Raw genomic sequence first — 72089 nt, 5'->3', positions numbered from 1 at the left:
CCCGCTAGGAAAATGGTACAGGGACTCCACTATCATGGAGACACTATAATTGTGCAATGTGTTACAGTTTACACATCCACAATTTGCCCCGTAACTTCAAATCCTAAGTGGACAAGGCCACTGAATCAAATGTCTAACTAGGACAATATTTTTTCTCCAAAGGTCTGTTTGATTCCAAACGTCAGCATCTTTATTTTTTGCATAATATAAACTCGCCTTAGCAGTTAGTAGAGGAGAAAAGGAGCCTTGCAGAAACAGTTATCAGAACGATGGGGTTCAGAACAGCACCCCTCTCCTCCAAAAGGGGAGAAAAAACTGGGAGCAGATGGTTAACTAGAAGGTTAGTGTTAAGAAAAAATATAACAACAACAAGACAGGGAATAAAGGAGGGTTACTGGTGTTGGGAACTGCACTCCAACAGTGGTTCATCCAAGTAGGAACGCGATGGAGAGTAGGCGGAGAGGGTGTCGACACATAATAGAAAGATAAAGCAGAAAAGAATGAAGTGAGAGGCAAAGGTCAGTGCAGGGAAAGCAGAACAAGTGCAGAGAATAGGACTGACTGATGTTTTCTGCAGGCCTCTGGAAAGAGCTGGATGTAAGAAGCTACCTAATCTGGTCCGGCAGGGTTAGCACAAACACGTGATCCCCAAGACGGGTCACCAGCGCGGAGCTGTTTGCTATCCATCCCCTGGTCTTTGTGGGGTGATTATGTGGATAAAGGATATCAAATACACGGGTTAACCTTATTCAGCACCCTCTCCTATGTGTAGACAAAAGGGAAAAAGCATAATATTGCTCACTACCCAGCCACTGCCCTCCCCGTGTTCCTTGTGAAGCAGAAGCTTTGCAGGACACAGTATTAAATGTTCCCAGGCTGTTCAGAGTAGGCAAAGGAGCAGGACTCAGTGAAAGGCAGGTCTGTACTAGTCCAGAGGGGGTGCGTGGGGTGGAGACATGGGGGGGGGGGTCCCTGCTCTTAGTTCCCACAGGATAAGAGAGATTTTGCTAAGAACACATTTTTATGTGGCTCTTAGCAGATGACTTCTCTGAGAAAAACATCACTGACCCCAAATGTCGCCTCTCCAGCTTCTGCCAGCGAATCCATTCTCCCTGGTTCTAGGTCTGGGCGGAAAGAGCCATGATCCCTGGATTTATAATTCCCGGGAAAAGAGGAGTGGGCAGAGCCAGGTAGGAGGAAAGCTAGAGAGGAAGTAAGTGAGGAGGAGAGCTGGAAACTCTTGCTAAAGTCACTAGACTTCTGGACTGGACAGTCCCATTTTTATACCTGAATTTTGGCATTGTGACCTTCAAGGGGCCTCACCCCCTCAACTACAAAATGTTAATTGTATTAGTTTTCTTGTGGTTTTCATAACAGAATACCGTACAGTGGAAGACTGAAGACAGCAACCATTTATTTCTCACAGTTCTTAATGCTAGACGCCAGAGACCAAGATATTGGCAGGCTTGGTTCCTTCTGAGGGCGCATCAGTTCCACGCGTCTCCCCTGTGGCTCCATGTTTCTAGTGATTTTCTGGCAGTCTTGGGCATCTCTGGCTTATAAATGTGTTACCCAAATCGCTGCCTTCATCTATACATAGTGTCCTCCCTGTGTGTGTCTGGGTGCAGCTCTCCCCTTGTTACAAGGACAGCAGTGACGTTGGATCAGGGGCCCGCCCTCCTCTGGTATGACCTCATGTCAACTAGTCACATCTGCAATGACCCAATTTCCAAATAAGGTCACCTTTTGACATGCCGTGGTTAGGACTTCAACACGTGAATTTGGTGGGGCACAACTCAGCCCGTAAGAGTCGTGTTAAAACTAATCTCTCAGAATGTTGTGAGGATGAGACAAGGTGAGAAAAAGTTCTAGGCCTGGCCTCAGCAGTTAAAGGTCACTCAGTGGAGGCTCCTACAATGGAGTCAAAGAAACTGACTTCTTACTGTTTTTATTGAGATGTAATGTATATGGAGGAAGTTAGAGCTCAGTGGTAGAGCGTATGCTTAGCGTGCACGAGGTCCTGGGTTCAATCCCCGAGACTTCCATTAAAAATAGATATATAAACCTAATTACCTCCCCCCCACCAAAAAAAATTTTTAAGAAAAGATTTAATGTATAGATGCAATAGGAAACACTTATGAGTGTCTGGTATCTATTGGTGTCTCAGAAATGGCAGCTTTGATGCTGATCTAATGAGAAGCAAAGGTAAAAGTGTGCTGATTCAGAGTCTGAGCACATCAACCAGCCACGAGCAGGGAAGAGGAGAAGGCACAGGGCCGCAGAGGCAGGAAGGAGACGAGGGCGATCGCGGCCTGAGCCAGGGCCGCGCCACACGAGCAGCCAGAGAGAATCCTTGTGTCCAGGACTGAGCAGAAATCAGATCAAAAAGTATGAAAGGGGATTTTTAAAATATGTGCTTCGTGTACTACGAGGAGAGGTGTGCTACATTGGCTATGATCTATTAACCTACGACGTTCTTTTTGTTAACATGACACTCAGTTTTACAGTAAAATTAATTCTGGCTTAAATGACACAAAAGAGTTTGTCCCCAGTTCTCCTTCCAGTGCTGTGAGTGTGCTTCTTATTAATGAGGCAAGGATGTGAACCACCTACGTACGTCACGACCCAGGCCACGGCCAGCCTAATCCTGCACATGCTAAGCCATGTGCACTGGCTTTGGGAGGCACATTTTAATTAAAAGTACAGATTTATGTTTTAGATGGATGACCTGAAAGTACCATGTGTCTCAAAGAATCTGTCCTCTTTTATCAGAATTCTGTTCGCTGACTTGCTGTCTTCTGCTGTAATCCTTTTCCTGATGTAAAAACGTCTGCTTTTTAAGCTCGTTTACGTGTTTTCTTTGATGGCGATTTTGGTCAATGCATTCCATATGCTTATTACACAATGTTTGAACATGTTATGTCTGACTATTTTGAGTCATCCATGTTCTTGTACCATGAACTGTCAGTTTTATACTCATTGGAAAAGAACTCTTCTCTTTCTTCCTTGAAAGAAATTCATTTTTCTTATTAATAGAGTCTGGTGTTTCCCAAAGGAATGCAACCAAGGAAAACTTTTTCCTCCTTTAAAGCCCCAATAATCTTTTGTTACTTGGACTATCTGGTTGAAGTTGTGGTGAGGAGGTCCATGGTCAATGTTGATAGTGGATGAAACCAGTGCAGACAGATGCAGAAAAGTGAGTCAAAGTCTATGCGCAGGAGCAGGGCAGCACTGAGCCGGGACTGGCTCCGTGGAGCACAGGAGGGGGCCTCAGTCCCACACTTAACTCCACCCTGTCCACGTAAACATAGTATCAAGATGAGTTTGTGCCGGCCTCTGCTTTAACATCAACTTAAATGGGAGTAAATTTTTAGGAATGACTTTCCCATTTTACAAATATATATATATGTGTGTGTGTGTGTATAAAAGATGTAGCCAAAGAAAATAATTTGGATTCTTGGTATTTGATTCAACACCTTTATATTGATAATACTAATGTGGTTGTCATTTTCATTTATTTCTCTAAACTAAAGATTGGGTAGGAAATTGACACTGCCTCTCTGCCCAGCTTAAAAATACTTTAAGTGAAAGTCACATTTAACCACATTTAACATAGATAAATCTCACCAGTTGGGAGATTCCTGTACTTGAGTTGAAATTACTTAAAAAATCCCAAGAAAATTGTTTAAAAATCTCTTAAAGACACCAGGTGTTTCATTAAGGTTAGTTTTTAGAGATAATTACTGTTTGGATAATTGAGAAAAGTGATGATAACCTATTTAGTACACATATGTTTGATCTTTTAAAAAGAAAGCCAAAATATGATTACCTAGATAGACGAAATCTGTAGCTGATAACTTCACTTTGTATTTGTAATCCAAGGAGTACAACATTTAAACACGTGTTGAAATAAAGTTCATAATTAAGACTCTATTTTCACTAAAAGATACTCACTCTTTTTTTTTATCCATGGTTTTACTTTTTCTGTAGATTTGTCTGACGGCTTTCACTTGCTTTAGTTGGCGCATATATTGCAGGCGGTACGCGAATGTCTTCAGAACACTAACGCTAAATGATGGGCACGTTTCTTTTGTCCCTCGTCACCCTCAGCCACAGCTTCGGAAAAGCTGGTTGCTCCCTTATGTTTAAGCTTTTTCTCAAAGACTTCTTTTTTTCCTAAGTTACAGGGGCTTGTATCTTTCTTCTCCTCAATCATTTCTTCCTAGTCTGATTCTCCACAGGTGGCAATATTACCCCCTCAGGGACATTCGGCGATGCCTGGTGACGTTTTTGGTTCTCACAACTGGGAGGAGAAGGAAGGAGGTACCACTGGTATCTAATGGGCAACAGGTCATGGATGCTACTAAACACGCTACAGGGCACAGGAAAGATTCTCCAAATAAAGAGTTATATGGCCCCAAATGCCAACAGTGTCGACATTGAAAAAACTCTATTCTAAGCCATTCTAAAATGACATTTAAATGATTATAATAAAATTGCACTGATTTATATGGTTCTTTATTCCTGCCTTGATGTCTGTTAACCTTATTATAGTGATTGATTTAAACTGGCATTTTATAGGGAGTGAGTCTCTCAATAATCCAAAAAAAAAGGCTCTAAAGATCGACAACCCACATCCATCTGTTATTCTAAGTATAACCTGAGAAATGTATCTTAACTGACAGTTTTCATTCTCATTTTGTATTGTGTAAATGCCATCTGCTCTTCTGATCCTTATGACCACCTCCTTTTTTTTTCTACTAGGTTATTAATAACATTACCCCAAAATATGTCACAAGAAATAGTAGCATAAATTCCTGTTCAGTTTATGGTTGTTTCAAGCATTTGGTTTTATTCCAAAATGCAAAATGGTGGAAGTGTAAATATGAACTTGGAACAGAGTCTTACTAGGTGTTGTGAAGGCCTAGCAGGACGATGGCTTTGACGGAAACGTGTATACCACCGCTGTAACTAGAGTTAATTTTACACCTACTAAGTTTACATGCAGAGATGATAAACTCACTTGTATTAATACATTTAACCTTGGGGAGGTTGAAAACTGTCAGTGTTTGTCTGCCTGGATGGCAGCTTCTTATGACCTTTTTCATTTTAGTCTCCCTACCCTACTTGGCTGGAAGAGAGTCAGTCTTCCAAAGGTCCTGGTTGGGTGACTATGTGCTTGATGAATTCAATCTCATTTCAGAGTCTTAAGAATCCACCAAATAATCGTTGGTGGAGAAGCCACTCACTAGGTTGGATGTAAACCCCAGGAGGTCACATTTACAACTTATTCTCCTAACATCGGGCCTGGAACATGTCAATTTCTTAAGAAATACTTTTAAATGAACAAATTAATGAATATTTGAACCAATGTTGTTACACCGCTACCATTTTAACAGTGACAGTATAAATAAGATTAAAAATTAAAGCATGAAGCAATGCCATGGTCTACTTCTATGAGGTTAACTTTAAACATTTGATTAAGGATAAATGTCATCTGTGAAAGGCTCATCACAATTATGTGCCCTTGTTCTTTTTGACAATATTAAGTATCTATCATGTATCCTCCATCCACGTACCATCTATAACCGGCAATCTCTCTAGCATCTCTCCCCACTTATGCTGATAAAATAAAATGAGGGACTATGGGATGTTCCACGCCATTAAAAAATGTTTATTATCAAGGCCAGATCTTTTTCTGGTAATGTGGAGGTGCCACCGAATTTAACAAGCACTAGAGATTATCATTGATAAGAAAAGAGTCAAATGCCATTTCTCTTGTTAAAGGGACAGATTTCAATTGACAATTTCTTATTATTATCCACCATCTGTGTAATGGCTTTCCATAATGACTTGCCTACCGTGTCTTTGATAGGCCTTATTTCTGATAAACAGAAAATAAAATGAAGCTCTCCTATGAGATCCATTACAGAGAACGCTTGGAATAAATATCACAGATTTAATTTTTCCCTTTCACAGACCTGACAGGGCAGCTGCTGGAAGGCTCGCTTACGAATCTTTGTTTAGAATGAAATTCCAAATGATGAAGCGTGAGCCTTCAATGACAAAATGCGCTATATGGTCAATGGGGAAGGAAGTGTTTCCCGGGCTTCTGTCTTAGATCCATCAAGAATTAAAAAGAATATGAGATAATTTAGAATGATAGATAATCGCTCGGTGCCACTGAATTTTAAATCAACACCTGTGTTAGGCATGGCGGATAGAATATGAAGCCAAGTACGTTCAAGGAAACAGTAGCATTTGCTTTTAATATTCATAAAGTTTTAAATTGAAGCTGTACAATATGCTGTATCACAGGTGGCACTTTAGAAAATTACGTCAGATGATGGAAAATCAGCAGGTGTATGACTAGTGGCGTGCCAGACGAGGTTGGACACAGGTATGAAGCTAATTTCTAAAAGAAAGACAGAAAACTAGATGTTCAAACTGGATGCATGGAGTCCTGTCACAAAATGGAAAATAGCCATGATGTGATTGTTTATCGCAATTTAATGACAAAATAAGTAATATTGAAAATACGAGGAAAAATCACACAGATGAACAAAAGAAAAAATATTAACATCCATTAACGTAAGTGAAATGTATAAATCGTAGGTGCTCAGTCCTATGAATTTGGGAAATTATTTATATCTATGCAACTAAACTCAGAGAAAGATATCGGACATTCTGTCACTTACGATCATTCTCCCCAGCCCTTTCCAACCCACCCCAGGGAACATCTTTTCAACTTCTGCCACTATAGTTGTAAAAGTGTGTGGACAATGGAATGAGTCAGTGTATTCTTCTTTGTGCCCAGTTCCTCTTGCTTAAAATACCCTTTTTGAGGTTTGCCGTGATCTCATGCCCCAGCTGTGTGTTCACTTCCATCACTGGCTGGTAACTTATTGTACGGCTCCACCTCTAGGGTGCTGGTATTTTTAACCCATTCTTCTGATGATGGAAACTTGGGTTATTTCTGGTTTGGGGCTCTTATGAATTAGGCTGCTATTGAAGTTTTCTGAACAAGTCATTTTTATGGACTGATGTTTGCATTTATTTTGGATACACGATTAGAAGTAAGATTGAAGGGTCATACATTGACCAAATGCTGAACTTTGTAAGAAAGGGCCAATCTGTTCTTCAAAGTGGTCGAACCATCTGACACTCCCACCAGCAAAATATGAAAGTGTCAATTCTTTCACATTTCTCTAATATTCAATGTTTACTGTCTTTTTTTAAATATCAGACTTCATAGTGGGTGTCAAATGGTATCTCACTGAAAACTGAATTTATATTTCCTTGATAATCAATAATGTTAATGATCTTTGTATATATGCCTGATTACCAAATCACATCTTTTTTGGGTGATGTGTTTAAGTCTTTTGATTGACCACACATTTTTTTTTAACCAGATATGAGTTTATTTTTATTTATCTTGCTTGATACTCAGCATGTACTTTTTATATGAGGACTCGTGTTTTCCTTCAATTTAAAAACATTCAACTATTTTTACAGCTTTATTGAGATACCATTCACATACCATAAAACTTATCATATACGCAAAGATGTACAACCATCCCCACTATCTAATTTCAGAACATTTTCCACACAGCAAAAAGAAACCCCATGTCCATTAGCAGTCACTCTCCATTCTTCCCTTCCCCAGTTCCCCAGCACCACTAACCTACTTTCTGTCTTAATAAATTTGCCTATTCTGGACTTTTTATGCAAGTGGAATCATATGGTGTGTGACCTTTGTGTCTGGCTTCTTTCCCTTAGCATAATGTTTTCAAGGTTCACCCACATGGTAGCATGTATCAGTACTTCATTCCTTTTTTGGCTGTATAATATTCCATTTTATCATTCATCAGTTGATGGAGACTTTGGTCTCTACTTTTTGGCTATTAAAAATATGCTGCTATAAACATTTGTGTGTACGTTTTTAGACAGACATATACTTTCAGTAGAATTGCTGGATAATATGGTAATTCCATGTTTAAATTTTTGAGGAATGACCAAACTTTTTCAAGGTGCCTGCACCATTTTACATTCCTGCTAGCAGGATATGAGGCTTCCAATGTTTCCATATCTTCACCAACACTTGCTCTTTTTTTTTTTTTTTCTTTCTTTCTGAAACAATTCTTTTAGCCATCCTAGTGGTTGTGAAGTAGTATCCTGTGGCTTATAAATAATGCATGCACTTTTAAATAAGAAGAAATGGAAGAATGAATAGACAACAGATCTTCATGTTATAATTTGGACATTTCAGTCATAATAAAGCCATATTGAGAAAAGATGTTTCTGTCTAGGGAGCAGTGAGGAAAACTCTGCTGTGAGCACCACCCTTGCTTAATGGGAAATGCTTCATCCTGTGTGGGTGGTTCTCGGGCTCTTAATCAGAATGAAGCCTTGAAGACTCAAGTTCTGCGCTTCCTGTGGGCTTGGACTTGACCACATCCTTATGTTCAGTCAGGGCTACCAGTCAGGGGGACGAGAGAGGAGCAGCTGGCGAGATCTCTTCATTAGATTTTGATTTGACTCATCGAAGTTCACTTCCTGGTTTTCAGCACCTCCCGACAGTTGACAAGTGCACACCCTACAGATAATTTGTACTCACTGGCTCCATTGATCCTCGGTTCATTGAATGGAGTTGAGGTACAACAGAAAATTGGAGTGTATTACCTCTTTATACACAACTCATCACAGCCACTAAAAATCACGTTTAATTGTACTGAGACAGTGTCGAAGTAACATTATTAACATCCACCTTAAATCTTTCTCATAATTTTCTTGTATACAATGCAAAAAATTCATCTATCTGGAATAACAAATTCTTAGTTACATTTTTTCTTCATTAAAAAATATCTTAATCATTGAAGACACACTGTATTTACTATTTGCCTAGTTGATAGTTTTGCTGCCTCCCCAGAACACTCACTCAGCCCTGCCCCTTTATGGTTTTACATTGTGATGCTTATTATGGGACTAAATGTTTCCCTCTAACTGTTCTTCAAAAGTCTCTCTAAGACCCCAATGCCATTTTCTATCTGGCCTTACCATTTGATCTCATTGTCAGCTTCCAAAATCTATTCTCACGTTCTTTCTTTCTTTTTCCCAAACTTGTCCTTTCTCTCAATCTCTCTGAACCAAAGAAATGAAGGAAGTCTGAAGTTGTGTTGTTTATTCAAACAAATACAAAGACACAAAGAAGGAGTGGACAAAATTCAGATGGCATAGATTATTCTTACTTGAATCTCAATTTTTTAAAATTTTAAACAACTTTATTGTGATATGGTTCCTATACAGTAAACTACACATATTTCAGATGTACAATTTGATTTTTTAATTTTGATAGATGTCCACACCCATGAAACCACCACCACCATCAGGATGGTTAACATTTCCATCACTCCCCAAGAGGTGAATCTCAAATACTTTACAAATTATTTTTTCTCTATTCTAGTGAATTTAATACAACTCTAAAGCTATTTTTTGGAACATATGATACCTTTTATATGAGTAAAAATAAGAGTATTTTTAAGCTTGTTCAAGATATAAAACTTTATTTTTAATTAATCCTTTGCATCTAAACAAAAGATAAAATTTCACAACATAAATAAGTACTGTTGGCAAGAATAAGCGTAGATTTAAGTGAAAGGAATCTTTACAGCAAAATCACACTCATATATCGGGGAAAATAAGCAATGACCTTATTTCTGAATATCAGTATCTTCTTGGCGTCTGTTTACCCTGAAAGGTAAACACCAGCTCTCCTGCAACATGAGCCTTCCTGTTTACACCAGACAAATACAGCACATCCTCACCCTTCTTGCGTTGCACTTTTCACTCGCCTTCAACGAAAAATCTTACCATTAAGTGAAAGGTGATAGCACTGTTTCCCGCTGGGAAATAGGTAGGTAACCAACCAAAGACATCTTGAAATTTAGGCTTCCATATTCACAAACTGCATCTTACCTGCTGGCCACGGTTGGTTTCCAGCAGGCTAGGCAGGTGATAGGGTCCGATTTCGGTGCTGTTCCTTTATGAGGCTATGATAAGAAGGGGGAAGGGAGCAGCTCTCTCCCTGCATTGCTAATTGGAATAAAGAGGAACGATTCCCTTCTCTATTTCAAGTGACACCATCTTCAGGCTACTGAATAAATCCTTTATTGTTGACATTCAATGGAGGAGGAATTCAATTCCACACTATCAGGAGGGATCAAGGACATTGTAATTGATACTCAGAATAACAAGGTAACCTATTTTCACTAGAAAGGTCATGAGAATGACCAAAAAGGACTTGAAAAATAGCCTGAGATACTGAAAACAGTGGCCACACAATCAGATGATAGTATTCTGCTTTTTTTTTTTTCAAAAATAAGTAATATTTCTAAGAAGCTCAGCTATATCACAGTTCACATTATAAGAAGACAAATAAATGTTACATCTTAAAGGCTTAAAGGAAACCACATCCTTACATTTATTTTTGGAAAGTGAAATAATACTCCCATTTGCAATAGTTCAGAAAACACACAGTTTTGTGACATGTAAAATAAACGAAACAAAGCTGTATAAAACAAATGAGTAAGCATATAGATACACAAAAAATGGAATTTGTCCAGGTATGAATGCAGTCCACAAATGTATTTAGATGCTTAAGTCATGATTCCAAAATGTTGTCATTTCTCTAAATCTAAATCTAAAAGTCAAAGAATATGTAGAGGGTGTGAAGGATATTTGAGGTGGAAAATAGAAGCTGCAAACAACAGAAATCCTATCCTGACCATATTTCTCTGTATGTGTGTATAGGTGCTGTGATAAGAAAAGTAGTATGTTGAGAATAAAATGATGTTTATTTGAAGCAAGTCAATTTAGTTTATTATGCGTGAACTTCCTTTACTTGGACTGACGTTAGACTTAGAAGGGCAAACAGGAGAGAGAAGAAACCAAGGGAGGTTGGTCCACATCATTTGGTTATTGCCTCCGATCGTCCCTTTTTTACTGAGGCTTCCGTGACTTTCTGGGCCAAAAACACTCTCTCCTTCTCCATATTCCTGTGGCATTTGGTTACCAGATATCCTGTGTTACCAAATATATTGCTCTCTAGTTGTTGAAACTCCTTAAATGCACAACTTTTTTCAAACTTAATTACCTCTATATACGAGCAACTTCTTAAAATGCACCCTTGTAATAGAAATTCGCTGGAGTGAGTAACATGAAACTGCTGAATGCATACTGTGTGCAAACAGTTCTGCTCTTCAGTTTTTTTTTTTTTTTTTAGCTCAGTGGAAACAAAACATATTTTCAAAATAGGAATATCTAAGAACAAGTGAGCATTTCTTGTGTACCTGTTAAAGACAAGAGAGAAACATAAATATTGGCGATTTCCAAATATAACATGAGTTGTATTCCAGGAGACGTTGTTTCACGCACCGTAAGCTGACGCCACGCTGCCTTGTACGAATGCCTTTCATAACCTTGACTCTCTTTTGCTTCCTTTGCTTGCTCTCCTTTGATGTGATGCCTTCCGGAAGCTACACGGCGGTTCTGAGATCTCAGCTCGGTTATCCCATTTTTCATCTCTCTCTCTCATGGCTGTCTTACTTAAATCACGTGACTTCAGATGCCAGCTCTCTTCAGATGACTTGCAGATCTTTGCCCCACTCTTAACGTCTCTGAGATCCAGCCCCATACTTCTAACTGCCTGCCAGGCAGAAGCCGGAGGTCCTCGCCAGTCCTTCCAGCTCAGTCCAGTCACCACTGAGCTCGCTGCCAGCCCTTCTTTCCATTCTTTTTTTTCTGCACTAATTGCACCAACCTCATGTCAACCATGTTTAAACACTCAGCACTGACCTTGACTCTACGCCCTTTCTTGCCCCTACATCCGTTTATTACCTAAGCCTTCATCTTGCATTGGTAGCATCTTTCGCATCTGCTTTTTAAAATCCCACTGACAATATCGCATATCAGCCCCCATTACTCTCCCCCCAACCCCCTCCTCACATCCAGTGATATATAGCTCAAGCTTAGGTGCTTATATAACAAGTACCTTCCTCTAGTTTCTTTCCTTTTCTTGAACTATAGTCAGTTTACAATGAGTTCACTATTTCTGGTTTACAGCATAATGTTTCAGTCATACACATACACACATACATTCATTTTCATATTCTTTTTCATTATAGGTTACTACAGGATATTGAATATAGTCACCTGTGCTGTACAGAAGGAATTTGTTATTTATTTTATCCATGTCAGTTAATATTCGCAAATCTTGAATTCCCAATCCCTTCCCATCCCCTTGCCCCTGGTAACCATAAGGCTGTGTACTACATCTGTGAGTCAGTAACCCCATATGCTGTCTCTCATATGTGGAATCTAATCTAGTTTCTTTGCAGTCCAAACCTTGGTACAAAAACCCTGTTTAGTTGTTCCAGTTGACCATACTGTTCCCTTACTCAGACTCAAATTAAAATTCGCAGACATCCAACAGGTAAACTGAAGCCATGGAGGCCCCCAAGAACTGCTCAGCGTCTTCTTATCTTTTTTCCTGCTGTTCCCTTCCAAGCACCCCGTGCACAGTCGGACATTCCTGTCTGATGGGCTCCTCACTGGACCATGGGTGCTCATCCTCAGAATATTCTCAAACAAGAGCAGGAGAAGGAGTTTTTCTCCATCATCACATTTCTGCATCCTCCTCTCTGTCCCTTCAATTTTCTATTTAACAATTACCTTTTCCACAACACCTTCTCTACCTGGAGGCCAAAGACCATTCCAAATTCATCTTTGAAGTCCCAGTACCTAGCAAAATTTCACATATATCCTAACTGGTCAAGAACAATTCATTGAAAAGAATTAAATCCTCTGAAATAATTTCTTCTTCTGAACTTACTGTAAAATATAAGTGCACTTCTATTGTTATGTTTACTATTTTTTCTTACATTATATTTATTTACGCACTGGTCTTATGTCTCCAACTAGAATATGCAGTCTTAGTTGGTAAGATTAGATTTTTTTAATCTCCAAAGACCCAGAATTAATTATTTTGTATAGCAATAAACTCAAACAAAATTTTAAAGGGACTGTCTCCCTGGCATTTTTTCAAGGGAAATGTATTTAAGGAGGTATTGGTTTATGGAGTTAGGCACGAAATCTGCTTCATCACTGTTGCTGACATGTTAGCTATGCAATTTTTTAAAGTGTAGTAAATAGTAAGGTAGCATTATTAATATTTAAGAAAGACATAGAAAAAAATTAATTATTTTTTACTCTTGATTTGTGCTAGGAACAGTGGAATCAATTAGAAAGGGATAAAAAAGATTTGCTATACAGAATCTGATGTGAACTTTTGTGTCCTTTTAAGGATGTTTTAAACATGGAGACTTCATTTTTTAAACATCTTCATTGTGGCATGATTCCTGTACAGTAAACTATACATATTTCATATTTTAGATGTACAACATGATGAATTTTGATAGATGTATATACCACTGAAATCACCATCACAATCAAGATAGCTCACATTCCCTTCACTCCCCAAAAGGGGCAAACATGGATACTGTATTATGTTGGAAATGATCTTAAAGTATGTATCTTTCGTTTGCCTTGATCAATCTTTTTTTTTAATGGAGGTACTGGGGACTGAGCCCAAGGCCTTGTGCATGCTGAGCACGCACTCTACCATCGAGCTCTACCCTCCCCCCAATCCTTGATCAATTATCATCGTTATTCTCGTCTTCATTTGACGTAGTTTGGTATATGCTGTGGCTGTCCACTGCAATAAAATAAAAATGACAGAGAACTCAAAATTCTGAGCTCAACTGTGTGAATTATCGTGTCTTATGCTTAATTATATTTGACAGCATCATGGGTGTATGCAGAAAATAATAACGATGTGTTGAGCAAAATCAAAGTTCTTTCATTTGGATGCTATCTTCTTCAGCTGTCCAGCTCTTGAGATGCACATGAGACACTTGTGAACATGCGTGTTAGCATGCCCACACATCCAGCCACACACCTTTATTTATCATTTAGTGCTTCTCTGGCTCCAAGTAGTCACTCGACTCACTTCCCACTTAAAGTTTTATGGCAAAGTCTCATACACTTCACAACTGAGCAACTGCAGGTCTGCTCAATGCTGTGACAAGCTCATAAATCTGATGGTAAATCCAAGAAGAGCAGATAATCTGAGACTCTTCTGGATGTGCTACTCTGGCCACGAGAACAAAGTCACCAATGTAGCATCCATTCCAAAGAAATCTCCTCTTATTTCGGACGGCCTTGAGGAAGAATGGGAAAGGCTTTCCATAACGTTATTTTTTTAATAATAATACATTTAATAAGATATTAAGTAATATATTTTCTAATAAGATAGTAAATTAACGTTACTAACGTTATTTTTTTTAAATTGACATATAGTCAGTTACAATGTGTCAATTTCTGGTGTACAGCATGATGCCCCAGTCTCCATCATGTTATTTTATTGAATGTGTCAGTTAAAAGTATATACTCTTCCTTTGTGATTTTATTACATCATAATCCTAAAAAAACTAAACAAAAAAGTTAAGTTTTTTTTAAAAGAAAACTATAATAGCTGAACTACACACACTTACATTCCCTTTGAACCCCACGTACTCCATCAAATTGCCAAGAAAAAATTGTGTCGGCTTTTTTATTACTCTTGTAAATGTAACCAGAGACTATGATGTGATGGGTGCATCCAATAAACAGAATAAATAAGGAAGTTTATAGGAGAGCTTTTTCAGGCAGCCTTAAAAAGACCAGGCCACTGAGCCATCACATGGCAGCTAGCTCCAGACGCGCACTCAAGCACCCCAACCAAGCGGGCGTTCCCGTGTCATCAAACTGCCAGGGCTCAAGCAGTTGTGGCTGGAAAATTTGAGGGGTCCTTCTTCCTTCTGGGCTCCTACCTCCTTTAAAAATTGATTACATCTTACAGAAAGACCCTGAACTTGGCCTGTCAGAGAGGAAAGACATACCAAGATTTTGTTTGATTTAAGAGCACTGGACAAAAATGTCCAGAAACAGCCAAAGAATGACATTATGCTACATGAGCTCAGACATTCTCTCTGATTATGCCACCATCAAAACAAAAGCATACAGAACTCAGTGTTGCCCTTTGAAGCTTTCGTGTTCCTGAAATGAGAAGACGCAGAGACAATAATGTACTGAACACGCGCCAACATTAGAGTGTTGCTTCATCTAAAACATAAGTGTCGTGTTCTGATTCTCTGTTCTCTTGGATTGCCATTTAAGTTACTAATAATTGGCTTTAAGTATAGAATGTCAGCATACTTTTAACTACTTTAGTAAAGTGCAAACTACTACTCACACGTTGGTCTCCATTACACACCCAGTACCTCCAGTGGGTGGGGGGGAAATGACAGAAAATGCCTGACTGGCTGCGTTAGCAGGCTCAGGATCCAAACCATTTGTTAAATTTTCCATTTCCAAAATTAATTTTTTTTGTATTTTTTTAACTTTTTTTGTTGTTACTGTTGTTTTGGTCTTTTCAGGGGCTTTTTGTTTGCTTTGTTTGCTTTTTAAGGGGAAGGTAATAAGGTTGTTTTTTTTTTTCAGTGGAGGTGCTGGGGACTGAACCACCCAGGGCCATGTGCGTGCTAGGCAGGCACTCTACCACTGAGCTCTACACTCCCCCAAAGATTAATTTTTTTCCAAACCAATAGAAAAATGGAGATGAAGAGACTCTAACAATTGTTGAGCACCTACTGTATGCCAAGCACTGATCCAGGGAGTTTTACAAACTACTCAGTCCTCCAAAGTTCAACTTTGGGAAGAGTGCCACCCCTGTCAAGGAGGAATTTGGTGCCTTTCTTCCAGGAAATTGTCATGGCTTGATAGAATATAAGATGTGTTTTTCAGTTCTTTTCTGATCAAGAAGCAGCCCTTCCCTGGAAAGAGCTGGGCATGGGTTTAGTCATTTTCAACAAACTGTCTCTTCAAAGCAAACAAACAAATAAAAACACCTACAATGTCTCTTATTGAGAAATCCTTAATGTATTGTTGCAGATGATTTGATGCTTGAACCGGGTCCACCCTGCTTGAGATTGACACGAAAGATTCTGGCATCCAGAGAAGTTTAATGAAGTGGTATTTGTTCCCACGTTGTACAAAACCAGCCTTGTCTTCATTCTGTTGCTAACACATCACACTGGTAATTCTCAAAGCTGTCTACACATCATCGTCACCTGAGGACCATTTAAAAAGACACATCCCCAGGCTCCACCCCAGACTTTCAGAATTCATAGCGGATTCTTCCAAGCAATCAAATTTGAAAAAACACATCAGACTTTTACATATAGAATCTAAGTAAATTCTTGCAAAATTTCTATAGGCAACATTTGTCCTCATATTTTTACAGAAAAAAGAACCAGACTCAGAGATGTACAGGATTAGGCTGAAAACTGTACACCTAACACAATGGTAGGCTTCCCATGATAAGCCAGGTCAGTCTGTCTAAATCCCGCATTCCTGGTGCGTATCACACTGCCTATCCAGAAGGAAATCAAGAAGGGAGCTGTGTCAGATGATGAACTGAAACTAAAGCATTCTTGAATGAGGTCTTAGGTGATCCAAAGAAACAACAATGGGGGAATCTCCAGGGTTCCTTATGAGGTAGTAAAATCGGTTGGTTCAGTCAGCAGTCATAGTCTGCTGAGTGCCAACCAGTGTTTCAAGCACAACATAAAGCTGAAAAGCAAAATCAGCTGAAGTTGTTTACAACTAAACAGCAACCAAAAAAGCGTCATAAAGCAAGCAAGGCGTCTTCATGCTACACTGGGTTTCTATAAAACAGGCTACTGCATACTGAACTGTTTCCCCACAAGAAAGGTCCTGAATTCTAATTCCTGATACTGGTGAGTGAGACTTTATTTGGAAATAGAGTTTTTGTGATATAATTAAGATGTAAGTCAAGTCATTCTGGAGTAGTGTGGACCATGTATCCAATATTATTGGTGACTTTATAAAAAGAAAATAAGAAACACACACACACATACACACAGAAGACCACATAAGGACACAGACACACAGAGGAAAGACACCAGAGTTTGGGATTAAATAGTTGCAAGCCAAGGAATGCCAAGGACTGCTGGCAACATCAACGGCTTGGAGAATGGCATGGAAGATGTTCTCCCCTTGAGCCTTCACAGAGAACGTGGCCTTACTAACACTTTGAGCTTGGTCTTCTAGACTCCAGAATCATGACAGAGTACATTTATTTATTTCAAGCCACCCAGTTTCGGTATTTTGTCATGGCAGCCTTGGAAACTAACACCGGGTTCTCTGTATTTTGATGTCAATTCTCTTTATATTCTCAAAAATTACCGTAGACTCCAAAGAACTTTTGTTTTCATGGTCTTCATCTATCAATATTTACTATCTAAGAAATTAAATCTAGTACTTTTAAAAAACATTAATTTATCTAAAATAAATATACCCATTGTATGTTAAATAATATAATTTTAAATAACTAAAAGAAGTGAATTCAGTTAGAAGAGTGGCATTGTTTTACATTTTGTAAATCTTTTTAATGCCCAGCTTAATAGAAGACAGCTGGCTTCTCGTATCGGTTTCTGCTTTCAATCTGCTTCAAAATGCTTTTCCGGGTTAAGTGTATTAAGGAAATACGGCCTCACACAGATACAGAATTGGAAGAGAGGAATGTTTACGTCACAGTCTTTCCAGATATTTGTACATATTCTTCTTTGACGCTACACTCAAACTCATTAAGTGGTAGTGCCTTAAAGTTAGTTGTAATGTGGAATCCAATGTCATCAATACTTTATTTGCATTTTATTCTATTATGTAGTCTGTCTTGCACTCTGAATGGATCCTTTACACGTGCATGGCTATAGCATCATGAGCCCTTGAAAAATACTGGTTCACTCACTCATGCAGATCTTCCGAATGTTGACAAATTCTGTTACACATTATAAAAGAAATCACACTTGCCATTGTCCGTAACCTCAATTAAAAATTCTTTAAGGATCAAGAAAGTTTCAAGCTTACTGTGGCTGATTCAGTTTTTCCAAAATTCTAACTTCAACTGGAAGCTTTAATTTTATCATTGGTAGCTAATACTCTTAGCAGTTATCCTTGACATGAGGTGTTCATCTTGTCCACTTAGAGAACACGTCTGTCACACCCTCGGATCTGGATGAAGTTTGTCTGTCAGGCATTCTCTCGAGTTATCACCATGTTCTAGGACAAACCCTGAGGTTCAGCTGGCACCTTAAACACGCACCATCCCCGGGTCAGCCACTGTAATCTAATATGAAGCAGAAGTGCTTTTGGTGGATTTCCCATTTTATTACAGAGAGTATTTTACACATCCATTCAAGTACCAAAATATAATACCATTAACATATTTTATGGCTTCTGAGATAACAAGAAGCAGATGGGAAGAACATGGTGTGTACGGAAGTATAAAGGATCTATGGTTCGTCTCTGGTTCAGGAGCTGCATGACAACTGGACAAAAATTTTCCTTAAGCATTTGCCAGGTGTGTGACCTTAGATTTTTAACAAAATTTCTTGGGCTTCAGGTTCCTTCTTAATTAACATTTTTAAAAATCCTGTAGCACTGTTAAAAGTCTTAAATTTGACTGTTTCTAAGGCGCCCAGCCTGGCACCTGGTACTTCATGGACATGAAAAGAAAAATCGAGTCCTTCATCACACACCTCCTTGGACAGAGCTGCTGCCCCCGGTCCTAGGGGTACTGACTTCACAAGGGCTCTTGGCCAAGGGTTCTCAGTCAAGGCTAATGCTTAGGAAGTTGACATGAGACCATGATTCACCTACATGCACCTGTATTTGCCTAGATACAAGACCAAACTTGTATGTTTCCCTCTCAGACGGAAGATGACTGGTACAGAAATGGGAGACAAGTATAAAAATATTTTTGAATATTCAGATGGGACATGATGTTGGAGCAAAAACTTAAAGTTCTCAGAAGAATACAGGATCTAAGTCATAGAGGAAAGGACAAGGCTTGGACAAGAAGGGTCACACCTCCAAGATAGGAAGGAATAAACAAGTGATCAGAGAAGTTAGTGCAGGTGAGTTCTAGTGGGTTGAAACTGGGTCCAAGCACATTCGTTCCGTTGTCTTCTCACTACCAGGCGGGGACTGTGGTCTCTGAGCCTCCTGTAGGGTATGATGGATATGATGGAGCAGAAAACCCTGGGGCGCCTTAAGGGGCATCAGAATGGCCAGTGGCCCAGAAGCGTGAGTTCTAGCCCAGAGCATGAAACCAAAGACAGCGTGCCTGCCCACAGCGTTTATCAAAATGTCCAGCTGTCAGAGGATGATGGAGTCATCCCATACTCTGGAATACACTGCCCCGCCACCTTGGAACCACGATCACTCCACCTTGTGAGAGATTCTACCACTCAGTTTCTTCACGCTGGAATTTAAAGAACCAGGTCAACGTATTTTCTTCCAATGAGAAAAATATCTGGAGAATATTTGCTAAGATAACTCCAGTTCATCCTCTTGTTATGTTAAAATATTGGCATTTTCTATAAATGATTCAGTAGAGGACATGAGATGCTTTATTGCCCTTTAACTCAAATGAGACACATAGGACGTTATACAGAGCCTAGAATGCCAATCAAATGACAGAATTCCTTGTGGAGACAAAGAAATCAGGATTTGATATCTAGTGACTAAAGGTTTTAATTTTTTTTCTCTGTGTGGAGAAATAACTAAGAAAGTATGAACGTAAAATTATCTATGGGTGGTCAAAATACAAATATAGGAGTTCTTAAGTCTTGTTCTTTTTCCATTGAAAGAATTCACCTCACTGTGTTGTTTTAAGAATGTTTCAGGAAACTTACTTTTACTACCATTTCATAATAGTAATCTCCTTAGATCAAGGGAGCCTAAGATACAATTCCATCTTGGTGAAAGTATTTTAAACAGTATGCTAACTTAGAAATATTTTTGTGTTCTCCCTTCTGCTTATTTTCCAAGTTTGTAAAAGCTGTTTAGAGTCAGGAACAAAGGCACACATTGGTTCATTCTTTCTCTCTCTCTCTTCCTCTCTCTTTTTAATAAAATTGTGTTCTTCACTTTAATACGAGTACACTGATATTATTTTGCTCAGATATTCTAGAAGTTCCAAAGAATGAGTTTGAGATAATTTGATTTTATTTCTGCCACACTAACTGCCTCGGGGATTAATATGGCTGAAACTTATCAGACTGGCTAACCTGCGATCAATTTGTTTATCACGCAGAAAAGCATGCATAGAGATTGATTGATTTCATTTGGATGTTGAGGAAAACCTCGCCTCCGTGACCTTCCCTGCTTCTCCTTATGCCACAAAGAAAGCATCTTGTCTTTTTATCTCCTGACTCAGGACTTGCTTTACTTCGTTTCTTCCTTTACGAATCCATTCACCTGTTGCTTTTTCCGCAGTATTTCTTACATTGTGTTTTATAAGCACGTTTTTCTCTCTCTGCCCCCATCCATACGACAGCACTCAGTCAAGCCTGTCACTTCACTATCACTTCATTTACTTAAATATCTTTCCCAACAGCCTGCGAGGGGCTTAGGATGGAAAGTACTTTTGTATCCAAACAATGAAGCTTTTGTTGAACAGACAGACATTTGGGAAAAAAAGCATCAATAATTAATAAACAATTGACTGATGAGGACTCTAATTCCATTTCCAACAGATGATCATCATTAATAGGGCCAGGATATTTTTCATCCCTTTGTAAATAGTTTTGCTCCATTCTCTCATTCTTTGGGTTAATTACATGGAAAGAATCAACCCCTCCAGCCGAGACAGACACAAAACTGTCAATGTGCTTGTCAACTGTTCTTCACATAGCTACTCCCCCAAAGCATGCTTTGCCTCTCATAAGCTTTTTATAAACGACTCCAGTTCAGTTGAAAATCTTTTTTTCTGTTGTAAATCAATGTTAAAAAAAAAAAGTAGATGGCTAGTTGGAGTGAGAGGCTTTTCAGATTGACTTAAAGAAAAGAAGTTTTTGCAACGGGAGCAAAATCAAGGTGATCTTCCCCTCTTTCTCTAGAAAATATATGGCGTATTCAAGCCATCAGAGACAAAGTTGATGGACAACTAGACTTTTACAAGTGAGAAAAATAGCTTAAATTCTGGACGACATAGAGAGCAATTCAAGTAAGTGCTGTCTATGGTGAAGGTTTTCGAAAGTAGAAGAGAGAAGCAGGTTAATTTGCCAACCTTCTACATTTCCCAAAGGAAGTGACATGACGCCAACCTTATGTTGGTTTTTGTGAACTGGCAAGCTTTCAGTGCTCCAGCTTGACTTTGCTCTGCTTTTCTGTACTTGACCATCAACACTGGTCTCCACGTGCAAGTTTGCCTGCAGACAAGTTGGGGGTGATCTTGTGAGCTCTTGGGTTTCTTCTTTGCATCTCTATGCAGGAGGGGTGCAGGAAGTGTCTTCAGAATCATCTTTTATCATCAGAGCACTGGATAGACTTTAGTGAATGGATCTGATATTTAACTTTCTCAGTGTGAGGACTGTGAATTGGGTTAAACCTTTATCCTCACTAAACAGTACCATTCCTGTGCATGGTGCACATAAATGATGACGGTGAAAGCAATACATGCATCTCTCTAGATTAAGCAAGACAGCTATTGAATATTTAATTAAAAGTAAAGCAATAATAAGGACATATGTCCAGAGATTCAATCAAGTTGTGACACATACACAATCTACCAAATAAGCCATCATAAGATAATTAAGAATTTTAAATAATTAGCTATTGTAATCAGTGCATAGTTAAGCTGATTTAATATTATCTGATTCCCTGGGGATGTATCTCCATAAAGGATAGGCCGCAGTAATATTTAGCCCAAGAGATAGTACCATTTTTCCATCTATAAATGGAGGGAGGATGAAAAAGTCACCTACTTCTCTAAAGATGTCAAATATTTAATTTTTAAAATCGTCACTAAAATACCATGGTGGAATTTGAAATGGCACTAAGTTTGGGGTTTAGGGGCAAAGAGTTTAAGAAACATCTGGAGATGCCAAAATAACCTGCATTCATTTCTGTTATTTAGGTTGTAAAATCATATTCAATCTTGACCCACTCAGGAAATCGAACATAAACGTCCTTCTGATTTTGACAGTCATACAGCAAAAACACCCACTAATGAGCATTTAATAGTCACCAAAAGTTTTGCATTAAGTACAAAGCCCTTTTGATTACTTATTCCACTAATTTAAAGTAAATGCTTTTACAGATGGCATCTGTTAGCCGCAGAACGTGTGCTGCATTCGTATGCAGTCATTGAAAATAGATTCCAGCTTTAGTAGGAAGATTGTACCAAAAAGATCAAACACGAAACACTGAGTAAACATTTGCCAGTGACGGATTTTCTTTAACTCTCTTCCTAAATACTTACCCAATCAGAGAGTACAATGCTTAGGGTCTGAGCAGTAATTGAGAAATACCTTGACAAATTAACACCTACAACAAAATGATCCAGACAAAGAAACCGAGCCCTTCATTCTGCCTCGCGCCTTCCTAAGTGCAGAAGCATATAATATTTCAGTCTCCTTCAAACTGCATTATATGACATGTGAAAAGTGCCGTGAAATGCTTTCAGATGGTGGAGGTGTTCAGGAAAGTAACAAAGACATATTACAAAAAAAAAAAAAAACAAAAGAAAGCCCAAGATGGCTTTATGGACTGATAAGTGAATAATATTCTGGTTTTAATTAGCAGAGTTATTATCATTATTATTATCAGTTCCCTCTGATGTCAAAAGACATTATAACAAAGAGCTAAAATAAACGATACATTATGATATTATGTGATGAATTTCATCTATCCGTAAGAAAGAGCACACAGTCAGAAAACATGAAAAGAACTCAGTTTTGCTGGGGCCTAAATAACTTTGTTTTCAAAGGCTTGGGAAGCACGCTGGCTGCCGCTGGCCCGTGGAGCGTAGCAGGAACTGGCTGTTGAATCCCTGATGACTCCCTTGTAAACAAAGGCTGAGACCGTGTCCCACATTTGCTGATCCTCAAGGAACTTCTGCTTCGAAATACAGAAAACGAGCCATTCTGATATGCGAGGGACACTGATGTTTTAAGTCTGATATCGCAAGAGTATTAACAGAACCTCAGAAGTTAGGAAAGTTGCACAACTGGGTGAGTCCTTGAGCCTAGTTTCACACTGAGTATGACTGTGGACGTTGAGGGGTGTAATACATTCATTTGAAGAGTTTCTCTTAAATCTTTCATTTACTGAATGAAATGTATTTAATCTTACCTTTAGGAAAATGTAGCCTGAAAGCCACATTATAATGCAAGTATTTGTCAGGATTTGTCACCCTGGGCACTACTGCGTTTGGGGCTGGCTGAGTCCTTGTAGGATGTTAACCAGTGGCTTCTCCCCACTGATGACGGTGTTCTCTTCCACCCTTGGTCGGGGCAATCAAAAATGTCTCTGAACCGTGCCCAATGTCCCCTGGGACGTGAAGCATCCCCCAGCTGACAACCAGTGAAACAGATTTATCTGGCTGAAATGTTAGGATGGTCAGTTAACCGGGGCTGTACTGTATGTGAGGGTCTAAAACATATTTGAAACCCTGGTAATCAGCTATGCTGCTTAACGCGACCTTAGGATTTTTCAGTCTATTCCAAAATCCCAAGTCTTCATTATTTTAGCTAGTATGCATCCTATTAGAAACAGTCTGGGAGGTTTCTACATTTTTCTTTCTTTCAGTATCCTCCCATAGCAGGGAATTCAGTTTCTCACAAGTCTTTGAGAGTTTGAAGATTAGGTTGAAATGGGTAGGAGACTGACAGAAAAAAACCTTCTCATGTGACAAGTTGAAGGAACTGGGCTGATCAGCCTGCAAGTGGAGGTTGGGCATATTAGCCGCTCTAAACATTTAAAGTAATAGCATTATGAGCACTTGGATTACAGTGATGCAGATCTCTGTTCACAGAGTATTTTTTATTAAGCTCCTACAATATGCCAAGGAATTTTGTTGTGTTCTGGAACTAAATAAATGAAAACTACTCTCTCTGACTTGATACAACCAAAATTTTAAAAAATAATAATAATAAACAACATTCAATTTTTATTCATTAAGAAATAGGTGATCATATATATAAATATAAAGAATGAATGAATGAATCCATGCAAAGATCCATGTTTGAAAATGCTTAATACCAATGTAATGAAGCTTCTTTACAAATGAACAGGCGTATTTTTTCTTCTGATATCAAACACAATTAATTAACAAAATAGGTATTTAGCAATATTTTTTTAATGTGCCAAATGTAACTTACTCTCTATGTTCCACCATAGTTACCAAGATTTATTTCAGCCCACCTAACAGATAGAACGAAGCTGGATTTAGTAGCAGTTTAATCCATGGGGTTACAACTTTGCTTACTTGCTCTCTCTCTGCTCAAAAGTTACAAGTTTGAATACACTCACACACACACACACACACACAGATGTATTTTCCTGAATGGTTCAATGTAGTAACAAGTTTTTCCAATACTTCTTTATTTTCATTTTTTGGTAAAGAAATAAATAATGTCCAAAGCCTGAGACGATGGCAGTGAAGTAATTCCACTCACAAAGAGTAAGAATCTTTTGAGGATTATTTCTGTACAAACGTCGGGTTTTTATCTATCTGTCCTCGTTCATTACTATTAGTCAACGTAGAATCTCTGAAGCCCAAGTTCCAGTGCGTCTGGGCTCACACGGGACGTATGCGCGTACACGAAGAAGTCACATGCCTCACTACTGTACTTGTCCAAGAAAATAATCTAATTCACACGGCAGCGCTTCCGGGAAGCACCTCCCCAGACTCCAGGCAGACGCGACCTCTTCGTCCTCTGGCTTCCATTGTACTTGCTGTCTGTACCAGAGCGTCTCGACCAAGCACCCTCATGTAATTGTAAGAAAATATCGTTCTTTTGTAGCTAAATTATATGTAATGCAAAAAGATACATAGCTGTTACTCAATAAATGAAAATAATTCCATGAGATGTGACCAAAAATTCCAAATATTTCTACACTTGAGTAACCAGCCACATGATGTGTGTGATACTCCACACATAGAAAAGACTCAGGGTAGTTGTTGGGGTGGATAAGTTTATATTTTCCTTCTACCAGAGGACAGTTCTAATTAGACTCCAGAGGTAAAAATAATAAACTGTGGCTGATTAATTTAACCACCAGTTATGGTTGAACTGGTTTCATCTGACCCCTATTTTAACCTACTGACCCCATCCACAAGAACAGAAAAAGATAATAGAATTAGAAAATGTTTACTACCTTATTCATTTTTTAATATTTTCTTCAACTTTTGTATTATCTTAATGTAAATATATGACCAATTCTCAATTTGTGTGTTGGACAAGACTGACATTTCTGGTTTTCTATCAAGTAGAAATTGATTGTTTACACCCAATCAATTAGTTTTAATCAATCTATGTTTTAATATTATTATATTTTAATTTATTTTATACTTTGTCTTTACAAATGTATTCAAAGATGATATTATCAAAATCCTAAAAGATTAATCTTTAATGTAAAATTGGGAAAAGAAAATTCATAGTAAGAAATAAAGGTTACAGTATACCATAATAGTTAACCGTAAAACCCAATTCTTACTCTCCTAGGTTTCTGGAGCAAATATGAGAAGACGAAACACCTGGATCTTATTGTCTACCAATAGAAAGCAAACTAACTTATTGAAGAAAGAAGCTTCTGTCTGATCCTGAGCTTAAGGAGTGGCTTGCTTTGATTTTTTTTTAAATATAAAATGCACTGGACAATTTACATGATAATATCATTAGCACTATTTAAAAATTTGAATGAGTTTTATATACCCCTGTGTGTTAGTTTCCTCTTCCTGTTGTAACACACAGCCGTAAACTTAGTGGCTTAAAACAACATAAATTTATTATTTTATAATTCTGGAGGTCAGATGTCTGAAATGGATTGCACTAGAATTCAATCAAGGCGTCAGCAGGACTGTGTTTCCTTCTGGAGACTGTCGGGAGGAATCCGTCTGCCTTACCCTTTTCCAGTTTCTAGAGCCGATCACATTCCTTGGCCCACAGCCCTCTTCCTCCACCTTCACAGCTGTCAACATCAGATCAAGTTCCTCTATTGCATCGCTCTGCCCTGACTGTCTTTCCTCCCTCCTTCATTTATAAGGACCCTCGTAATTATATTGGGTCAATGTGCATAACCGCCATCTCAGAGTCATCTCCCCATCTCAAGGTCAATTTATTAACAACCTTAATTGCCATGTAACAGAATGTATTCACAAGTTCTGGGGACAAAGACGGATATCTTTGGAGGGGGGACATTAGTCTGTCAACCACACCCTATATCTGATATCAGTCCTCCGGGAAAACTCAAGTTTTCTGATTCTTTGTGTGTGTTGGGGAAGGAGGAGTGAGGTGAGGATTTGATGTGTGACATGTGTATTATTTTTTTTATATGCCTTAGAGTATCCTGAAGAGAGTTTGCATATATCCTAGACTAGCGGTTCTCAATCCTGGAATACATACAAAAGAGTGTCAGAAAACTGTGCATCTGTGAAAGGAAAAAACAGATACTCATGTCTAGCTAGTACTGAATTGCTCTAAAATTGGATATGTGTAGAATTTATTATTAAAAGATGAACACCTTTGAAAGTTAAAGGTGGTGCTAGTAACAGCAGGTGCCAGCCAGGTTTCTTTGTCATCAGTAAACTAGGGGTTATGCTCACCATCCTTGTGAAATCCAGACTATCTCATCCGCCAGTAAGGGATAGTTATGGATGGTACAACTAGCGTGTGAATGTGAATGTTATTATAAGGGATACGATACAGTTGTGGGGTGGGGGCAGTTTGGAAAACAGTCTTGACTATTCCTCCCAAATGCCAGAATTCCCATATGATGTCTCAATGACACTGAAAGTAGACCATTCAAGACTGAGATCACTCCAGAAACCTAAAATTAAGTGTTTCATTGTATTAACTGAAAAGAACACTTCTGGTATTTAATTGTATAAACACAGTAATCTATAAGCAGGAATAAAAGGAAAGTGCCTGTTGAAAGGGAAATGGTGTCTTGGAACAAATTCTTAAATCCCTAGGACATACGTCGCGTTGGCTATCCTGAGCCTTCTCCTGAATCACTGCTGCTCACATTTCGTCCTGTATTAGCTCTAATGTAACACAGAGACTTGAGTCCTGCATCGGCACTCCATCATCTGCCCTCTGCATCACCACACCACACACACACCACACCTCTGCACCACCCCCTCGTCCAGGCCATCACACTCCACTTCACCCACATGCTAACCACTCTCTTTCCAAACTAACCCCTTCTTTCAAAGTTTCCGGTAACCTCTTATTCAGACACCTTCAAAGAGCTTCCACTTACTAGGGGATCAAGTCCAAAATCTTTAGCTTTGGCATTAAATGCCCAACACAGCCTACCTTAACCTACCTATAAAGTCATAGGTATAGATTTTTAAAACTCAAAGATAATTGGATCTAAATCCCTTCTTCCAAAGAGGAAGAAAACAAAGCTCAGAAAGATTAAGTAACTTGACCGAGGTCACGCAGCTAGTGACAGGTGAAAAGTAGGAACAAAAGTCATCTGACTCCCAGCCTGTTCCCGTATAAATTCCCAGAACTATTTTCTGTTAACCCTACCATTGCATTAGTCTTGATCTCAAAGTCTTTCAAATATGACATCTTCATAATTTGGTATTGCATTACCGAGAGAAGACTGGGACATAACATTAATTTATTAAAGATAACAATATTGATTTTTACATTTAAGTCACCAATAAAAGTGCACACTCTTTTTATAATTTTTGCCCCTTGTTGGTGTTTTAAGCTTTTTCAAGTTTCTGCTAAAATTTTCAATTTATGTTGACATCCTTTATTGAAATCAAATCATTTTATTTCCTATTTTATTTCTCATGCTTGCCCTTTTCTTCTTCCCTTCCTCCCTTTTTTCTTTCCTTTATATTTATTTTTTAAAATTTGTCTTTCTATTTTTACCCATGGAGGATAAGAAAATAGAGGGAAATAAAAGTAAGGCAACAGAAGAAGTAAAAGCATGGATGGAGACAAAGTGATGCCAGGAATGACACTAAGAATGCAAACGATAGTGACCTACATGGGAACAGGAGCTAGAACACAGACTTGACTGTCAGCTTTGTATCAAGTAATGTGAAAAGTAATGTGAAAAGAAAAGCCAGTTAATCAATTTCATATTTATAAAATTATTTACATAGAAACCAGTGAGACATCACAGTTGTTATGGAAAATTATAAACGTTCTGGCTAATAAGACTATTGGAGCTCTTCCTAAAGAAAGCATTGTGTCATATAATAAACTCTTATTTTTTGAAAACATACATCCAAATGCCTGCTTATTAAATATTTATCATCAATTTTAACTGATGAACTCACAGAAAAAATTAATCAAGGACTTCCGGTTTTAGCTCTGACATTGGAGCTCACTCTCAAGTTTAAAGTATAAAAAAATCTGGACAACTGCAAATTCAAGAATTTTCTAGAAATAATCAGAGAACTGAGGTTGCAGGGTAAAATCAGTATCTGAAGAGAGAGAGGATAAAGCAGGAAGGAGCTAGGACGAGAGACTTTGGTTACCGATGGAGAGATGCCCCTGAATGTCCTATAAGCTGGTAAGAGGACTCAGCTAGACATTTTTGACAAATTACTAAACGCAAGCATGGATTAGGAGGAGAATTAAAGCATGTGGGGCCATAACACGGGAGTTTCACATGTTTCTGCAAGCTTTTCTTCCAAGAACTGATGAAGGAGATCCTGAGAAAGTTTCAGTCATGGTTGAAATCCACACAAACCCATCCTCCTTATCTCCTCTGTGAGAGAGATGCGTTAGTCTTCAGAAGGAAGAGAAAGAGGAGGGGGAGGGGGAGGGGAGAGGGAGAAAATAACAGAACCCTGAGGGTGGCCTGAGGGTGCAAACTGATTGGAAGAAGTGAACAGATAAGCAAACAAAAAGTTCCAGCCCTAAGAAAGGGCAGAACTGTCTGTTCCCTTAGACATTCCATGAGGAACTTGATAGATACCTGACCTGGTTCTTCGCAGAATGCTGAACCTAGATACAGTTAGGCCCCTCCGCCAGGGGAGCAGGAACACTCACAAAAGCCATACCCCCACAGCCCAGGTTTGCAATGTCTGCCAAGACTGAACATTAGAACATGCATACCACACACTGCCCTCCATCACCACACTAATAAGCACTGAGTGAAAGTACATTGGAACAGATTTAGAAACGCTGCAACAGCGGGGAGCGTATAGCTCAGAGGCAGAGTGTGTGCCTGGCATGCACAAGGTCCTGGGTTCAGTCCCCAGTACCTCCAATAAAAATCAATCAATCAATCAACAAACCTAATTACCACCCCCCCAAAAGAACCAAAACAAAAATAAAAATGCTGCAAGTGACAAATTACCTGGAGAGAAAAGCAAAGCGAAAATGGAAAGCTGATTAGAGAGATCCAAGTGGGGACCACCTTCAACACCACCCCAAGTTACGGCTGGAGTTAAACATAATGGACACCGAAGGCCTAGGACAAGGAAATGTGTGCTCCCATTTACTCATTAAAAAAAGAAAGAAAGAAAAAGAAAAAATAAGACTTATTATTTGCAATCCTACAAAGTATATCCAGCTTTCAACAAAAAAAAATCTGAGATATAACACATAAAGTAAGAAAAAGCAGAGTGTGAAGACTCAAAGCAATCATCCAGACTCAGATATGACACAGATACTGAACCCATCAAGTAAAGAATTAAGGAGAAATATAATAAAAGGTGAAAAGCATTAATGGACAACATACAAGGTCAGGGGGGTAATTTCAGTAAAGAAATGGAAACTATAAGAAAGGATCAAATAGGGACGTCCTAATAGGAAACAAACAGACGTGAGTGATTCTTTCAACTTGTTCCTGATTAAATCTAACGTAGTCCAGGAAATAATCAGGGAGCTAAAAAATTGGCAAATAAGAATGGCCCCCAATGGACATTTATACGGAAAAACAGAAAGAAATAAAACTTACAGAGAATTCAAGAGCTGTAGGACAACATCACAGAAAGAAATAGGAATTATAGAGACTAAAAGTCTGCGGGACAGGATCAGACAGTCTAGCACGTTCGCAGCCGGAGCCTCCGAAGGAGAAGAAAGCGAGCACGATGCAGAAGACACTCTGGACAAAACAATAACCGGGAATTTTACAAATTGCTGACACGCATCATGCCCGAGACCCAAGGGCCGCGGAGAACGCCCAACTTGATAAACAGAACAAAGCAAAACAAAAAAGTAACCCCCACCCCCACCCCCAGGCATTCAAACTGCTGAAAACCACAGACAGGAGAGCATCTGAATGCGGCCAGAGAAAAATACCGCTTTATCTACAGAGGGATAAAGATAAGAATCAGGGAAGATTTCTTGCCGGCAGCCACACAGGCAAGAAGTCTAAGGAATCTGTCTTTAAAGTGCTAAAAGTGAAACAAAACTCTTAACCTAGAATTCCGTATACACATTGAAAATGGACTTCAACACGAAGGACAAATAAAGACTCTTACAGACAAACAAAACTGAGGAAATTCATTACCAGTAGACCTACTCTGTAGGAAATGGTAAAGGACTCTCTTCAAGAAGCAGAAACATGACATCTTCAGAAGGTTTGACCTATTTAAAAATAGAGCATCAAAAGGGACTAAAAAAAACATGTTTTCTTATTTTTATTGCTCTAAAAAATAACTGCTCTTTAAAGCACATTTTTATCAAAGCATTGTTTTTATAGTACATGTGAAACTAAAATATATGCAAAGAGTGGCACAAGAGGTGGGAGGGAGGAATATCCCACTATAAGACCCTTACACTACATGTGAAGGTGTATAACATTATTTGAATTTAGATTCAGAATATTTTAAAACGTATATTGTAAACCATGGACAATCACTACATAGATTTTTCAAAAGAGTATTAAAATTAGTCAATAGAGATTAAAGCAGAATTATTAAAAAAAAAAAATACATATCAGTTAAGACCAGGGAAGGCAGAATAAAGGAGGAAAAGAAAATAAAAAACAAATGAAAAAACTAGTAAAAAGGTATGATTTAACCTAACCACATCAATAACCACATTAAATATTATTGGTCTAACCACAGCAGTTAAAGTACAGAGATTGTGAGATTAGAATAGATGTAAGACAATTTAATTAAATTTGACACAATATTCACATGCAGTGGGATAAAAACTTGACACTGTTAAACGGCTGGTTTTGATTTTTTTAATATAAGATTTAAACTCTGCATGAATGCACTTTTAACATGTAGTTTTGGTCACATCGAATTCTTCATCTTGTCACTGATAAACTATAAAAATTTTTTAACTGAAATGCAAATTTCAGTCATATTTCTTCTTTTTGAAGTGCTTATTTTCACATTTGGTACTACCAAGATGATATACACAAAAACTTTCAGAACTGTTCAATTTCTTCTTCAAAAATACATTCTTCATGTCTACTTTCTTGTATTCATGGAAGAATATGAACATAATTGCAATTACCCTACTCTGCTGACTAGCCAATGCTGATGATTTTACTGACAATTACAGTGAAAATTATTATGATATTTACTGCTGAGCATTCTGAATCATTAAAAATTAAAAAGAAGCTAAAGTTCAAGTTACATGAGATAGTTAAATAGGATATATTAGCACAAATTCAAGTACATTCTCCTATTACACATTAACTATCCTCTGAGAAGTTTATATTCAGTTTTATAGAAAGAGATTTTTTTCGTAAGCTTTCCCTTAAATTGGTTGCCCTTTCTTTCTCTTTGGTATTATTTAGGTAAATTTGCCCTCAACACATACATTGTCCAAAATACCAGACAGGTTGGAGACACTTTCCAAACTAAAGGAATCCTATTAATAAAAGCATAATATAAGGAGAGAATTTTCAAACCTCAGTCTTTGAAGACTTTCAGTAAGCTCCTGGAAACTGAGTGAATGTGCAGAACTGAGATTGAGGATGAATTTAATCATTTTGATGACTACCATGTTTAAATGTTTATTAGGTCATTAGGAACATTGTCCTTGTAAAGTTTTGCAAATTGATTATTGTATCTTCATGGAGATCATAAAACACATGACTTGACTAACACGTTCTGTCTTTTGTTATTATATTGAGCAGATTTCTTTTAGAAGCAAATATAATGCTAGGTGCAAATAATAAATGAAAATGAACAGTATATAGGTCCTTCCTTACACAAGAGCTGTGCCTTGTAGTGGAAGGAAAATCTATACTGTAACTAGGATGTAACTATTATGCAAAGAAGCACCCAGTCAATGTCAAATGTTCTTTATTAGACAGAAGGGGGAAATAGTACATTTGCTGTAGATAATTTCACTCTGGGGGATTTTTATTCATCCTGCTCTATAAAGAAATGCAGATAACATCCAAAGAAACCTAAATCTTTGGGCAAGTTATTAAGTGTCATTGTCATGATATACTTACTTCTCTGCGTCCGGTGTTCCCTTTCTTTCTCTACCCTGGGCAATCCAATCAAATCAGAACTGAAAGCTCCAATTCAATTCTGTCAGTCTGTTCCATTGTATGGAGCTGTTCCTATTGTGAATCAAAATTCTAAGCATTCTGTAAATGACAGAAAGTTAAATTATTACAGTCCCAATTACTGAGAAAATGACCCACGGATAAGTAGAGTGGAATAGAATGTCGAACAAATTGAAATATGCTCATTAAAGATACATAGAACTAAATATAAGTCACCATACTGAATAAAGCAGAGTAGGTAAAACCTAATAGTATTTACCCTCTTAGTTTTGTTTATCAATGGCTTTATCCATTACTATTTTAGTCTTGAGAAGGAAACATGCAGCTCTTATAATTAGCTGCAGGATTTTATTTAAATCAACCAAACAAGCAGTTGCTAAGTGTAGCAAGCTCTGCTGAGGATAAGAGGATGAACCAAAATATCTTCTGCTAAAAATCTCAGTGATTGAAAGGGGAAACAGGTTTATAAGTATATGCAGAACAGCACAAGATATGTGCTAATAAAGGCAAGACTGAGTGTTAGGGACAAATGAAAGAAGACTGCATTGAGTGGCAGCAGGATGTCCAAGAAGGCACTGGAAATGATGGTCGGATACTTGGTGAAGCGGTTGGAACTGGTTAGGCAAACCAGCTCGGGGAGGTCTCCCCAGACAGAAGGGGTGGACTTCCCAAAGATCACAGACACAGTGGTGGGACAAATCCAGAAATCACAAGTAATTCAGCATGAACTGAGTGAAGAACAACAAAAGGAGATTGGCAAGGAAGGGAAGAGGGTGGGGGCCCCATCAGGAAGACATTTCTACGCCATGACAAAGAAGTCTTGTTTTTGCTTCCAAGAAACAGAGAGTTGCTGGTAAGGGTTACAACAGAAATGATGCTTCCACAGCCATGATGAGAGTCCTGCACTTTGGGCACTGAGATGAGTTTGCCAGGCAAGGAGGAGTGGTTCCTGAAAGCCAGTCCTTATTCTGTGTACTTGATCTGGGGGCTCTTCTGCCTGGGGGAAAGCATAGCTTTGTGTAATCTTTGGGCAAAGGGAACACCTCTTTTGAAATGTGTTTAGCGATTAGGAGATTTGATCTTTGTAACAGTCCTGTGGAGAAAGAACTATCTCTATTTTATAATTGAAACTACTGAAGCTCAAAGAAATCAGCACAAGAATGGTTAAGAAACAGGGCTTCAGGCTTGAAATGAATAGCCACTGCTTGCTGGCTATCAGATCTCTGGCAAATGTCTTCACAGCTCTGCATCCCAATTCCACCATATTTAAAATAGGCACGATAGCACTGCCTATCACCATGGCTATTCACTTACTATGAACGAATGATTTAATGTCGCATGATTACAATGGTGCCTGGCACATTTAACTACTCACTAAATATTAAAGATTTTTGTTTGCCCAAATCAACCACGTAATAAAGAGATGGATTGAGAAAGCCAACCCTGACTCTTGGTTACTTAAGTTTGTCTATCTAGATACAAATTCTGAATATTTAACTTTTATAATACATTGTTGCAACATTAAAACGTGTCTCGATTTTGTACACAACCATCCTGGATGGCTGAGCGTGTGATCCTGAGTGGACTCCACATTGATTGGAACCAAAATGTTTCTCTGTCTGGAAGCTCAACAGCATCTCAGTGCATATGAGATAGGCTGGACCTTTAAATGCTCACCAGCATCGTAACAAAATAAAAAGCAAGAAAAAGGGAGAATAAATGTTCGAATGATTCAGGATGGTAGTAACACTTTACATCAGGGAGAATAATAAAAGGTGTCCCTGAAAGATTTGATTTAATACCAGCATAAGCCACCAATTCTTCTGAGAATTCTCTGTCAGCCCAGAAGCCTGCTGAGCAGTAAGAGAGGCTAAATGACCTGAAGAATCCATGTTTCCTATAATATGTCTTTTGATATATGCATGAAATTTACTTACACACACTCTATAAACTGAACGTTGACACATTGTGGATATTTTTGTTTTTCCTTCATTAAGATGCTTGAAGTTTGCTGTAAAAAATACACCAAAAGCAGTGGGAACACTAAAGCAAAAACTATCTTTTGTGATTCAAGATGTAAAGGAGGGAGGATAAAGGCAACAAACATTGATGCAACATATAAATTCTCAGCCTAAGAATGACTTAATGCCCCTTACACATCAATACACAGATCGGTAGACACCAGTTACTCAGTGGTCCCAGCATCAAGGACCAGAACCGACCACCAGGGGCTGGGGATTCCATCCTGGTTGGGATGCATTACCTCCTCACACTGATTATTTTTATGTGATTCACTCATTTTATTTTCTATTTTGATACTACCATCTTTGGGAAATGGCTATGCTGCTTGGTTTTGTATTGGTCTTTTTGGTTTGTGGGTGTGTTTGTTTGTTTGTTTGTTTTGTGTACTCACACCCAGGATGCAACGTTTACTTGGAGCAAAATCAGCTCTTCATCCACTCTGTGCCTCAGCCTTCTCCTGTCTCAGGCCACGTGCTCACTCACACTCTCCCACTCACTTTTTGACAAAAGATGTTCCGGTTGTAACCCTTGTGTTTTGTTTTTTAATTTATCAGTCCTTTATTGGACGCATACCAGTGGTATTCATTGTGAAAGTTGAAGCTTCACCTTTATTTTTCATCCTGAGTTTATTCAGGAAAATATATAAGTTTCCATATCACATGTGACTTATTATGATTGAAAACATGCAATAATTCATCATTTTCTACTCATGGTCTCTCCCCTAATGGGTTTCCTTTGCTAGATTGTTAAGTTCAAGCAAGTGGTGAATGCCTAAGATAGTTTCATTCTGTTTCTTTCTTTTAGGAGATTGTTCTCAGGTAAAGTACTTCAAGGAAGAAAATGTGAAACTAGTTCTTTCATCTCCACTTACATGCTGAGCAACTATTCATTTGTAAAACTTCTGGCGGGAGTCAGAAAATTAGATTGAATTAGGATTGGAGCTGATGATAGTCATTCTGTTCGGACATGATATCCTGCATAATGAAACCACACAGAAACATGATATAGGAAAAAAATGCAGAAGACGCTATTTAATGAATTGTCACATCCTAAAATGGGCTCATTATTTTAATCGTGAGTCAACCATACACACTGATAGGGCAACCAAAAAATCTAGAGTCTTTACAAGCAGCGTAGACAGGAAGGCTGATCTCCCTCCGGTCTGAATATCTAAGGTGAAAACAAAATTAGGGAAGCCGTGATCAAACTCCCCACAGAATACAAAGCAGGAGAAGGCACACAGTCCTAATCAGTCTTGGTGGATGGATTGTATCCTGGACAAAAGACGCCATTTGTCAGCCTGTGAAAGTACCGTGATGTTTCATGTCCCCTGCCTCTGTGCACATCACCCCTTCCGCTTAGAATAAACAACGTCCTGCACGTCTGCCTGGCAAACGACCGCCCACCTTATGAGAAGAATGTCAGGGCACCCCCTTTAGGAAGCCAGGCTCCTCTCCCCTGGGAGGAGAATCACCTACGCTGATCCACAACTGCAAGTATTTATCAGATTAGTGAATAAGACACACAAAGAAAAAAATTGATCAACGCATCCCAAAGTGAATGGCTTCATTTTAAAGTGTGATACATGTTATCTCAGGGAAGCATAAAAGCAAATGACAATTTACAACAGAAGCTGTAAACACATAAATGGAAGTCAATGACGGAGAGTGGCTGAAGGTAAATGTGTAGATCTATAGGAGTAAAACGATGACTGAAAAGATGACACAGAGATTCATGCTAATTACTTAATATTTGTGACTGGTAGATATATGAGAATACTGTGCACTCTTTCAAAATTTACCATGACATCAATATTAGAAACTAAACTATCTGGTAGACTTTTTCCATATATATATGTACATATATATATATATATATATATATATGTATATATATATATACACACATACACACACACTGAACACATGTTCTACCACTGAGCTATACCCTCCCACCTCCATCTTTCTTTGTTTTAAATGTGATACAATATTTTAGGTGTTCTCATATTAGAATTTCTAAAATTTCTTAAATTTCACAGATAAAATACAAAATCATGTATCTCACAAACAATGCTTCTTTGTGTCATTTTTCTTTATAAGCATTGCAGGCAATTGAACAATTTAAAATATGTTAAATACCAGTTTGTTTTGGTAATTCAATACATTTATTATTTATTTCCACTAGTAATATTTTAGACACCTAAAATGGTAACTAATTCAGTAGCAATTGAAACTGCTTTTAAGTAAGGAAAACTGTCATTCTCCATAACTGGGTTTTTCCTGAGATAAATGACCTGAAAGTTACATCAGATGAATTTCTGAACCGTTAATACTTACGGCTATACTCATATGACAGATGTAATGTGAACTATTAATCTGACTGTATGGAATTTCTCTCCAATTACCAATCAGTATTAATCTCAGCAAGTTCCAAGGGCATTCTAACCTTCCAAGACCACTGATGTGTTATATAATTCTATCTTTAATACATTCCCAGCAGCATCTGGAATATTAGTTAACATCAATATTTTAAAAATATGTTATTATATTGCTGACCTGGTTCCTTCGATGAAGATTATGACTAGATAGCACAATTCATAAAAATAAAGATTTTAATTTTAATGTTAATTTTTCCTTTCCGTAATACACTTTAATCTAAATTTCCTGAAAAAAGCCAAACTTCCTTGTCACAATTTAAATAAATTTAGAAGATATTCGGCACGATTCCGTTTTCTCTCCCTCTGTACTTGATAATGTCCTTCAGAGCCTCTTAGAGCAGAAACCCTAGGGGTGACTTGCCTAGGGGAAAGGATACTGTTTTGTTTCCTACTCTTGCTAAATCACAGCTTTTGAGCTCAGAGCTGCAGGACACACCAGTAAAAGGAAGGAGATTAGAGATGCTAAGGAGACAGACGTGCAAAGAAGACGCAGATTCACAGAGCTCTGGATGAGCACTAGCCCCGCCCTCGCAACAGATCTGGTTGATGGATATAGTTTTGCATTCCTACGCTTTAGTAAGTTCGGATAACATGCCAGAAGTCGCACACATATATACACGAATTCTATTTAATCCTTACAATAGCCTGACCTGCATTTATAAAGTGAGGAGGGTATTATGAAGCCCAAGACTGGCATTTGAAGAGCTCTGACTCAAATCCCAGACCATCTGACTGCAATCCCTTGCTGCTCATACCAGGCACAGGCTGATTCACAGCAGAGTTGCGTTTTATGTTGAGATTAAGCTCAAAAGTCAGATGTTAAAATAAAAAGTGCTGGATGTTAAAACTGCAAATCATCAATTAAATCTCCTCAACTCATCTTGTGCTCTCCAGGACCTGGGAACTTGGCATCTAACTTTGCAAGAATAACTAGTTTTGGTTTTCTTAGTTTTCTCTCTTTTACATGGGAGAGAGGAATGACAAGCAAATAAACTGGAAAAGGGAAGAGGAATATCAGCCAAACGCACCCCTTCTCACCCTCTCTATTACGCTTCCGGATGCTCGCCAATCATTTTCCCATTAGTCACAGAGATAGGTTTATATTGACTCCGGATGGTCCATTCGCTGAGACGTAACTAAGAAGTCTAAGGAAAAAAATGTCACATTGTTGTTCTTACAATTACTTTGTGAACGTGTAAGTGAAGAGTATGTACGAATCACTTTAGGATCTCAATCCCCAGAGAACTGCTGATACTCACTATGTTTGTCACACTGCCGATGACATTCATAGGACACTGGCGTTGCCAGTTCTCCATTCTAAGCATATTGCTTTAATCAACATCCTAAGTTTTTTTCAGTGAAAAAGAAACACAACAGAATCATAATTCAATTCATTGTCAATTCAGCTTGCTGCCAAATTAAATAAAGATGAAAACTATCAACTAAACAAAAATGACTTTCTTCCTCCCTATGTCTACATATCCGGTATAGAAGTACTAAATTTTAAGGACAGCAAAATATAATTCTTGGAAAAGGTTTTTGGTTCTGTGTTTTCATAACTGAAACAAACAACTTTGTATCAAAATGTCACAGTTGAGGCAAATCTCAAAATCCTTTATTTTCACCCATAGAAAGTGGCTGATAGTAGCTACCATTGGGAATACCTTTATATATACATTTAATATATATAAAACAATAAATATGTATGCATAATTAAGTCAAATGCATAAAGAATTATTTCTTCTTGAAAAGTTATTGGAAAATACATTGCTGTAATGATTGATTAGTTTTTAAAAAGTAAGTACCATCTTTTTTCTAGTAGTTTCGTATTTTTATCATATTTTAATGATTATTCCTAGAAATTTGTAGTGATAAATCCAACTCCCAGCTTTTAATTTTTCTTCACAAGTTATGAAAATTTCCCAAATAGGAATTAGCTTTCACTTCTTTATTGCTTCGTAAGAAATTATCCCCAAATTTACTTAAACAGTGGTAGTTATATTAAAATATATATCAAATCAACACATCGTACACTTTAAAATTACATAGTGTTATATGTCAATCTGATACCAATAAAGCTGGAAGAAAACCATTTTATCTGCTCCTGATTCTGAGACAGGAGTTCAGCAAGGCTTGGCGGTGGTTTCTGCCGGGATGTCCCCTGTGGCTGGCCATGGCCGGACGTTTTAAAATGGCCTGACTCCTTGGCTGGCAGCCGCTGCTGGAGGTGTGCTCGGGGTTCACTGGGGCCGCCAGCAGGTGAGGTGGCATGACCCACCCTCCGCCGGCCGCCCGGGCTCCCTCCCAGCAGCACGGCTGCCTTCCAAAGAAGGGGCCTTCAGGGTACCTGAAAGCGGATTCTGCACACCTCCTAACGTCAGCCTTGGAAGTGACGTGACTTCTCTTCTGTTTCGTTACAGTCATTCATTTTATTTTTTTTCTTCCACAGATAAATGATAATATAGAGTATTTGTCATTCTCTGACTCATTTCACTAAACATAATACCCTCCAGGTGCACCCACGTTGGTGAAAATGGCAGAATTTCATTCTTTTTTGTGGCCTAGTAACATGCCTTTGTAAGAGGTACAAACTACCATGTATAAAATAAAAAAGCTATGGGGATATGTTGTACAGCACAGGGAATATAGCCAATATTTTATAATAACTACAAATGTAGTACAATCTATAAAAATCTTGGGTCACTCTTGTACAACTGAAACTAACATAATATTGTAAGTCAACTACGTTTCACTAAAAAAATAATAAATACATAAATAAAGGGGAATTCTCTACTGCCACACATTATTGTGCAAAATGCAAAGGAAGTGACAGGTGCAGCCAAGATTAAAAAGAGAAGAAATCCACACCCCATCTTGGTAGAGGTTCAAGGTGACCGTGCAAAAAGGCCCTTATGTTGGAAATTATTACTATAGTCAATTTTGGAAATCCAATCGACCCTCTAACATTTTCTCAAATAACTCACATTCAAGAAAGATAACTGAAAGTCAAATATATTTTTGCAAAGTTTATTTTGTGTAATGGTATAAAAACTTCAGCTTCAAGAAATTCTTGAAAGACAAGAAGTATGAGGCAATCCGATCCCTGAAATTCCACCTTTTTAAGACTGTATCATGAGAACAATGAGAAGTTACAGAATTATCTTCACCACAATTGAATTTACTATTTGCAAAGATCACCAAGGGTCCTGGGAGAAGAATAAATTGCGGGGAAATGAGTCAAAAAGGAGATAGGACTCGATTAGAGGGACATCTATTTAAAAACATAGGTGACAGTCTGGCGGTTTGTACCATGGTCATTGGCATACAGATGAAGATAAATGAGCATATCATAAACACTTTATTTAATTTTATAGCCATTTTTTCATATGATAAAGTCTGTAAAGTTGGGGTGCGTCTTATAGCTGATGGCCTATCAGTTTGCCAACGTTGCTTCTCAGCGCTGAATAGCTGATGCTACGATACACGCATCTTAGTTGCAAAAGTACACGGTACTTTGGGTGGTGCTAGGTGCCTATGTACATACAGTAGCTAATGCTTCTTGAAGGGAATGACAGCCAAGTTTGATTAGCTTGTTTTCCCCAATCACATATTTTTTGAAATATTATACATAGAGGAAACTCAAATGTGTCATGTGATTGGCATGTCTGATTTTTAACTGATCTAAAAAAGTATATTTCTATGATTTGACTACAAATGAACAGATGTGGTCATATTGAATCGGCATATTGCCTTTAAATTGTTTTTTTTTTTAAATTCGATTTAACTCATTTTGGTCAAAAGTATGAAGAAATGCATGGAGTGTTCTTTGTAACCAACGCTTCGTTCTACGTGGAGTGGAAAATATTCACTATGCTTTAACATTCTTCTCAAAATGCATCTTGAGTAGAGGTCCACAAGCAAGGACAAGTTCTAAGGGGTGAAAATGAGGTGGACACCATCACTGAACATTATTCAAATCTTACCCATTTTTGCCCCAAGCCTCGTTAATTGTCTGCTTTTTCACTTGTCACCAACTTTCCTGCTATCCAGCCTCGTTTTCAGTAATAAATAGTCTTTCTAAAAATGATTTAAAGTAGAACAATTTCAAAGGCTAAAATATCTTAGTAGAAGGTTAGAACACTTTGCTTTCTCCAATCCACAGTCCAATTGTATGTCAATGAAGAATGATAAATGCATCTGTTGTATAGAATTTCAGTGACATCATGTTAATTAACAACAAGTTACCAAAAGGTCCCCAGTGAAGAGAACCTCATCTGCTATGTATTCTACCTGAACTCTCATCATATTTATTTATCCTTAGGACAATTTAATGATATTAAAGCTATGATCAAAACAACATAAGATGCGATACCTTATTTCTTTAAATATTACGTTTTATCTTCAGTAGCTCTCTTCGATAAAGACACATCTAATGTTCAGGCTACTGCAGTCACTGTGAGAGTATATCACAAAATTTGTGTTACTACTGGTTCAAACATTCTAAAGACTTACTACTGGAAGTCACATCAGCTACCTGGTATTTGCTGGTTTTATGCTGTTAATTAAAGCCACATGGTCTTCAGTTATGGTACCTGGAGAGAACTGGTTCAAAGAGTATTTATTCTGTGTATGAACAGAACGCATCTTATTGAGTTTGATTCCAATGTAATGACATCCTTGATGCATAGATCACATTACTGAGCCTATGCTGGAAAGAGAGATGATTAACTTTTTTCCTGGTAAATGGGATAGGAAACTAACCAGCCTTGCAGGAGCTGAGCCCGTGATCCCGGCCCCCTTAGCTGGGAGCCAGGTGAGCCCTGCCATCTAATCACGGTCGCTTGCCCGCCCAGCTGCAGAGACACTGGCACGCGGAGGGGCAGAGGCCTTGGAAGGTGGAATTATGACTTTCTTTGTTTTGAAGTGTTTCCACCTCAGATTAGAGGCCAACGCTGCAAATCGTTTGACCTATCAGCCTAAACCACCAGGATAATGATAAGGCTGATCCCAGCCCTGTGGGTTCAGAGACAGGTTGGGTCTGTCACCACACAGGGGGCTTTGCAGAACTTCCCTATCACAGCAGCCTCCTACAGTCTGGCATCTCTCACTGCAAACAGAGGAAAAAAATTATAGAATTTTATTATAGCTACAGTGGCATTCCTTGCTTATCATAGCCAGTTGAACACAATGGCATTTGTACATTTTGCAGAAATTATCTTATTATTTTAGGCTTTTTTATCTAGAAAATTGAATACCAAGAAATTCCATAGTAAAATTCTTTAAGAAGTCAAACATCCTGTTCCTGTGATGTGTCATCTTACTGGATGGTAGGTATCATTAGCATAAAGAAGAAAGAGCTGGTTTAATCTGATATGTCTTGATTGGGTGAAAAATAAAATTTAACTCTTCATTAATTTTGGAAATATAGATAAATGAAATCCAATGCTTTACATTTGCTTTTCTAGTTTAAGATAGAATGATGTAAGAAGTCATTTACTTAGAGTCCTTAGAGGCATCTTTCAAAATACAATTTAATAAAGAAAACTAATAAGTAATAAATAAATAAATAAATAAATAAATAAATAAATAAATAAATAAACAAACAAACAAACAGAATAAAGATATTCTTTAAAGTGTGTTTACTTGCTTCATATTTCATATGCACAAATACTATTTCCCCATGAACTGAATCTAATTTAGCATTTGGAGGTTTCTGGATTTGAAAATAGTAGCCTTTACGTGACTGCCACTTATTATGTATGGGCAACAGGTGTAACAGCAACTTCCACAATTATTCATTCTTACTGATGCAGGGAAGCTCATCTCTAAAACAGTCACATAACCAAACGAGCACTCAGTGCATCCAAAGGGAAAGCGTGATGATGCAAAACTCGAGTGAAATTAAATGATGGCTGTCTACAGAGTGGCAGACGTTTGTGGAGGCAGAAAACTATACAATAGCCAAAATACCACAGTAGCTGAAAAAGAAAACTCATTTCCAGGCATTCACAAGAAACTGCAGGAGGGATTTTCACACTGAACACTCAAAGCTCTGACTTTTGATCTGTGTGTTGGTAGCGACTGGGAACAAAAATAACCAGTTGATGAAGATTTTGCAGTTTGAGTTCTCGATACTGGATCTGTAGATACTCAGTGATTCCTTTCAATCTGCAGTTAGCATGTCATGTCTGATACACGTCATGATGAGATGCTGACCAGCCCAGAAAGTTTCTGTGTAACATGCTGACTGTGAGTTCCCATTGACTACCTAGGTCACAAAATGAGATTTAAACAAGACAATCTGCAGATCAGTAACATTTTACTGCCAGTGAACCTAAGACCAAAAAACTTGTGTTTCATCCTCCAGGGTGCAAAAAACAACAATTATAAAACTAGAAATTGGAGCAGCTGTATTCTAACATATTCCCACAGATTATAGTTGTCTTTCCGTGCATCTCCCCTAGGAATAAATAGTAAGTCTTGGAGCATTACAGAGGGATAAAGACTAAGGGGTTACACTTACCCTGGGATGGGGCATTCCCATCAGTAAATCCCATAAGCAGATTGAGAGAGAAAAAAACCCTTGAAGTGGTAAACATAGGACTCATACTTTGCTTCAAGTATCAGATCACCTTGAAACTAAAAGCGGCTCCCAGTTCATGCAGCCCTAGGAGGTGGGTATAGACACTGGATACTGACTGAGAAGCTCAGTTTGTTGAACTGTGGGCTTACTCTAGAGTTCCAAAAAGAAGTCAGATCATCAGAATTGTTCCAAGGAAAATCCATGTTCTAGGTTGGCAAACAAAGGCTCTGAATATACTGTATATTCATCTTTCTAAAATCGCTAAGGAAAAAAATAGTCTATAATAAAAACTGAAAAAAAAAAAAGAAAGAAAGAAGAAGAAGAAAAAGAAGGGAAGAGAAGACCATGTCGAAAACTCAAGAAAGAGGAAATGTCTGAAAAAAGGTAGATACTGCAGGATCCAATGTTAAGGTCTAAGAGTAGGTGTGCCTTATGAACAAGTAATAAGTAGTTTTAAGAAGAACATAAAATAAAAACAAAATTGAAAAAAGAAAGATCCAGGGGAAAGGAAACAAAGAATTATGGATATTCTTTACGAAAATAAAATGTGTTAAAGAAGCAACTATTAAATTCTGAAGTTAAAAAATTAATAATAAATAAACAAATACATAAATGTCCAAGATTAAATCAAACGCAACCCATGGATATTCACTGCTGCCCCAAAAGGAGGAATTGGCAGAAGAATTATTTCCTGCTTGAAACAACTGAAAAGATCGGACAAATATAGAAAACAATATTTTTAACCATTGTACAACAGACAGCACAGGACTGTGAACCTTGAAAGAAAACAAATGAGTGACCTCTATTCTTGGCTTTCTTTTGGAGACAATATCTGAACTGGGCTAAAGGGAAGGAAAACACACTCTGAGCTGGGGGCAGGGGGTGGGGCTTCCTGCGCGAGACACAGGAGCTCACAGAGGCCGAAGCAGCTGGGATTCCCAGCACAGAGAAGGAGGAGGTTATGCAGAGGAAAAACTCCACTAATCTGCATGCGTTGTCATAAGTTATCGATGTATTAAACAAACAAACAAACAAACCCTCAAAACTAAGCATATAGATCAGGAGGCTATAAAACAAAGTGTGAGCATAAATAACATTTTTCTTTGATATTTCTCTGTTATGTACATTTCCTCAGTTATCTTAGGATACATAAAATTGGACCCAAAAATTATATCATAAAAGCAACATCCATATACGCATGCCTCCTACTCAGTTAAGGCAAGTGCCTCAACTTCTAAACTTCTCTGTCCTGAAACATTCCCTTCATGCCAGAACGAGACACTCTTTTTCAGTCTTCTAGTATAGATATGTACCTTTAGAATTTTGTTTTTATGGGAAAGAAAGCTTCACCTCATAACGCATTTGCTAAATAATAGTAATTTAGTGGTGACACTTTAATATTCCAAATGCTGTTCCTTTCAATCATGGATTTACAAAAGAAGTGTCTTTCTTTCACTAAAATGTTTAACTGTTCTGATTTTTATTTTCCTTTATACAGAATATTGACATGGTAATACGGCTAATTTTAAAACTTTCTTAAAATCAGTAGCAAGTTGCAATGTTACAGGAGGCTCACAGACACTACAATATTATAAGATGCGGAATGGGGGGGTGTGTGTATAAACAGATATGTGCCAATACTAGGTCCTATTTATAGGAAAACGTAGCTCTAGTTTTTGAGAAAGCAAGAATTGTACAGTGTTGGCACTCCAGAACACTTAACCAACAACGAAAATCCAGCCGATCTAAATAATTCTGAGACACAAAAATGTTTAGAAACATAGCCAGTATTACACAAAACAAGGGTCAGAATCCATCACAGCCACCCTTTGGGTCTTTGGGTCCCTAGGCAAATATGTTCTTTGGGGTCCCTGCTCACATATGCATGATTTTTTAAATATTACAAAAAGATACTCAACATCAGTAATCATGAGAGGAATACTGATTAAAACCACAATGAGATACCATTTTACACCTATGAGGATGGCTCTTATTTTAAAAAGAAAATAAGCAACAAAAACAACAGAAAAGAAAACCCAGAAAATAATACGTCAGTCAGAACGTGGAGAAATCGCGCTCTTGTGCGCTGCTGTTGGGAATGTAAAATGACATAGTCACTGTAGAGAGCAGCAGGGTGGTTCCTCAGAAAATTAAGATGAGAATTACCAAATGACCCAGCAACTCCACTCCTGAGGGTGCGCGCAAAGAACCGAAAGCACGGGCTGGGGAGGTATTTACACAGCCACGCTCACAGCAACAGCATTCAGAAGAGCCAGAAGGTGCAAGCAACCCAAACGTCCATCCCTGCTCGGAGCTCTTTGGAAGGACATACGTGACTGGTCACCAGGAGCCTTTCTCTCCAGTCTGCCGGCTCCAGTCTTCTCCTGTTTCCTTTCACTGATGCACCTCTAGCCACCCCAAGAAAAGGGGCCACAGAATCTCATAACTTCAGTTTTACGACTGAAGTCATGTATTCAGCAAAGTAAACAATGTGGACAAACACAGAAACAGAAAAGCACGCCCCTCGACACATGTCCCTCAGCAACAGGGGAAAACCAAGCAAAAAAGGACTGAACCTGATACACTAAATTCAGCGCGAGGCAAATTCCGCTCGTGTTAGACATCCTCACAACGTGAACTCCTACCCCTTCGATTTGTATCACGACAGACACTTCCCAGATTTCAAATTCATCGAAGAATGTCAATGCTGAACGAAATTTAAGTTATGAATATGTAAATGAAGGTACCCTACTTAACAGATTTGGTATCTCGTGGTCAGCATCCTAACACATCTTTTGTGTTTGCTTTTGGTTCCTATCAGACAGCGCCCTGGCTTCGAACCTTCCAATGAGTCTCCATCAATCATCCAATACTAACAGTACTGTAACTTCTCCCCAGGCTTTCCACAGTCACTTCCCAGCTGCCACTGTGTCTCTCCCTCTGTCTCTTCTTCTGCTAGTCCTGTAGCATCAGCACTCTGCACCCCCCCCCCAGGTAAAGACCTGCACCATTTATTAAATCACACCTAAGTGCCCACCACCTGTGTCTACAAACACGGGTAGTGTGCTAAGTAGCATGACCAGTGTTCTCTAAACAGATAGGTGGGGTTCAGAAAACTTAAGCAATGTCACCTAAAGACACAAAATGACTGTAAATTTCAACTGAATTGGAAACTTACAGCTCTTTGTACATTGACAGTGATGCTTGTTTCGGGTAAAGACGCGACGTGCCACCTGCCTGTTTATTCCCTCTGATGCATTTATTCACCACTGGGATAGAGGTTCACGGCCTCCTTTCTTCTCTCTCTCTGACTTTCCTCCTTTCCCCTTCCTTCCTTCTCTCCATTCCTTCTCTCCATTCCTTCCCTCCCTTCCTCCTTCCTCCTTCCTTCTTTCCTTCCTTCCTTCCTTTGTTGTTGAGAAACTACAGTTATTATTCTGAACATTGGACTCAGTCTGCAGGAGCAATTAACATATAAAAAACGAACTACAGGATGTGTGTGTGTGTGTGTGTGTGTGTGTGTGTGTAGTTCACACAGAGCAGACAGGTTCAGTGCAGGCCCTGGTAATTTTACAGAGGAGATGAAAGTTGATGAGTCTGTGTACTCTACTGATTGAAAACCACACGTCTGGACATTTTCAAATAAGAATAAACTTTGTTCTCTCAATTACCTGGATTATAATTTATACCAAAGTCTTTCTTTTATAACAGTCGTCCAACATACACAATATTTCTTTCCATACACACATGCACTTCCAACGACGCTGTGATTTCATGTTTGCATTTTAAAAACCAACTTAAAAGGATGAGGCAACAGCATGTTCATATTTATCTCTAGAAACTTTGTACTTCAGTGGCATTTCTTCCCACTCTCAGATACCGTTTCAGGCAACAGTTTTCATGTTTCTGCTTTAAGTGCACTTATCTTATGATACTGATTCTTCCTCAGGCACATACCTTTATCAAATAATGTAAAAAGTCTTACATTTTCACTGGTCACTCAGGATGTTTGCATACATTGCTAAAAATGAAATGCTGACCCCTGCAAGTAGGAAAGAATCTCTTGTGCTCTTTGTAAACGCCCCTCCTCCTCCCCCGCCCTGGGCTTCCAGTGTTTTGTCATGAACTCTGCCTCGAACCACTTACCCCAGTCAAGGCCAGGACTCCTCCTGGCGTTTGGAGAGAGTCCACTTTGTGGCGGGCGCTGAAGAGCCCTTCTGATAGTCGCTTCCTTTGTTCGGGGTTTTGAAGGAGTTGCGTTCCAGCACAGAAAGCACATTACACTCGCTGTAAACAGGCACCCTTGTCCTCAGATCCCCACGCTGAGCAACGTCCCTCCAAACACATGTACATTTCAGTCCGTGCTAAGCATTTTTTTTCCCCCAAAGGGATGCCATTTGGTTTGGATTAAAATTCTGTCTTCTTGAAAATTATTGACATTCAAGTCATAACAATTTCACCAGAGGTGATATATGCCTTATTGAAAAATAGAACTCTTAAATTCCAAGGACCTCAGTGATATGAAGGGTCAGATGTTACCCGTGAACGCTTAAACTGCGTTTTCAGCTATTAAGTGGGCATGGAAAAGTCAATTAAGCCCAGAGGCTATGGCTGAAATCTCCAAATGTGACTGAAGAGAGAGAGATACCCCCCTGCTTATAGAATGAGGAGGGGCTCTTCCCATCACGTGGACAACGGTGTATGTATATACATACACGCATCTTTAATGTTCGATATTGTTGCTTATATATTATATGTGTAAACGTCTAGAAATTATATAGTAACTCCCATCAATCAAATGTCAAAATATAAACTTCATTTTCAGATAACCTTAATAAGTCTAGATTTTGGGAACAGAGCTTAGAGTCATCCATACCCGTGAGAAACGTGGAGGAAAAAATTCAGTGCAGCAGACATCAGCTCAGGAAGAAAACCTTATTGGGTTGAAGGGAATCAGCAGAGCCCAACATGCTGGAAGTTTGGAACAGAGGACATTCCAGCAATGAGAAATGTTTCCGGGTAGTTCAGCCATGTCTTCGTTCCAAAGTCAGACAAAGCCCTCTGGATCAGAAGCAATAGCGATGTTCTCTTGTCTCACTTAATTCTGCCTGTACTTTTGTGCAGATCTAAGGTGTTTGCTGTTGTTGCTAATAAAACAGCACAGATAACACTGAAGTAGGACTTTTGTGGACTTCGGATGCTGCACTCTCCTTAAGAAGTGGCAAAGCGTTTTCTTGTTCTCGATTTTGACATTTGTGTGCCTTTGTTCTAGTCTATTATTTTTAAAAAGCACAGATAATTAAACATCTTAGTTGTTCAAATTTTTTTATTCCTCACTTGATTGTAAATAAAGAAGATTTAAGAGTGCCAAAGAAAAACATGAATTTAATTACACTGGAATATTTAACTTTACAGATAATTCTAAGAGGATGTAGAGTTGTGATCTAACTATTTGGAACAAAACAAAATTATGATGATTATGAATAATCTATATTTACATGTACCCCAGTGAATAATTTTTGATTAAGTTAAGGGTTAATTCTTAAAATTTCTAAACCTGTAATTGAAATGCTGTCTGAGTATTGGTCCAATTGTCAGTACGACACAGAAAACTGAAACTTTCTTTGATTTTAGAAACTCACCCAATACTTCCAAATAGCAATCTTTATCATATATATTTAGTCACCAAATTAACATACATAATTCTCTAGGATGAACACCCAACTGTGATGTGGATTTAAGTTTTGAGGCAAATCACAATGCCCACTTGGCCTCCCGAAAGCATCCCAGTTCAGGAACTTCTCACAGGAAAAAAGCATCGTATCTGAAGCTCAGGTGGTCAGCCTTTGGAAAGTTGTAAGCAATTTTTGGTGAGAGGGAAAGAAGGAAGCAGAGAAAAGTGAAACCGGCCACGGGGGAGCAGAGTTGCACACATGTCCTTACACACAGTGGGTGGTGTAGACACGGATTACAATGCACCTCACAATTCTCATCATTTTAGCGCTAGTTTGCAGAGTGAGCAGTTAACGTTAGCTGTCCAAGGCTGCTTCCCTGCCGGCTGGACTCCCAGGGTCGGGCACCTCTAAACCTCCATGGAAACTAGCTTCGGCCCAGTGCTAACAACTGCCATTCATCTTGGTCAGCTGCAGACCTCAGACCCAGCCTCTCATCCATCCGGGCATCCAAAGAAGCAAGTGTTTTCTGAGTCCTGAGTGTCGATGTGGCAAACTTTTCCAGAAACTTGCCACCTCAGACAGCTATTTCGCGAGACAGTGACCTGCCCCAGGCCGTGCCGGTGGAGGGCCTGGAGTTCCCCGTAACACCGAGCCGACAATACGGGGCTGGAGACAGGGTGCCGCCGTGTCACCCTGCAGCTGAGTCCTGACCCCTGGCCACACCGGGGTGGGGGCGGGGGGCTTGGGCGTTCGCCTCTCACTTGAACTTCCCATCAAGAGTCTTCCCTGGAATCTCCGACTCCTTTCACCGCTGACCTTTCAAGCTGCTTCCGCATAAACAGAAGGTGACTTTCTGTCACATCCAGAGAGCAATTCTGTGCCCGGAGGACCCGGGCAGGAGCGGACCCCCTGCTCCACACGCCGGGGAAATCCCCACACCTGGTTTCCTGCTGTGAAGCTTGACCCACGGAAACAACTGAACAGCGCTCAAACCTGAGAGAGAAAGTGTATTGAGAGAATTATTGGCAAAGCACAGTGGGCCTCGGCCTAAGTGCGAAGAAAAATATTTCAAACCACTTCAAAGATCATCTGCCAAAAGGATTAAAAACACCAAACCTCCTTTTGGTTTGCCCCTTCCCGCCGTCAGAGCTGAGTGACCGCTCTGCTCCCGTGCAGTGGCGAGACGCAGCCAGAATCCCTCTTGACTCCCTATTCCTGGTGTCACTGTTTACATTTTTTAAAAAAGGTTTCTATTTTTTTTTTCTTGGCATGAAAACTCATGGTGCCAACTGTTGGAGCTGCACTGCATCGAGCAGCCACTGCACATCCACGCACCGAGGCCCATCTCAGGGAGGGTGAATCTTTGAGGCCTCAGAGCACCATTATACATGCAAAGAGGGGGGCGTCATTTAGCTTGAGGCAAAGATGATGCCCACCCGAAGTGTCTGTCCGCAAACGATGAGAATCTTAAAAGTGATCAGCATTGACTCAATGAAGGAAGATTGTCAGATTTGAACAGAGAAGGGGCTGATCTATAACCCGCGCAACTGAAGTGAAACTTTCCTGGGGCCGAGGACATCAAACCCACACACAAAGGAAAGACAGACACTCACATCCGAGTCTCCACAGTCCCGGCCCTTGCCGGGAACCCTCCCCGAGCCCCTGCCCACGGCCATGAGGAACGAATATATCCCGGCCGTGCCGTGGCAAATTGCTCTGGGAAGAATCATCAAGGAGTAGGAAAGGGCCTTTTTGTTGCTGGGTTTTTAAGACTTCGGAGGGTAAACTCAATCCAGAAGAAAATGAACTAGAAATGTCGTGTTTTTCTTCAACCATCTTCTTTCTTGATGTGCAAAGTTCAGTTCTGAGGCGAAGAGGCCGCGCGGCGGCTGTGCGAGCCGGTTTGGGGAGGTCAGTCACCTCTCCCGTGAGAGGACAATGACACATGCAAAGTAATCAACAGACCCCACAGCAAAATCGATGCCTTTTCTGGCCATGCCAACCTGGTTATTCTTCTGTGATGGCTGTGAGCTAAGTCCACACAGCCCAGCAATGATCGCTGGAAATAGATTAACTCGGCCTTTCACCGGGGCTGTGGGCCGCCCCCAGGGCTGGCTGTGAGGACAAAAGCTGGCCAGACAAAGGCCTCTCCCCTCGCTGGCCTGGCTTTGATGCTGTGTCACAGCCCTTCTGTGCGGTGACAACCTCACGGCTCCGTGATTGATCTGAGAACCTTGCACTTGGATTCCTGGAAACGTTCGGTCTTGGTGTCACGGGCACCTACTCTGCATGCAGGTCCTTCCTCTGTGACGTCATCGTCTGTGTGTCCTGCCACCAGACACAGCCGGACTTTGTTCGGCCTGCCTTCATGCCGGAGGAGCTTTGTCCTGGGGGCTGCTTCTTGTCCTCCAACATGAAAATGTGTGAAGCATAAAACTCCAGCTGTGAATACTTACCTCCCCGCGGTGTTAAAAAGTTCAATATACAAAACACCTGGTTTCAAGTAAAATGTACATCAAGATATACGGCAAAGAGACAGATTTAATATACCCCATAGGGCCCTGGGGCGGTTTTTAAATTAAAGACACAACACGCTTTTTTTTTTTTCAGATGAGGTTTTACTATTTAACAAATAATGAACCAATAAACATCCTACCAACGAAGGGGAAGTTGTAAGAACACAGTGGAAAGGGTGATTCTCATGCAAATGAACGTCACACTCAGACAGTATGTAGACACTTTGTAAATGTATTCCTGGTCCGTAAAATTCTTTTTACAAGTGATACATGTGGCCCAAAGCCTCAATGACTTAAACTCTGTAGGAAATAGAACCTCTTTTAACGTCATGACCTCTGAAACGTTCATCGTGAATATAATTTATTCACTACGAGATGAAAGTTGCAGAATGTCCATTTTCATGGGAGGAACCCCCGTGTCTCCTTCCTTGAGAGAACCCTCAAAGTGTGGGAAGCGGTCATGAAAAGTAGCGGAGTCATTGTTGCATGCCCTGCCCTTAAATCCTCTAAACAGTAAACTTCGCATTTTGGGGATGTAAAAAATATATATATATGTGGAAAAATATTGGGAGGGAAGGTGAAGATAGCAGGGAACCTTTTCATACAACTCTTTACAAGTTGCTGATGGAAGAAAATCTCTTCAAGGCACCCAAATAACCCATTTTGCTTTTATTTTACTTAATATTTTGCCACGCATTTATTGAAAGTATTTGGCAAAAATGAAGGTATTCATATTATATATAAAATACTGATGCAGTCATTCGACAAATATTTATTCATCAAAATTCAATGATACTCAACCTCCAGGATACCCTCCTTTTGAAACCAGGACGCTGCAGTGAGTTTGGAATTTCAGATACCTAGGCGCCAGGCATGCTTCTAGTTTTAGTTTTGGCATGCACAAAAGTGAGGAGCCATTGCACATCCCTGGACAGTCACAGCCTCATTTGTTTATGCAAAAACACTTTGGAATAACAAAATAGTTCTCCAGTCAATTAGTTCTCCCACTCTCTGCAATAATCATTTCGTCGTCTTCCTAAAAGTAACTGACACCCCTCCTCCCATTTCCATTCTCTGAAGTTAGATGACCTTGTGGGAGAAAAGAGAGATGCTGGCTGCTCTGGACATGTTGCTAATGACATCAGTCATCTCCTTTCCTCTTGTGAAACTAAAGGGATTTTTTTTCTTTATACTGACGGCCAGTGGATACCCTGTGTTGCAAGACCCTCAGTCTCAGTGCCTCCACTTCCACCGTCTTCTAGCTTATTCTCAACACAGCCACAGTCCTCCTGGCGGCCCGATCATGTCTCTTCCATGCAGAACACCTTCCAGGGACTCTCCATCTCACTGAGAGTCAACACCAAAGTTCTGCTCGTGACCTCCGAAGCTAGAGCCCTAGTTCTCAAGATGCTCCTCCAAGTTCTTACGTGTAGCAGTGTCAGGACTTCATTCCTTTGCATGGCTGAATAATATTCCACTGTGTGGACAGAAATCACTTTGTTTATCCATTCATCTGTTGGTAACATTTGGGTGGTTTCCATTGGTTGGCTGCAGTGAATAGTGCTGAGTGAACGTTTGTGTACACGTATTTGTTTGAGTACCTGACTGAAATTCCTTTGGGTCCATACCTAGGAGTGAATGTGAAATATTTCTAATGGTAATTGAAGTAAGTTAAATGGATATGACAAGGCAGTATTTTAGATAACAACAAAGATCTCTCTTTTAACACGTTTCTATTACCTGTACCTCCTCACATAATTCATTCCTTGCTTTTAGGGAGAGTGCATATATAACCCAGAATAAAGAAGACAACTGAGTTACAGAAAGAAATTTTTTATTTGAGCCAAGCATTTCAAATTCTAGAGACAGGCACTTGAGAGAAAATATCTTTGACATTCAGAAGATACACGTTTCAAATATCAGCAGTGAAAACATGATGAAACAGGGCACAGAACGTATCTATAAACAAGAGATTGGAATGAACTTATATGAGAAGACAGACCTAGTCTCACCACCGTGCAACAGCCTCCCCCACCCTCCCCATCACAATCCCGCTAAGAATGAGATGGTCATCACTGTTTGCTGAGTGGAGGAGACATAATTAACAGAGAGGAAGAGAGTCAGTAGTTGACGCAAAACAAAGAGAAAGGAGCACTTTGCCCTGGCCTCCAGCAGGGCAGAAAACCTTGGGGGAGGGATGATAAAAAGGTAGAAGCTTTAGATGACTTTGGGGAAATCCCAGAAGATAAAGCACCTAAGGCTTGATTCCCTGAGAACTGCAGGGGTGTAGAGATAGCCCTGTCCCTCATGGGGCTGGCATGATGGAGACCCAGAGCTGAGTGCCCTGTTCAGGGGAACGTGCCTGAGAGCATCCTCGAAGGCAGCCAGCCAGCCTGGGGTCTGGGTCTCATTGTGAAGCGCCTCTGTCAAGGTTTGAAGAACTCAATGCAAACCTCGTGACTAGAGACTGAAATGGGCCCCTAGACGTCAGACATCATGGGTAAGAAATGCTGGCTCAAGACCTGGGAAGAACTCCATAGCAAAGTCAGAGGACTAGCCCCCGGGGCTCGCCTGTTACTCACTGAGTGCAAATCACTGCTTTAAGCACTTTAAATACATGAAATAATTTAATACAAGTACCAATGCTATGAGACAAGTACTGTTATTACCGTAACGCTGTCACACATGCAGAGAGTGAGGCATTACAAGGGCACATAACTTATCCACGGTAGCCCAGATAGCTACCCCCACCTCCCACCCTCATCCCAGGAGGAGGTGGTGCGGGGGTGTGGGAGGTGGGGAGTGGGGGCACCGACTGTAACACAGAATCTAAGTCTGGATTTTATCTTGAATGCAAGATTAAGTTTTCTGCCGTGAGTGGACATTTAAAGTATCCACTGCATCTATTACCTACCTATCTAGCTAGCTAGCTAGCTAGTTATCTGTCTATCAATCTCCTATTACGTATCACTGTCTACTTTTTTTGCACTGAGTAGACCAGTGCTGGTCTCAGAGCAGACATTTCAAAATGTGCTTGAGGAATTGACAAATAAAGTCAAGGAATTTTTTTTTCAATTTACCAAGACATCTAAATTGAGTTCCACGTGTGATTTTTAAAATAATGGAAATATGAGCAATTTGTTGACATTTTCTGAACTTTCACATATTTTTTTTTGAAACTTACATTGACTCAAGTTGAACAATTCAGTGACTGACAATAAATCTAAAAGAAGCAAAGATTTTATTAGCTTCCAATTTCCAGCTTGGCAAAATACAGAATCATAGAATGTTATTATCCAGAAGGCATTAATACTGTTCTTTAATAGATGAAAGGACTTTGGATGTGTTTGTGTATACATATATAATATTTTATTTATTTGCTATTTGTTATTGTATTATTTAATTATTTTATTTTGGTGGGAGTGGGGGGAGGTAATCAGCTTCATTTATTTCTGGAGGGGGTACTCAGGATTGAACCCAGGACCCCATGCATGCTAAGCATGCGCTCAACCACTGAGCTACACCTCCCCCCAGATTTATATTTTTAAGCGAGTTCCTGTGCTAGATAAAAATTATAACAAAGTTTTGAATAGGATGCTGGTCATAAATTTCTAAGCTCCCTGGTCTAACACTGGAGGCTCCTATGTCCTTGAAGTTAGCCTTTATCTTTTTTTTTTAATTCTTTCAGTCTTCCTCATAAAAGTATTGTGTTGAATGTGTCAAGAAAAAAAGTTCTTCAGACAACTGTGAGCACTCCAATCAATTTATTTTAGATTAGTAGGCACGTATCCTTCTCCACCCTACTCCAGCCCTGCAAGCTGAGGGGTTTTACTAAACCTGGACTACTGATTTCCATGACAGTAAATGTGACTCCTTGCTTATAAGGATGAACATGCTGTTAGCATGAGGCGCTCATGTTACTTTATAATAACAGTTCCATTTCTGACCGGCCGTCTTAAATTTAACTTTGCATTTACTATAGTTTCTGTTTCCATAAGATCTGTATTAGGTAAAGGAGATATGATATGTTTTTTTTTTTACATAAATATCCCAGTCTAACAAGTGGGACAAATTCACCCGAGGATGAGTTGGAATAACTTGCCTGTTCTCACTCTGAGCGCTGCGTCTGGAAACCTAGTTTAACAGCTTAATTATTGGGTTAATATTAGAATTGTAAACAGACCCCCATCAGGCATTCTAATTCAATTTTGTCTGTAACTTAAGGGGAGTAAGAAAGGGCCAGATGTGTACAGCACGCTTTCTATACATAGTGTTCGTGTCTGTTTTCAGATACAGTGTTCAAAGGCGTATTTGGGGGTTCGGCTAATGGGAGGTTGCAGAGGGGAATGGCTGAGTCAGGGCAGTCATTTTTATGTTTCCAGTCTGCGTGATGGCTACCTGGGGTTGGCTGTTTCCTGTGTTTCCACTTCCACCATCTCTACGTCTTAGTTCTTCCCACAGGCTGCGGCAATGAGTTGTGTAATAGAGACGACACACCTGTCCCCAGGTAGAAGCAGAATTTTTAACCAATGCTGACTTAGTCACCTCCTTTCTCTGCAAGGGCTCTCAGAGGCGAGCTACCACAGAAATGACTCCTGGGGCTCGTTCCAGGGAAAACGCATTCCTCAATAGCTAGAGTTGACCTGGGGAAAAAAATACACAAAATGGAAATCTGGGAAGAGGGAAGACTGTATTTTAGAATCAGTGCCCCACATGGGCAGCCCATTCACAGACACTGCAGGCACCTCGATGCTTCCCTAAGCTGCTGAAAACACAAATTGGATTACACTCATAGTTGTCATTTAACCTCACAGTGAAAATAGCCTGATAAATGTCAGCCTGCCACTGGGCAGCTTAATTGTTCTATTTCGCCACGAGCCAACGTGATTTACAATTTATTCAATACAGCGTTACACACAAACAAATATTTAACAAGTCCTGATTAAAACCCATTGCCAGATAACAATACAGCTTCAACATCACTGATGGCTCAGACCGGCAGAGAGGACCACACCAAGAGCTGCATGTGAAGAAAGAGATGGTTTGAGTTTGAGCCCAGTGCGCTGAAATCACGTTACCATGCATTCTGTTAAAAAAAGAAAAAAGATGAAAAAGATTGGCTTGCCATTAGCTCAAGTTTCTTCATATGATGAAGAAACTTTGCAGCTTAGTCATGATTTCTCAGGACACAAACTCTAAGAGGAGTTGAAAGCAGAAGTTCAGTTGAGCTGCAGGGCACTCGAGAGATATATTTACAAGAAAGCAAAGAAGGCTGGAATGGACAAAGGATGAAGTTGACATGCCATATGGTTGCAAGTGAGGCTGCAACAAGTCTTGGGATTGAGATGACCTTTAGGAAGTGTCCCAGATCTAAGCAAAGAGGCCGGAGCCTTGGATCTGCATATCCACCAGCCATCAGTCATGGGCTGCCCCCTTGGGAAAGATGTAACCTTGGGCCAGGCTGTTCCCCGCGCCTGAGGTCAATGCCCAGGGTGAGACGCACCTGCCTTATTCCTCTGAAGCTAGTATCCACAGCACGAGGGAGGGGAGTAAGTTGGTGCTGAAGTGGGTGTCTGTCCACCTCATGTCTATAGAAACCATCTTAGAAAGGTAGTGTGTACAAGGTGAGATTTTAGCAACCCAGCCCCTCCCTGGGCCTAGCATCCATTAAATCAATTCAGCAAAGATACTGTTGCTAGGCAGAGGGTGACATTTAACACACCACAGAGTGAGAACCAGGGTTCTCTCGTAAAGGTGTTCACTGCCTGGTAAATGCCGACACTCACGTGTTCTTTTCATAAGCAGATCAAACCTCTCTGGCTAATGTGAACTCTCTTTTTGGCCTGTGAGTCTATATTCTGGCTCATTAATAAATCGCCGGTATTGCACGTTTATATAATATTCATACATAACGTGACGCTTTCAGGACACATCAGAAGGTCATGCTTTGGAATCCTGAAGTTTGGGGTTCAGGTCAGATGACTCCATGAACTACTCAAACATTTCACTTGTGCTCAACCCTGGTGTGACCAGCAACTTTCATCTCTGCTTGGCCAACCGTACAACATATACACCGTCTAGAAATCTACTTTCAAGGCTGAATTCTTTAGTTTTTCTCTTCTACGATGGTAAGGAGGAAGAAGGTGCATTCCAAATGATCTCTGAACCAGAAACCCTGAAACGCAGATCATTTTAGCCACAGCAGCTGGCTAGATCCTTGCCGCAGGAGTGTCAGTCCTCACCCCCCAGCAGATGAGGTTTTGAGGTTGAGTGAGATCTGGAGGTTGGGGGGGACAAGTCTGAGACGACAACCCTTGGGACCTCCATCTGGACACAGGCTGTAGTTTGAGTTCACTGCCTTCATCATTTTGCATTTTGCTTTCCCACAAAGACATAATTTGGGTGTTTTGGAATAAAAACAACATATCCAATCTCATATCAAACTTTTACAAGCTGTTGCCACATGTAATATGCGTGCTTGCATACATATCAGTGGCCACAGAACTTGCTGACTTTCCAAGGAATGTATGATAAGTTTCAGATGCTTCAGAAGCTTCACAGAGACCCGGCAGCGGTTGTGGCCGCTGTGGTGTGACTGTGACGATAAGTACAAAGCGGGGTGAGGGGGACGGGGCTGCTAGTGGTGCTGAACTTCTTAAAGACAGGGCTGCGCTTCATTCTTCATTATTTATTCCTGCCACTGCACACAGTGAGCAGTGAATTGCGGGGATGAAATTTTTTGTACTAAAATAAACAGAGTATTGCTTCTGAGCCTTTGTTGGCTCCTCTTGAAAATGACTCAAGTCCTTGGGAAAACATGACTCTGATGGTATTGAGAGCCAGATGCTCTACAAGGCTACGCACCTGTGAAGATGCAATAAATCCTGGTTGACTAGTGTATACAATACTTCTGCGGTTCTCCTTACGATCAAGCAATGGACTAAATAATCTTGCAAGGCCTACTCCAGCCTAAGAATTCTGCTTTTGTCTTTCTGGTCACAGATGAAAGATGACACTGAGAGGTACAATATTGCCTGTTTTGACATGTGAACTTTAACAAATGGTGCATGGCACGTTACGCGGTCTACCGTAAGCACACGTGTACACGGCCCTTTCATTAGTAACTGTGGCCAAGATGCCATTTTGACACCGTAGGTCAGGTGCTTTACCCCGTGGGCTTAATCGAACTTGAGCAAAAAGTGCAGTCTCTCCTTCCAAATTGCTTTAGGCCGGGTCTGCGGTTGTTACCTCTCAGAAGTCACTGTTTTTGGATGATGCCACCTAAGGCGCCTTAATGAGTGACAACAGGACCACTGGGGGAGTAAAGGGTCCCTGGGATTTGGTAGTTAAGGGATACAGAGCCAAGTGCTCCTGTCTTTCTTTTTTTTTCCCCTTGCTTTTAGTATGAATATGGAATTTGTGTCAGCTCCCAGAATACCAGCAAATGAGAGGAAAGTATTTTTTAAACTAGCAAGAAGTAACCCATAATATCATCTTACAGAGGATGATTCTGTTCCCAGTATAGTATATTTCCTTGTAATTATCCATACATGAAATATAAAATGTGTGTATTTTTTTTCATTGTTTGTATCCTGTGTGTCACATCTTGCATCCTGATCACTTACTTGATAATGTCACATACATTTCGCCCATATTTTGGGCTGGGAGGGTATAAGGGCTTTTCTCCCTCACGGCCCCGTCTTCTGTAAGACACACTTTGCTTCCGGCTCTACACTGTCATTCACTCTCCAACTCATGTTAGAAGCGCCCCTCATGCCACAGAAACTGGTGAGTCCTCTAGGTCCTTTAAGACATTCTTTGTCCTTCACTAATTTTCTGATTGCCTCCACCATCAAAATAAACAAACAAGTCTTCCCTGGATATTCTGAACAATATCTAGTCTTCTTTTCTTTCTGAGTCTTTTGATGCCTCGTCCTTAATGTTGGTGGCTTTCCAGGTGATTTCTTCCCCCAGTGACTTTGCTCACGTTGAGGCTGACTACTCAATACTGTACTATATTTGTCCCCCACCACGATGATTTTCAAATGTCTGTCTTCCAGATCTTTCCCCTGAATTCCAGTCTGCCAAATATTTACTGAGTTCTTGCTACTTGTCAACTCATGATTAGATTCCCTAGAAATTCTAAGGTAAGTAAGACATTGTGTGACAGAAGCTCTGTAGTCAAAAGATACAATTTCACCAGAGACTACTGGACAAATGGCCCCTAAAACTCAAAAGGTCCCAATCAGACATTGTTATTTGCAAGTCCCAAACCTTGTCACCCTCCTCTATGTCCTACCTGGATGAAGGACCTCTTCATCCAACCAGGTAATGAAGGTCAACCCCTCACCAACCCCCTCTCCATCCCAGCTAGAGACCAGTTCCTCTCATGGCCATCTTTTCTCTCCAACTTACCTCTCAGTAACTGATCATCTCTCCAGGATTACTGCAATAAACTTCTAAATGTCCTATCTTCTTCATGGTTTGCTCCCATTAGTATTTATTTGAAATTGCTAAAAGAGTGAGCCTTGCTGTAAAAATGGTCGCTTGCCCACTTAAAAAATATGAACAGAAATAATGGTGCCAAAATAATGGAAGCTTCCCATTGTCCTGTAAATAATCCGTAACTCTTTATTTACAAAGTATAAAATACAATGATCTGTAAGTCAATGAGTTTTCTAATTATATCCTAGAACTAAGTGGTTTTAATAAATATTTCTATCTTGGAGGCTCAAACTAATCTTGCTGTAGGTGAAAATATGCTATTAAATTCCCTTTAATCAAGTTAATCAGACTATGGAAAATATTATTTAAAGAGGCAGTTTGGCTTATTGGCTAAGATTTTAGACTGACTTGAAATGACAAGTTTGATCCCACTGCCACTAGTTAGCTATATAACTTGAAACAAATCACTTTATCTCTGTTTTTGAGTTTCCTCACTGGTAAGGTGATGGTGGTAGAGATAAAATAATCACCCAAACATAGAATCTTGATGTAAATTAAACAAGATAATACTTGAAGATAGCTTATTACAAGCCTGGTACATAGCAGGGGCACAAGACAGCTTGACGACTCTCCTTACCGGGTGGTGGTTTACAGAACTCACAATTATGCATCGACTAGCATTGGAGCTGTAGAGATTCCACAGGAAAAACCAACATCTTCTTAACAGACGCATTTAAAGACATTTAGGATTCTTCTTTTTAATATAGGTTTAATTTATCTTTTATTTTTATTTTTTGATTTACAATGTTGTATTCATTTCTGGTGTACAGCACAGTGATTCAGTTGTACATATAATAAATGCGCAGTGGATCTTTGAGGAATGCTGAGTTAGCTCAACCTGTGTCCCTGTGAATACTGACCAAAGAAGGGTTCTGCATCGTTAGAGGCACAGAGGTCTAAAGGGTTGACCTCAGGTCCTTCCTCATCCTTTTCTACCGTTGGCTGGGTTACTTCAGATCCCTGGGCCTCAGGGTCCTCGTCTATAGAAGAGGGATAATGTCTACCTAGAAGAAGCCATGACTTAATTAAAGACCGTGAATGCAAAGTGCATAGTTCAAAGTCAGTGCTAAATAAATGGTAGTTGTTACTATTATTTTAAATGAAAGTTCATTTCATTCAGATCTGAAATGATAAAAACAATACCATGTGCAAGTAAATAACATAACCATGTGCTGGAGTATTTGAGATGGTGTTCAAACCTACTTTTACTCCACTCGGGAAGGATCAAGACAGAACAGTAATCACTTAAAAGCAGGGTAGGCTGGCTGAACATATAACGCAGGAACAAATGATGGGGAGGCCTGACGCTTCTGATAGAAGGAAATTAACTCCTGTTAGGATTTTCCACTTTGACACTGCCTGTTAATTTTACTCTGCTCATTTAATTTGCTCCTTCAAATAGCGGAATCTCTCAGGCTGAGATTCACATGGCTCTGAGCCAGATACCAACATCCACAGGGAATGAATTTGTTAGTCCTGAATTTGGCTTTTAAGACTTAAAACAGCAATGGGAGGGGTGGTTATTCTATTAATGTTTCTAGGTGCTAACCATGTTTCTTACTCCATTTATTTCAGTTTTTCCATTTCAAAGGAAAACATTCTGGATTACTGAACGATATTTCATATCAGTAGACTGCACCTCCTTTTAAGAGTCTCCTACAAATTATTAATTAGATGGTAACTTCTGACAAAAGAAAAGTGTATCACCGAGGGCTTCCTTTCTAAGATACTGAATCCATTGGGAGTATTTCTACAAATCTATTTCTATGAAATTAAGTGAAAAATAACTTTAGATTTTGAGATAATCCTGGTAATAAATAAAGATAATCCTGGAAAACAGATTGTGCCATTTGGTGGTTGAGATCTTCAAAATCACTTGATGACATATGATTTAAGTTGATATTGCTTTACTCTTTGAGAGCTTTAAGATAATTTACTGATAAGGTCCTATTTTTAGCTTGATAAAAAATGACTATTGAAGTTTATAACTGAGCAAGAAATTAATCTGAAATGAAGAATCATACTTTCTAAGATTGGGATCCACCGGAGACCAGGCCGCAGGTCTTCTGTGCCGTCTACCAAGAAACCTCCAACCTTCCTGTCTCTTCACAGGCCAGTCTGTAAGACACGGTCTCATCTCATCAGCCCTGGGGGCGGGGGTGGGGCAGAAAGGCACTCCAGTCACTACAGCTCTGGACAACTGCCTTTTCTTTCACTTTCCCTGATGCCACAGTGCATTTTCTCCCACCCACCAACCCCTTTCTAGGTATAAAATTTTTAAAAGGCCTCATGCTGTCTAACTTCATATGAGATCAAGTTAAACCAGCCACAGCTGTCTGCTGATTTCTCCAAGACAGGTCTGGATAATTCAGACAAAGGCAGTTGTGTTTTGACCGGTCTAGATTTTTTTGAAAATCCTGTATGGATAATGCAGAATTTAAAAAATTCATAATAGCAATCACACGATTGAGGTTGGACAGATAACCCTGGGCAGTCTGGAAGAGAAGTGGAGGTCACAGGCTCCCAGAGGAAGTGTCTCTCCAGGTGTGCAAATATAAGGTAGGCGGCCTCGCAGCGCCCCTCCCTCTCCCCAAGTGTGCTGCACAGCTGGACGGGCGCTTGCCTGGGCCTCATTATCCAGCTGCCTGTCGTTGAGTTCGTGACTAGGTCTCAGCCCTCTAAACATGCTTCTTTCAATTTAGACCGACCACGCATGCTGAAGGCCAAGGTCATTTTCATTGATTCTACTGGCTGCACTGACAGGCACATTCGGAAATGAAAAGTGGAGCTTCAGAAAGAAAAGGCCCCAAGTACACGCCCAGTACTATCATCCTCACACAAATTAAGTTCATGAAAGCTGGCAGGCAGTGGCCAGTCATTATTTTATGCAAAGGTAGCCCAAAGTCCTACTTTCCCGGAGCTTTTAGAGCCATTAGAATCAAAGCTAACAAATGCCACCGCTATCCTTATTTCCAGGACAATTACTGCACTTTGATAAAAATCCACTCGGGGTTCTTTCCTAGAAAAAGACCCTGTCAGTAATGCAGCCTCATGCTAATCAAAAGCAATTCTGGACAGAAAACACTCATTTTATGGATATAGAGATTTCCCCTATTATAACCAAGACAGTGTCATGGCGGCACTCAGCAGACCTACAGGGCAAGTCATGAAAGTAATTTACTCGCTATAAAAGAAAGTCTTAATTAGAAAATAAGGCTCATTTAGACAGCTTTACTGTGAAATGGATGATGATGCGATAGCAAATAAGTAAATTTTACTTTAATGTGTTTCATGTTCTTTTCTTGCCTGGAATTATCAACAAAAATGACTACATTCCTATGTATTTTCCAATGGTTCTTGATATAATTATCGTGTATCCTTTATAATATTAATTTATAACTGTCTTCAAATTGTAAGAATTTATACAAGCATATTTATATTAAAATGTATTAAATATAAAAGAGGAAAGAAAATGCTCCATGAACTTTTTAAAGAGAAGCACTAAAGGCTGTCATTGTTGGTCTTTGTAGTGAACATTCCTGGATGTTTTACTGGTTCATTTTGCTGCTCTAATTTCAATCACTAAGGAGGAGCCAGGAACACAGCTTCCTTCCACCAAATGGAACAGAGCATTTCTTTTTCTTTTTCTTTTTCTTTCTTTTTTCCTTTTCCTGTGTAACTTTTGGGAAGAACAAACATGGGAATGATTAGTTCTGCATTTAATTCTCAAAATATGAAAAGCATTCTTCTGCTTCCATTTCATTTAAAAACTCTTACTTCCTTGCTACTGCTTTAACTTGCTAGTCAACGTTATCAACTAAGTTCCAACTACTAACTCAATTCATCTTCATCGTAATCCTGAGATGAACGCTGTTGTGATAGTCACGTGCATATTCATTTCATTAATGAGAAAACCACATGACATTCACAGGAATACCATGCCATCCACGATAACAGCTAGTGGGTAAATTCCATGTCATTTCCCCATTTTTAATAATGAAATAAAAGAGACCAAGAGAGGTTAAGTAATAAACTAGTTGTACAGAAGCAAAGGGCAGAGGTTTTCTGAATTCAGTATTGTTTTTTCTCATAGCACCTTTTTACAGTTAATGCTTGCGGCTCTGAGAAGACACGCATACACTGCAACTACTATATAATTATTTTCACTATCAGGAAAGCATCTATTAATACATCTTTACATATAGTGTTACACTATATTACTTTAGTAGTAACAGGTTTTTAAAGCAATTCAATTCCAAAATAAGCAAAAAAAAAAAAAAAAAAAGTCCAGAAATGCACATTAAGAACAAGACATTGGCACATTGGCACATTAAATGAATTTAATAATTGCATTATGGGCAAAAAAAGTGTGAATCATGTGAGAAGGATTCTTTAGAGTTAAATTTTTGGGGTGAGCTCAGTAATATTAATTGGTATGACTTGGTTAAAAAACACAAAATATCCTTTTTAACCAAATCAGTTGTCAAGATGAATAATGTTCTCATTAAAATTTTTTTGATTAAAATGTTTTAATAAAATTCTATACAAATACAAGCACAAAAATTCATAAACTCTTAAATGAGAAAAACAACTTGCTAAATCTTACAACCCAAATGTGTGTGGGGGTGCATGTGCATATTTACAGAAATGTGAAGAAAATGAAGTCTGCAAGACTAAGGATGTAATAGTCATTATTTCTACTGGTTTAAGTTTATATCATGTATTTTGATAATTTCTATAATATTTGACCACCTTTGTGATGAAATTACATTATTTTTCTAACTAGAAAAAATAACTACACAATAAATAATTATATACATGTATTTTATCAATAAAAACTATAAGGTATAGAAATAATCCTCATTATTTTATATAGGAATTAATAAAGGTACGCATAGCGAGGAGAAATTAATATAAAGGTTCACTAAAATTCAAGATAGATTTTTTTTTTTCTTTTGCCACATTTTTCCAAATTCACTTCTCTGGAGCACTTACATGGTTTGGTAATTGCGGAGAACTTTTGTTGCTGTTTTAGGTAAATAATATTCAACAGAACAAAGAAGAAAAGCACAGTATTAAAAAATATCTTGGGTAGTACATACAAAACTAGTAAGATTAGAAGAGGAATAAAATCAGGAGAATTATAGAAAGACTTAAAGGGATTCACTTTTGCTTGCACACACATACAGAGAGACTCCACACATTTTATTACATTATACCGCAAAAGGCATTATGGACATAAAACTCCAGCTTATTTAGAAGTCATAAAAATGAGACTTGAAGACACATTGTTCTAATGGGAACTGAAATATTGGAAATATGGATTATTTGATTAAATGTACTACCAAGCCTGTATTGGTATTTTTCTATTTAGTGTATGGGACCAAATTTCCTTTATATATTGAACTTCTGCATCTATAACCCAATCGCTTCTCCTTCCTTCTGGCTTATGTAGGAAGTATGAGAACCCCGCAGAAGGAATACCGAGTTCATCACTGCATCAGTTAGGGGTCGTTAAGCATATCAGAGCCCTGAGAAGCATTATGGGGAAAGTACAGTAGGAATTAGGCCCTACGCCATCATGGGGAGACCTGGGACCCCCAGGCACATAGGTAAGGTCAGAGCAGGAGTCCTCCAATCATGCATCAAACCAGGATCCAGAAGGGACATGTCTGGGAAGCTGAGGCTTCTGTGTGGTCAAGAGTCTGGCGCTAGAACCAAGCATGTGATCATGGACTTGGGACCACTGTTGTTTAATGGGGTTAATGGACAGGAAGAAGAGTGGGGCATAGACCAGAGAAGAATGGGAAGAAACTGGAGCCCTCGGGCATTTCCTCATTCCCTGTCACTGCATCTGACTACATCCGCCTTTAGAGGTACTGATGACTATCTGACTGCCAACTTCAAGTTTAATCAACCCTCTTTTGACCAAACTTTACCTAGAACCATGCAGGGAAGGTGATTCCAGGAAATGCCATTCCTAGCTTAACTGAATTCTAAATTCATACTATATAAACCACCACGGTCCAAGTCTACAAGTTACATTGATATCTGCTAATGAATCACACCTTCTGATTTTATAGACTCACCACCCTGACGTCAGATGCTCATGTGATTTTCTTTAGATGATGGGCCATTAGCAAGCATGACGGGAGCATTCACTGGGATGCGCACTCTTGGAACTTAGCTGCCGGGCAAGAAGCCCAGGATACCCTCCCTGGGGGTCAGGGACCATGTGGAAAGAAAGGACTTCAGTCCGCAGAGAAGGATGTCCAGCCATCGAAGAGTCCCAGCTGAACCCAGCTCCAAGAAAACCCCCCACCAAATGAATATAAACATCCGTGAGTCCAGGCATGACCAACAGGAGAACCACACAGCCAGCCCACAAAATCAGGAGAAAAGAGTCTTTTCACAAGCAATTAAACTTTGTAGTTTGCTGTGAATAATAGACCGCTGAATCAACCACCATTTTGAGATCAACTCCTCCACTGCTGATAAAAAATAAATGTTAATTTGATCATTGTCGCAAGAAACTATTTTTAAAGGCACAGAACTGGATTTGCTAAAAAAGTTTTCAGTGGAGGCATAGCTTTGCCATTCAAACTACTGAAGTGGTAAAACTACAATGATTTTCCAACATAACATGTGCCAAATACTCTATTAAGATGCAGGGTCACCAAGGTATTCATGCCTAACATTTACTAAGTGTTTACCGGATGCCAGCTTCTGCATAAAGTATTTCACTCAGTGAATGCTTACAACTTCCATATTTCAAGGAGGATAAATATCCCTTAGTGAAGAAGAAGTACAGACCTGTGAAGTAACTCACTCTGACACACACAGCTGGGACCGGGACCACGGCGGCGCCCACAATGTTGTCAACCAATCTAAGGGAGCTCTTCCAACCAATGCCATGTGCTTGGCGGCGGGGGACATCTCAGCTCTGGACCAGTGCAGAGGCACAGGTGATGGAGTTCTTTTACTTGCCAGCATCCCAGCAGGTTGACCTGGACATGAAAGGAGGTTTTTTCTGCCCCCACCAGTACCTCCACGGAAAGCAGTTCGTGTCAGGAGCATGATGTGGCTCTGCTTCACCTCTCCCTTGATGAGGACAGGTCTGCTGGGTGGAGCCGTGGGTCTGCCCTAGCTCTATCAAAACTGCAATCACATGAAAGGACAGAATGATCCAGAATGCTACGCGGTCTCACTGATTTGATTTGCAAACTGTAAGTTTGTGATTTTTCTCCTGATGAACTTTGCCACTGCCAACATGATCCCCATTCTCGGAGCAAGACTGTTCTATCTTGGGTTTACATGTGACAACAAGAAAAGTAAAAATGAAGGAGTATCTTGCCTTTGGTCTACAGAGAGTTAAGCCCTTAGTTGCTGGAGAGGCGATGGTACATGAGAGAACTCTGTGCAGAAAAGCTGGGATCTGAGCCTCCCATAGAGGCTTAAGAGATGATACCCTGGGAACAGAGGGGAGGGATAGATGCAGATGAAGGAAATAAAGAAGTTCACTGATCCCCATAGATGATGCCATTCCCTGACATCAGGCAGAGCATTAGGAGAGAGGATGGGGATGGCGTCAGGAGGGACGGGGAGGAATGGCTCGAACGTGGAAACGGGTTCAAAGGAAATCCATGCAAAATGTGTCCTAGACGGCCTCCGATTATCACTGCGATCACAAAACAGGTGAACGGCCGCACACTCCCAAATAGGAGGCAGAAGTACCTGCTACCTACAAGCAGCCTGAAAGTAATAACAGGTCCACAGGGTCCAGCGCGAGCCGTGTGGGAGCAGTCTGACAGCACAGGGCTTCTCAGGCAAAGGCCCAAGGCCAGGTGACAGGCCCACCTCAGCCGTCTGGTTGCATGGGCTCTCCGCATGCAAACAGAGTTTATTTAAATGGAAAGGAGGGAGTGTCGTTTCTGTATTTCTTGAGCACTTCAGCTGTAGACATGAGCCCTTACCTGGTGCATCCAGTGCGCTGTTACCTGCTGCTGCTTTTTAAGCAGCGAGTGGTTGAGCAGATGGTGTGAGTGCAGAGGCGGGATTACTTCCCTCAGGAAGCATCTAGTGATGTCAGAGAAGAGAGGGGTCGCACGCAGAATGAAGCAGCAGCAATCAGAGAGAAAAGTAAATATATACGAATATACAGTTACATAATAAAATACATTTTATATGTAATATATTAATTGAATTAACACAATTATATACAATATTGTGTCATATAGATAAATTATTAATATAATATGATATATATGTATATAAACTATATATAATAATACATACTCTAAATTAAATATATACATATCAGGGAAATACAATGCCAGGAAGACCACATGAAGTTAGAAGTTTAAAAATACTGGAATTTGAAGAAAGACACTTGTCCAACAATGTTAGAGAGAAGATGTTTCAAAATTGAATAAAAATATTAAAAAGCTGTAAGATACGGAATGAAGTACATACAGGCCATCTGGTTACTTAATGAAGTCTTAGTCCATTTGGGCAACTATGACAAAATGTCACAAGCTGGGTCGCTTATAACAAACAAATCTATTTCTCACAGTTCCGGAGGCCGGAAGTGCAAGGTCGGGACAGACAGTGGGGCGAAAGGCCCCCTCTGGGCTGCAGACTGCGGACTCTGGGTGTCCTCAGGTGCCAGCAGGGGCTGGAGGGTTCGGCAAACCGAATCGCTCCGAACTCTGTGCCTTCCAATCCCATCACACTGCGCGTCAGCATTTCAGCGTATGAATTCCGGAGGGACCGAAGCATTAACCCTGTGCTGAAGGATCTGAGTTCATGCTGTGCTAGGCTGGAAAGAGTTCTGCAAGCTGTTACAGAAAGAAACGTGTAAGGGAAGGGCCACATGGATAGGAGAACACGAGTTAAAGGGCTTGACTGTTACAGAAATAGAAATAGAAAAGAAATAGAAATAGAAAAGTTAGAAGGAGGAAGGCCTGGGAAGACTGAGAAAGGACTGGGGAAAGTGCGCGCAGGTTTGGGAACAGTAACCTCAGGAAGCAAAACGGGGAGGGATGACTTTAAAGATGAGAAGAGGTCCGTCTTCTTCAGAACTCTGACAGAAATATGCGAATGGGTGTGGAAATACAGGTAAAAAGAGACAGGGCATTGGGAAACGTAACACCAGCTGTTCTTAAAATCACAATAGAAAGACAGAAGCAAGAAAACACACCCTGTCTATGGGGCCAAGTAACTATGAATGCAAGAGAAAAGACTGTGCTTACAGCAAATTTTTTGAGAAACAACGCAGAATGCGGGTGGGCTTCAGGCCTTGCGTAGAGCACAGGCTAAATTAAAAAATCACAAGTTAAAAATGGTTGCCAAACATGACTGCTTTTTTTCTGGTCAAGGACAAACCTGTGACCCGATCTCATGGTTGATGGGAAACTCTTCTGTCTGGCTCAGCGTAGCTTGAGGCCGAGTTGCAAGTTCTTTATCTACAAAACAGTCACCGTGGAGCCCATGTTTCCCAGGGCTGTAATGGGAGTTAATTAGTCTTTATACCACCCGCTAGGATACAAAATCTCAGATCTGCTATGCACACGTGAACTCAGAATAATCCGAAAGACCTACTTAAGGCCAATTGCCCAGAGTGAATGTCAGCGACTGGTCTAATAAATGGCGAAACTTCAATTCAATGCAATTTATTTTGACTTTATACATTTTTATTTCCTAACCATGAAGTGCAAGAAATAGACAGACAATATGAAGAAGACAGGTCTCCAGAACCACGGAAACGGAGAGGCTGACTCACCAAGGGCAGGTGAAGTGTTATTTTGGAATGTTTCAAAATGTCCAAAACAGACCTGCCATAGAGGGACTATAAAGAAAGCAAATATTCTAAATGCTTAAATTGGCAATTATCTTCATGAAGAAAAAGAACGGTCACTTTAGGAAACAACTGACTGTTATTACAAAACATACTACAAATCTAAGGGGGTTAATACATAAGGGTCCCCCAGTTCAGCACGTATAATGGTACACCTCCTTCTCCAGCCCACTACACACTGACATACTGTGTGCCGGTCAGCTGCCCTTCAACCCTGCTTCTAGAGAGAAGGAATGTAAAGTTTTGCTGTTTTGAAAATAAAAAGCCTACAAATAAAACCATGATTTACCTTAACTGAGTGTGATTCCCTTTGTCAGTCATAAACTTGTTGTCAGCTCTTACTTGAGTCAGCATTTGTGAATGAGAGAATTGCTTAAAATGCCTGCAACATTTCAACATCGTAACAGGAGTGGTGGTATATATATGTATATATGATTATATATTCCAGTTGCTTGCCTTTAAGAGTTTAAATTGCAGAGACGGGTGTATTCCTGGGGTATCTAAGACAACAGAGAAGAGAAAGGGACCCCCGCCTCTGTTACTGCTGACTGCAAAGAAAGGAAAATCATCAGGGCGCAGTTCACACAGGACCCGGCACCTGAGTGCATTGTCTTGCATTTTTCAAAGCTATTTTACATGATGAAGTACTGCCTCCTCGATTTTAAGATCTTTGTGGAATCGAAGTAAGAAATCTAAAGTAGATGTGCAGCTTCTGCTTATTTCTAACCTGTGAGTTTGGAGAGTCTATTTCTCTCAGCCTCGGTCTCCTCCACAAAGTGAATCAGTATCTACATCTCGAGGTAGTGACGAGTAAGTTAAGCGGATAACGTGAAACCCCCACGACCATAACAGGTGCCCAACATGTTTCACTGTGACAGTTTCATGGGAAGGGAGACCGGTGGGCAGTCACAATCAAGTCAAAGCATTTTGGAAACCATGTAGGTGAGTAGAAATAAGTAAGACTTAAGTTACAAGCCCCCTATAGAAGTAATTATATTAACAACTGCCCATAAGTTTTTACTAACTTAAAAAACTACCCGTGTTCCAAAGATGGCCACAACCTTTTCTCCATTCCACAGGCTGTCACACAATGTGACTTTAGCTCTCCTCCATGTCCCCCTCCCCCTTGAACCTGGAAGGGCTTCTGACTTACTGTAACCAATGCTCACTCTTAGAGCTCCAGGGAGGAAGTCTGGATTCCCTGAGGCCATCATGCTGCAAGGAAGGGGCAATAGGGGGGCTCTTCATTCAACAACCCTACTCTCAACTCCCCGTGTCGGCCAAAGACCTGTGAGTGAGCCATCTTCGGGGGGGATCCAAAATCCCAGGTTTCCAGCACCGAAATGTTCTCGCTGAGCCCTAGATACGAAGCAGGGACAAGCCACCCCACTGTCACCTCCTAAGTCCTCACCCCCAGAATCCATAAGGGTGCCTGGGGTCTATTTTATTGCCTCTCATTTAAAAATTTACTCTTTCTGCCTGTTCTCTTATTCTGCCTGTTCTTATGCCTGTTCCTTTCCATGCTCATCAATTAATCGTTCAATTTGGTGAAGTCCAATGAGTCTTTGAACTAAAAATCTCTTCCTCACTGAACCCTCCTGGACCTTCTCTGATATCCCGCTGCACTCTATTTGTAGCTCCATCCCAAAACTTACCAGCCTGCATTTTAAGTTATTTTTTTTTCCCCTTTTGACTGCTGATATGCCCCAGGATATAAATCAAGGAATAGTGGCAGTGCCTGACACCTAGTTTAATACATTTTGCTGGAAGAAGAAAGAATGAATGAATGAATGAATGAAAAAATGAATCAAAGAAAAATTTTTATTTACTTCACATTGCTAGGGGC

The sequence above is a fragment of the Camelus ferus genome, chromosome 14, assembly GCF_009834535.1.
Source record: "Camelus ferus isolate YT-003-E chromosome 14, BCGSAC_Cfer_1.0, whole genome shotgun sequence".
NCBI classification, from domain to species: Eukaryota; Metazoa; Chordata; class Mammalia; order Artiodactyla; family Camelidae; genus Camelus; species Camelus ferus.
This window is presented reverse-complemented; position numbering follows the sequence as displayed.